The sequence below is a fragment of the Seriola dumerili genome, unplaced genomic scaffold (assembly GCF_002260705.1).
Source record: "Seriola dumerili isolate Sdu_G_001 unplaced genomic scaffold, Sdu_1.0 BDQW01000110.1, whole genome shotgun sequence".
NCBI lineage: Eukaryota > Metazoa > Chordata > Actinopteri > Carangiformes > Carangidae > Seriola > Seriola dumerili.
The window spans coordinates 5,493,472-5,557,292 of record NW_019174365.1 but is presented as its reverse complement, the minus strand read 5'-3'; the positions used below and the strand labels follow the sequence as shown (position 1 = coordinate 5,557,292).

Sequence of the window (63,821 nt, the reverse complement as noted above, 5' to 3'; positions counted from 1 at the left end):
GCTGGCAACCTGTTTAATTGCATGCTGGAAAGGAATCTTGTGACCCCAGCTGGGCCTTGAATATGGACAGCCAAGCTCAACAGGCTCCATTATGAAATTAAAGCCTTTTAAAGGAGATAATTGACTTAAGTATATAGGGAGGTGATACAGCTAAACATAAGAAGGCATACAAATGTTATGGGAAGTGTTTTTTTTTTTTTTTAAACACGTTTTAATCTCATAATAAGCTGAGCTGAGACTAAACAGCTCAAGTCTTCAAGCAGGGGTGATAAACACACTCTTAACATTTTGTCTGCAGTCACCTCCAGGCAATAATCCACCTCTCAGCTCGTTTCCAGCTCCCTCTCCACTGCGCATTTTGGGGAGCAGAGAGTCTGAACACACAGCCACCCATCAGCTCACCTCTCCCTTTGATTGGTCGCCATAACAACATCACCATGGTAATCAGTGTGCATTGACTTTGATTCTATTTATGTGATGATGTCAGCTGATGTGGAAAATCTCAAATTTGTGTTCTCCGCTGACACGCTCTGACAGATGCAGCATGATGGAGGAATGTAGGCTGTCACACATTCTTGGATTTGGACTTTGGTTTTGTGTTTGCATGCGCAGATGAAGGCACACACCCACACAGTTTTGACACAGTAACGACTCACTGACTTTCAGGGACAGGTGCATGTGCAAACACCTTTGTATTCTTTTAATATACCCACATGTTGTTGCTATAGGATGAAAACCATGGAAGTGAGCTACCATGAAAGGTGCTGGTCTGACCTACAGGAGCAATTTGGTTCAGTGAATCTTGCTCATTGACACTTAGACAGGTGGTCAGGAGGAGCCAGGGATTGAACCGCCAACCCTTAAATAAGTGGACAATCTGTCTTGCCTCATCAGCCACAGTCACCCCCCCAAAAAAATGCCCCATCTCACACTTCTCAAATCTCAAATTCACATCGAGAAATACAGATAAATCAAGGACGAGAGAGTAGAGATGCTTTTTGAGATCTTGTGTCTGTGAAAGGAAGTTGTCGTCACTTGTTAGGCTCATGTGGGTTTGTGGCACCAACACATAAATAATCAAACAGACACAGGAAGCAGAAATAAACAGCAGAAAAACAGTTCTGAAGAGCCACGTTGGAAAAAGTCAGGAAGTCTGTGAAATCAGGAATCGGGGAAGAGATGAGAAACAGAGAAACAACAGGAATGATGGATTCCATAAGTATAGGTTTTAGGGAAGCTTCACGGGGTTCAAAGGTCATAAGAACACAAATGGTCACAATTAAACCCGTACAGATGTGACTCTGCAACTGTAAATTCTTGGAGGACAAGATTCAAAGTGCTGGAGGAGCAGGAATCATAAACGAGAGATAAACAGCTCCATTTTTGGGTCAAAGGTGCCATACCACTCATCCGTTTAGCAGCTAAGAGTCCTGGTTTCTAACACACTTTTTTTACAGGCTACACATGTCTAGTAGCATGTGGGTAATGGCCACCACATGTATCTGCTAAATCCAATTCTTTCCAACAACTCTGAGCTTTGCCTCAAAAGCGAGGTCAGAAAGACACAGATCCAGGGAGAATTACTCACTTCATTGTTCACTCCTCTCGTTCTGACATAACGAATAAAGAGCTCGTCATTTTTTTTATTTTTTTTTATTTCATGATTTTTTTTTTGCAAATATCACCCTCACCTCTAGGCACAGGACAGAGGGAGATTTACAGATTTCATGGCCAGTCTTTCAACCTGTGCAGCCCGCTCAGCCTGCGTGGATTATTACACCAGATGCCTTTACCCAGCCTATAAAAATATCCTCATTCACAGGAAATAATTAAACATTTACTACCCGGTGCAGAGACTTCCCTCTCGTATTTTCATAAGAGAAACTTAATAAAAGCATTTGTGGTCATTTCACTGTCGCAAAATGATCTCCAGCAGAGAAATCTTGCTTGGGGATGCTGCACACACACATGCACACACACTCAAAAACCACAGTAAAAGCTTCTTATGCACATCTGTGAGCCAGAGATAGAGCACTATCTGTCCAGAATGTCATTAACCACCACTGCTGTAGATTTATACTCTCTTAGTCGTGCCGTGTGAGCCTGTCCAATTACACCCATAGTCTGGAGATCATCTGTGCACACACACATGCACATGCACACACAAGTGCACGCGTGCGTGCGTGCGTGCGTGTGCGCGCGCGCGCGCGCACACACACACACACACTGACATAATGCCTGTGAATGAATTCACTATTTGTGGGAAAAGTGTAAATTAATTTCCTACTTCATAGGCACGCTGATTAGCTTCTGAAGAGGGCATCAGAGGTTGCTACCATGGCGACAACACTACAGCACCACATGAGCTTAATACCATGATGATTAATGTAATGAATAGTATCGGAAGAGATGGTAGTGTGAGATGCACTGGAGTTAATAGGGAAATGAAAGGGGGAACAAATGCACTACAGAGTCCTGATGGTTGATATTCAGCTTTCAACATCAGCACTGCCACCTAAAGGCTGACAGCAGACAGAACGCCTTAGACTCATGATAGTGCAGCAGTTTTCCCAACATTTCTTTAGTGTGAGCCCCTTAAAGATCAGGCAATTTTAAGACATATAAAAAAAAAAACTCTTTGAATACTTGCTTTATATATTTTTCCTAGATAACATTTCTTAAAATTAAGGTCTTCAATCTATTATCTAAAAAGATATTTTTTATCTTTTTTTTTTTAAATTCCAGAATCTAAAAAAATGCCAAAATGATGCATCCGAGGCTTCGAATTTCCACATCATACTTTCGTACTTATATACATGTTATATATAATATATAATGTTAAACTAGTTGTGATGACACCAAGTCAAGAGAAAAAGTCCCACCCTCAACGAATTAATGAGAAAACAGCCCTGTACTGTAAAACAGGGCACATACTCTGCACAGTGAAGGTCTGAGTGGAGGGGGATTTTAATATGAAGCAGTGTCGACTAGAAACTCCCCCACAGCATGCACGACTCTGATCTGTTAGAAGTTTGATCAAAAATTAATTTTCTGTTTTCAGACAGTTTCATTTGAATAATTTTTGGAGGTCGTGGGACATAAACCACACAGTAAATCTCTAAAGTTATGCAGCAGAACTGTACTCCCCCCCCCTCAGTAATCATCTCATGACCGCTTAGATTCAGAGCACCACTGCTGTATACTGTATGACTCTGATTTCGCATCATCCCTCTCTCCTATTCCCTGATCGAGTTCAGATTATCTGTCTAATGCAGATAACATATTCATGTTTCTGGGTGGTAATTACATGCAGACAGACTATCATAAATAATTTATTCCAAGTCAATCCCAGTGCATTCCTGTATAAAAGCAATACAACTTTACAACTCCTGTTTAAAAACATGAAACAGAGAGATAAGAAAATAAACTGCACAACTATCTATAGTAGAAGTACCAATTAGCCACCACAAGAAATACAGTGTATAAAGACACAAATATGGATTTTCTCTGAATCTACTGTTTTGGAGTTATAAACTGTTATATACAGCTTTTATATATATATGGAGGTTTGAACATTGACTCCTCAAGGGTCAAGCAGGTACCTCGCTCTTCAAATCATGTGTGACAGATGTCAGGCTTAAAAGTGTGAACGACAGTCGACCGTGATGTTGCTTTGGCGTGGACAGAGCAGGTGTTCACGGGGGCTGCGGTCTGTTAGGAGCTGCTGCAGCAGCCTCTGCGCTCCTCTTGTGCCTCACTGGTCGGTCCGAGGGGGTTGGATATAGTTACAGCACTAATGGAGCCCCGGGTCACCTCTCTGCTGGCCACCTTCTTATGGATCGCTGGAAATAATGGAGACACATCAGTAGGTAAGTGAAAGAAAACTGAGGATGTGTGTTTTGACAAAGTTACTGAGCCCCCTCTTACCAGTGAGGACTTCATGGAAAGCGACTTCGACATTGGTGGAGTCCAAAGCTGATGTTTCCATAAACATAAGACCTTTCTTGTCTGGATTGGGCCAAAGGTCAGGAGCAAACAAAGCAAAGATCAAAAACTGGCATTTTCAAGGAGCAAACTTTACAGTACTGAGCATTAAACATACTTTTCCTTGTCAGAGAAATTGGTAAAAGAATGTGCAGATATGCTTTTATAAAAACTCAGTCATATAAAGGGACATCATGACTCAGCAACATTCAAAAACAGGGATAATATCACTGAACTGACCTGCGAAGTCCTTGGCTTCCTCTGAGGGCACGGTCCTGAGGGTCTCCAGGTCTCTCTTATTTCCAACCAGCATGACCACGATGTGAGGGTCTGCATGGTCATACAGCTCTTTCAGCCAGCGCTCTGCGCTCTCATAGGTCAAGTGCTTGCTAATGTCATAGACCAACAATGCTCCAACTGCTCCCCTGTAATACCTGAATCCACCAGGTGAGAGAGACCGAACACACATGAGCTGGAGCTTGTATTTTCACAGTGAGCTGTTATTATTGAAAAATGTGTGATGTGGGTGTTACTTAAACTGGCACGTGATTATTCTTACCTCTTTATTATGTGTATATTACTCATTTCTATTTGTGTGTGTGTGTGTGTGTGTGTGTATACCCACGCTGAGGTGATAGCCCTGTAGCGCTCCAGCCCGGCTGTGTCCCAGATTTGAGCTTTGATGGTGAAGTTGTCCAGCTGAATGGTCCGCGTGCTGAACTCCACACCGATGGTTGTACGACTGTCGTGACTGAACTCATTCTTGGTGAACCGAGACAGGAGGTTGCTTTTTCCGACCCCAGACTCCCCTATCAAAACCACTAAACAGGCCAGAGATCCAGAGTTTTTATGACACATTAATGACAGAATTATAAGTGTTCGCTGGTCAAAACGATAGGTTTCTGTAACGAATCAGATACGCTTCATCTGATGTATCACGTGCAGACTTTCTGTCACCCTCACCAGACTCCAGACACCATGACATCACATACACGTGGCAGATCTACCCTTTGGTTGACTTTACTTTGGAATGAATGGAATGGAAATTTATAGGCAGTTTATTTTAATCAAAGAAAATAAACATACAACCCACACTAAAAGTTTCTAACTGAGGCAGGAAATGTGAGACCATGTGTTTCTCCAATAGGTCAAAGGTCAAAGGGTTTAGAGCCAAATAGACAGAAAGCTATCACTTCCTTGTTTCCTTCTCATGCATCGGAAATTACAGGCAGGCAGCTACAGGCAGAGCTGCACCTGACAGCTTAAACATCTATGGATATACAACTTTACACACTACTTTATCTCCTCCTACACAATCACAGCTCAAGTAAATACGACTCACCTTTAAAGACAAAATTGTACGAGTCATCAGACCCCATGTTGCGTTCAGTGTTGACAGGCGCCTGTTTCCCCTCAGTAAATATCCTGAAGCCACTTTCAATATTGGGTCCCAAAGTGGAGAAGAGCAAAAACAAAACAGACAGAAAAACAAATACAGCCTCACTCCTCTTTCTCTCTCTCCACACTGGAGAGAGAGAGTGTAAAGGTGAAAATGGATGAGGAAAAGAGAACAGGTTCAGCTGTACCTACCCACTTCCTTCCTTATCTGTGCATAGGGGTAGCTCCTGATTGAGGACAGACAGACAGGCAGGAGTACTGTGTCCTGCCGATCCCTCATCAGCTGACGCCTGAGGGAGGGCTGGCCGGAGGGAGGAGAGCAGGTGGAACAGGTAGAACCACTCGCAGGTAGTCATCAGGAACAGACTCCACCCTCCTCTATGCTCTCATTTCACTCAAATGACTCTGTTCATTTGTATGACAGTAAACCTGACCTAATAGGTGGATGAGTGTGTCGGGACATGTCGCCACCTTGTCACTGTTGTCTGATGACTACAGGGATGAGGGTGGAGACCGTGATTTGACCTAATGTTCTAGTCTTACTTTGATTGGACGTGGTTTTAATGCTGCTGTGAAGCACAGCCCAAAAATAGATACATAAATACAGTTACAAACAACATCATTCACAGGCTCTCATGATACCACTGAAGAATTTAACATCAGAGATCTTAAAATACTGCATCATTAACACTTGTAGCCTCGTCTGATACATTATTGGGTAACGCTTTACTTTACAGGTTCATAATTACCTTGTAATTTATCGGACATTAACTGGAATGAACTATGTAATTTGATAAACTCCAGGGAAGACAGAGCCAGTATTCAGAGGTAGGTGTCTGAGCTCTGATGGCTGTGTGGGTTCGGGTGATTTCCAGAGTAATTGCCTTAAAAGAAGGAAAAAAAAATAGTCATTTATTGGTCATTTATTATTGGAAATTTGAAAAATGTGTTAATTTTCCCTGTTGATAAATTTTACCTTTTTTCACGTTCAAGTTACTTACAATTATTTTTCCAATTTACATCATGCCTATGAATTTAGGGAAACCTTTCAGTTCCTCTCTATGAAATTATTGGGAAATAAGGTATCTGCTAAATAAAGTGTTACCAATAATTGTTCCACACAAGCTGTGTTTAACACACCTTTCAATGTGACCATTTGTTCCCCAAAGACAGATCACTTACATACTGCATTTCAAACTGCAACATTTTTATAATCTAACAACAAACAAAAACAGAGCAAGAATCTAAGGGTTGTACAGGAATTTAAATGCCAGAAAATCAAAAGGCCATAATCAACCGACACAGGGCGGAGACTGTTTTTGACCATGTTTTATTTTTTTAGTACAGTACTGTTAAAAGTTAGTTCCAACATGTTCAATTGGGAGATGGGTTTTCTTTTCAGCTGAGGTCAACAGACAAAGCAAAGCTATCAAAGCAGTTGCCAAGGTTACCACAACTACAATGCTGAGATTTTCAAAAGGAAAAAGAATAAGACAACCTAGAACTTGATTTTAGAAACGTATGGTGCCACCATATCAGAATTGGTTGTAAAGCCTTTCCATTATTTACTCATTTATTTTTTTTAACTCACATGATTTCCACATTTATTTTATGCGAGACAAATCATAATTATCTCTAGGTACTAACTGCACCTCGAAAAAAAAAAAGAAAAATAAAATAAAATAAAGAATCAGATTAAAATGAAAGAAAGCTTGTTTGTTTCATTCATATTCATTCTAACAGTGTCCTCTGCTTCAGAGCTGCTGCAATGTGATATTTGATTATGGTTACAGTTCTGGATGATGCTGTGTGGAATTCATTGGTGGTTTCTAATTAACCCGCCGAGTGAGGGTGTAATTTGCTGACAATGCTCTTATAGGGCAGGGGAGGACAGAAGGCACAGCAGTGGTGCCTCAGAAGGAAAAGACACTGTGAACCCGAGAGTGGGCACTTTTATCTGGAATGACAAATTACAAGTTTAGGGAAGTGTGGAGGGCGTCATTTTCTGAAGCGTTTGCAATAAATAGTGAAAATTGTTGGGCAAAAACAGCTATTTATGTAAAATCTGGAGAACAGGGAAAGAGGGAGGAATGAGATTGAATTCCTGTATGGACAGGATGTTCTGTCTGTATACCAGAAGATCTTCATGTACTGATTTGTGAGTTAAATGCTAACAAACTGTCTCATGATGGCCATGTATGAAACAGAGCCAACAGCCAATCACATCATGTGGGTTTAATCTGTGTTGTGTAAATGTCTGTTTGTGACACTCCACTCCAGTTTTATGTGAAGAAAACAATGAATGAAGAAATGGTTGGGAATCCCTTTTCAGGAGAGGTTTTCGCCCCTTCTCTCTGCACCAGAACACCCCTCAAGGTGAGAGTGGTTCAGTCCGGCTCTACAGCAGCACTCTGGGACAGAGATCTGAGTGGATGACGCCAAAAAGAGAAAGTATGGGGACTAGGGAATGATCTGAGAACAGATGTAGAATGAGGGTCTTACAGATCCTGCCCGAGTTTATTCTGTAAAGTTTGGGACCATACACTTTAATTTCTCTTGGTTCTCTGTAGATGCTGGGTGTGTGTATGAGTTAGGTATGTGTGTATGCACGTGTCTGTGTGTCAGTATGCACTGTATGTCTTTACGAGGGCTGTGAGCCCAGCAGTCTCTCGATAGCGGCGTTGATGTCTCCTCCAGTAGCGATGAGGGCCTGCAGGTTGGCCTCGCGGTTGATGAAGCCCATCGCGTTCAGCTGGTCCAGCTGGGACTGGAACCGCACCTCTGGGGTCTGGGTCTACAGGGGGAACATTAACAGAAGATTTTAAAAATAAAAATCATCATAGAGGTGTGAAGGATGCAATTCCATAGCATGTGTGCAGGTGTGTACCGTTGCACTTCCTCCTCCACTTCCTCCAGCAAACATCTGGAGCATCTGTTGCATCAGCTGCTGCTGGGCGGTGTTCGTTCCTGCACTGCTGGGTGAAGAGGCCGGGTTCTCTGTGGGCATGCCCCCTCCTGTTGGTATGCCAGGAATTCCACCTGACATCAAACTAGGGCCAAAAGAAAAACCAAAAGAGTTGAAAAAAATATCACTTTTAAAAAATGCAACATGTGTGAATCTGTCTGTGTGCACATACCTGGGCATGAGGCCCGGTGCTTCTGTCTGCAGTGTCTGTAGGCCCTGTTGGATCTGCATTAGAGCCTGCATGGCCCGGGGGTTGGTCATAACTGACAGGGCTTCTGGGTTCTGCATCTGCAACCAAACAGGGAAAGTAACAAAGAATCAAGCAATTGATCAATTCATCGTCCAACTAAAGCATCTTAGTTTAAAAAAAAGCAAAAAAGTAAAAGCACAATTAAAGCCCGTAGTTGCCAAATGTCTGACATTCTGACCTGGAGTTTTTGAGAAAATGACCAGAGGTTTATCTAAAATATCTGAACTGGTAACAAAACCTTTATGTTAGATATCTACAATCCTTGAGACAAAAATGCTCAGCATGTACAGATACATATCTATTTCACGTCACCAGGATTATGGCTTCTTACGATAGATTGCCCCCTATTGGCCAATCAGTGCCATCCTTTGTTATGGTACCAGGACTATTTTTGTGCCCTTTTAAAAGGATCTTAAGATCAATACTAAAGCCTGAGATATTGGACTGAAATGTGTGCGGTACCTGCTGCAGAAAGATGGGCAGCTGAGCTCTGAACTGTTCCTGCAGCTGTGGGTTTCCAGCAAACAAGGGATTATTCATCAAAACCTGGTAGAGAGAGAGAAAGATCGGTCAGGGTAATTTGCCATTCCACATCAGGCTATGCTTCTTACTCACTACAGCTGATATTTAAATGATACGAGTTATAGCACAATTAGGAAAATTTCAAACAAATGTTGAATGGCAGAAATAAAAGTTCTGGAGAATCCCTTTCTTTCTTTCTGCTTGTGCAGAACGCCACCGTAAACTTCTTCTGGTTTACCATACAGTCCGCATTGTTTATTAAAAGCAAATAAGTCAGAGCCATGTTATTTACTCTTTCTTACAGTTTGCTGCAAATGCAAGCGAGCTTAACAGACAATCCGCTCTGTTCTCTGTGGGCTTATCAGTCTAATGCACAACAGGCCTAGCCAGATCCCTCTATTTACAATTCATTACAAACTGAGGAGTTCAATACAAACAATCAAATCCACATGTGGTAGGCAATCTGAATAACAAAGAGTTCTATGACCAGATTTTAATCTAGAATTTCAGGGTTTGTAATATGACTATCGGTGCGTTTCCTCTGCGGTGGTGGCTGTGTGAATGTGTGTGTACATTCATCTTTCCACTCCCTACCTGGGAGGCCAACTCTGGGTTTTGAGCCAGTGACTGCATCATACTGCGCATGTAGGGAGCAGACAGCATGTTCTGCATCAGCTGGGGGTTTTCTGAGATCTGCTGCAGTAGACTCTGCATGCCCGGGCTGTTGAACATGCCTGCAACACACAGAAATGTCAGTTGATGTGAATGTGTATAGTAAATAAAGTAACTGATTATCTTTCAAGTACACAACAGATGTATTGAGAATCACAGCCTGCTCCGTCTTACCATTGCCCAGACTGCCAGGATTGATGCCCAGAGGGTTGGACACACTAGGGTTGGTGCCCCCAGTGGTGCTAGTGCTTCCTGTGGTGCCCCCTCCACTCTCAGAGGGATTAGAAGAATTTGGTGGGCCCCACGGATTGGGCAGGGGCTCTCGGTTCTCTGTCCGTGAAGGCTGGGCACCAGACTCAGAGCTGCCACCTAGAGCTGAGAACGGGTTGCTACCAAACTACAGGGAAAGAGATCAGACACATTTAAAAACAAAACAGTCATAAAAACATAATGTAGTTAGCCACTTAACAATAAAATAATCACAAAAGGTTACAGAATGTGTGAAAACAAATCCTAAAAAGGTTTCAATATAGTGCACACAATGAAAGATTTGATCAGTAAACATTCCTCCCAGCTACCTGTTCCCTGGCAGCACTGAACATGGGTTCCTGGATGTCTGTGTACATCCTTCGCAAGGCATTGTAACCTCCCGGGATGCTCTCCAAGTTGCTCAAAGCCCGGTCCTGGTTCCGCATCATTTCCTGCATCATGGCCGGGTTCCTGGCCAACTCCATAGTCTGGGAGGTGAGATAAAAGGGGAGAGGAGGTTTTCAAAACAGAGCTAGCAAAATGCTGAATAAAAAGACCCAATGGCTCATTGGGTCGTAACCTACTGTTATCAGGTCTGTGCTAACAATATAAGTGCCATTCAGCCCTCAATATTTCCTTCACCTGTCTCATGAGCTCAGGGTTGTTGAGCATGTGGGAGATCTCAGGGTTGCGCTCCATCAGCTGTTGCATCTGAGGGTTGGCCATGATCATCTGCCTCATCAGGTCTGGGTTGGACATCATGTTCTGCACCAGCGGGTTCTCCATGATCTGAGAAAGCATCTCTGGGTTGGACATGAGCTGCCTCTGCATCTGCTGCTGCAGTTCCATGAAGTTAGCTGAGCCCATGCCCAGTCCAGCCAGACCGGCCAGGTCACCAAAGCCAGCTGAGGGAGGCCAGATGGGTGGGTGATGATTAAACGCAATTAAACACATCTTTGTGGTGCTGAACTGATAAAGGGTAATTGAATGTAAAATAGTTACACACAGATGGACTCACTCAGTATGTTGGGCGTTTGTGTGGGTGGTGGGGCGGAGCCAGTAGAGCCTGCTGTGGAGGAGGGGTTGGCGCCTGGACTAGAGGTGGATGTACTGCCTGCTTGAGTGGAGGTTGAGCTAGAGGCTGAGGTGCTACCACCATCTCCTGCCCTGCAAAAGTAATTTGTAGGGAGAAATTCAGAACATATGCAAGCCAATAGTTTGGTTGGAAGTTAAACATAAATGCAACTACAAATGCAGTTCACTGAATTCCACACCAAGATTACATTGCAAGGCTAATGAATTGTATAGGTCAGATAAAAAATGTTCAGTAGAACCAACAAGTTTTGTTTAGTAATTACTTGTGAGCTGTCTTTATGACTAGGTGAACTGTCAGGCCATCCTTGATGCCATGTTGGCTGAGGCTGTCGCCATCCTTCAAGATCTTCCCTGCAAAAATCAGAACCAACTGGTCCTGTTTGGCTTTGAACCGCCTCGAGATTTCTTCTTTGAACTGTAAGAGAACAAAAAATAAAAAACAAAAATTAGCTATTAGACAGAAAATGGGAAATCAAGAGAGGGGAAAAAGGTGAGGAAGAAACTGGAAAGGAAAAGGGTATTAATTAGAATGACATGGTTACACTTCAGTAGTGCTGCTCTAATCTGTTTCTGTTCTGTTGCAACCTTCAAGCCTTAAAGATCCAATTTCCGAGAAAGTCCTCTGTACTTATCCTATTATCAGTGGTCTCGAAATCTACCAAATCACTGTTACTGTCTGACTACTGTATGAACCATAATTCACAAAGAGAATGGTCTCATCCTGAAGGAGCCTGCAGTACCATTCCATCTTTAATTTTCACTGTTAATAATACATTTCACTCATTTTAACACTGAGCCCCAATAACCACTTGTAGTGCTGCTATTTGCACGCAGGAACAGTTAGCAATACAATTGACAGAATAAGACTTTTATTATTGATTGATTGACTTTATTTTCCACCTCAGTGGAAATTTGTCTTTGGCTTCTTTTAAAGAAAGTACAATAAATACATACAATCTGCACATGCACACCATTAAAAATGGGCAAGTAGCAGCAAGTTAAATAAATGAATTAATCAACTGAGACATATGAAACAGAACAGACTGATCCATGTCATGCGTAACTTAATGATGCAAGTAACATTAGTGTTATTTACATGCACAGGTCATCCACTATATGAGAACTAAACTCTATAGAGCTTCTTCTGCCAGAAATATGCTACACAAGATAGATAAAGAAGTATAATTTCTTCTAAAAAAAAAAAACAAAAACAAAAACAAATCACTAAAACAAAAACTGATTAATCTCACATAGATTCTTATTTTTGTTCAGATTTTTTTATTTATTTTTTTAATTCATTTGTTGGTGTTTACTTCGACAGTTTGTATTTTCTGTATGCTTTTTCCCCATAACAATTTCATATCAGTGTGTGCTGGAACACCTGGCTAAAACTGACAGAGTCTAATACAACAGTCCTGCAACACATCGTACCTTCATGACGGTTATAGTATTCAGTTTTTATTGAAACTCTTTTAGAGGCGTTACTTCAACTGTTTGATCGCTTTGGTGGATGCGGTCTGTGATGCTGCTGGACTGTACTGAATTATACAGAGGGGTGTGTCTGTTATTGAGCCTTTCCTCAGTGATATAAATGCAGTGGGAAAAAATAATAGAAACACCCGTCAGTATAACACATTACAATTCAACAGCACCACAAACTATAGCCTCCAAAATGGCCATAAAGTTGAATCAACGCCTTTCTAAAACAGTTTCAACACAAAGTGAATATTATTGCCTTCATGAAGGGAGGGTTTATTGAAGCTATTGGAGGGCTGTTGTATTAGACTGTATTAGTTTTAGCTAGGTGTATCTACTAAACTGCCAGCAGAGTGTATATAAAACATTCACCTCAAAGACTGCAGAATGTTCTGATTCTGCACATCACATATAAAGCCATGTGTAGTTAAGGAGGAGACACATGCTTAGAAATCAGAGACACAAGTCCAATGTTTGAACACTGAACCATGACACACATACCATTAAACAAAAATGGCTACTGAGGATCAGACGGTAATGACAGAAGCTTGACTACACGGCATACTATGTTACAGAAACTATGATTTCATTCTGCCTCCACGATTGCACTATGCTCTCATTGTAACACGTCTCCAAGCAAACAGCAGCTCTGAGAGTGCTGTATATTCCCAGGAAAGCTGAATGACTCAGTGGCAGCAGGGAGAATGTTCTAGAGTGAAAGCGAGCTATGGTATCTTTTAAATCTGCTGAGCTGAGATGGGAAATGAAAGCGACACGGCACATCACCCACCCAAAACCACTTCTTTGGTTCTAACAGGCCATTATCGCCGAGGCACAGCTACAGCGCAGCCCGTCAGCTGACACTTGTTTGGCTACATAGTTAGCTAACGTTGCCTTAGCTAACGATAACTAGCTAGATGTTAGCCTTTAGCCGGCTAGCCGGTTAGCCATCTCAAATAATCACGTAGTTATATCTCTCTATTGGGTGTTAACGACGCTAATAACGCCGAACAATTGTTAACCTAAGCAGTATTACTTTCACTACACATAACCTCTTTAATTTCACACACTCTCGGTTAGCCGGTAAGAGTGACGACAAATGCTAACATGGCTAACTAGCTTCCTAGCTGAAGTTGTGGGCAGGGGCATGACGTTAGAGCACGCACCAGAAAGCTCCGTGCCTGCTAAATCAACAAACCTGAGTGACAGAGGCATCTTCTGCGATGGCGATTTCTTCTTTGTCTTTAGGGGTTTTCACTGTGACCTTAATAATAGTTCCCTCCGAGGCTTCAGGTTTATTATTGTTGTTATTACCAGGATCTGCGGCGCCTTGGTCAGCCATCTTTACTCCACCAATGGAACAGCTCGGGTCTGGCGTCAGCTTCCGGGTCATAAGAGGTCAAACCTTTTTCCAGAACGAATCTCACACAGGTTCACATGTATGCCTGGTAACCTCAAGTATAGCACTGAAATAAATTCATCCCCTGAAATTTGCAGCACTGATACAGGTTTTGGTTGTTGTCTGTAGAAGAGGTGGCCTGCTGATCATGTGTCTAAAAGTTGTGGTTTTGTTACTCAAATGGAAACAGTAGTTGGTTTCACTTTACAGATGGTCAGTAAAGTTGTTTGAATATTTATTCTACCCAACAATAAGCAGACTATATGAAAATGTTGTGAACATGTGAGGTAGTGAAAAAAATAATTAGTCACTTAATCGACAACTTAATCAACAACAATTCTGTTAATCAATGAATTGTTTAAGTTATTTGACAAGTAAAATTGCTAAACATTTAGTTTCCTGTTTCTCAGATATAAGGATTTGATGCGTTTCCCTTTTTTTTAATCATTGTAAACTGAATGTCTTTAGGTTTTTGACTTTGGTTGTCAGTCAGACAAAACATGACATTTGAAGACATCACCTTTCTGACATTTAATATTCATGATTAATTGATTCATCAAAAAAAAAAAAAATAGGAAATGAAAAGAATTATTATTTGCAACCCCACAGAAAAGTACTAGAATAGCAGAAAACTTTTACTGTGCAAAAATGAAATAAATGTCAGGGCTAATTGAAAATACAGCATGCTTCATATTCAAGCTAAGGTTTGCTGTAACATGCATGTTGTCAAGCTTGATTAATCAATTAATTATCTGATTTGTCCAGGAACTTAAAGGTAGAAAAAAAATCAACTGGAGTGCATTTGATTAATTGCCACTGTCAATCATTTATTTCCATCTGTGGCTGAATCTGAAGAGACAATTCTGACGAGGGTTTCACAATAGAGTTTAGGGGCAGTTCGCAAACAGATCAAACCTGCAACTGGCCAGAGTCTTGGGGGAAATATTAGACACTAAATACTATAACACAGTGAGAATGTGGAAATAATCATGTTAATTCAGCCTGTCTGACCGATGTTGACCTGTTCAGGAGTCATCCAGAGGCACTCGACTCCTCTGTTGCCTCTAGCTTGGGCCAGAGGTGCCACCAGCAGTTGTTTATGGACATGCTTAGCCTAACATTGTGCTCTCTTACCTTTTATCTTGCTCATTTCAGTCACTTCAGTAGGGGTCAGTTCTCTAAACTTTGGGCCATACAGCCTACAGCCATTTCTCATTCATTTATCTTACCACAGACTAAGGGACTCAAACATCCCCTCATTTATCCTCATGCGTACACCAAACACATGCCAACAAACAGAATGTCCAGCAGGAATTACTCCTACTCCCTGACTTCTGTCGTTACAAGAGTATAGTTCAATTTAAACTGTGGTGACTGTCTTTAATTTTTGGCCACTAAATAAATATTTTGTCTATTGAATACCCTTTTTTTTACTTTTTGTAAGATTATGTGTGTTAAAGAGATCAAGAGAGAGCGCAAGCATGCATCTGTATTTTTTGCATGTGTTTCTCTGAGTTACATTAGTTTCATAAAATGTTCTATTTCTAAACATTTATCCCAATCTAGTCTGTAATGCAGACCTCACAATATAAAAACAGAAAAAGATAGTGGATTTTAGCTAAGACAGTCCTATAGGAGGGAGAAAGAGATACTGCCTGTATAGAGCGCTCCCTCTATATGTGTCCCTCCATGCCTCCACAGTCATGACAGCCCTGAAAGAAAAGTGTCTGTTTCAGCATGTTGCTTTGACGCAGACAGTCCTGCATACCTTTGCATATCCCCAGTTCTAGAGCACACCATTTACAAACAAACAAAACCCAAAAAAAAGAAACATGGACCACCACCCCTTTTCCAAGGCCCCACACACACACTCACACACACACTCAAATGTACAGGGTCACATGAACTGCGGCCCCTGTAGTGTCTCATTCAAGTTCCACACAGGGAGACTGATGGCTGCAAAGGATTTTGCTTTCATCGACAGAAAAAAACGAGGGGGCAACTTTTTGGTTGTAGTATTGTCTATGACTCTCTCTCTTTCCAATCAAGTGAGCAACAGCTCTCTCTCTTTTCCCCTCCACCCGTCTCTATCTTTACCTCTGGAAGGTGGGCAGTAGAGAGGGTGCATTTCCAGAAACAAGGTAAGGGTTCATATTTCAGGCTGGTTTTTGTGTGCGGATGTGAGAGCGGGACATTTACATTTATGATGACTGTGATTGGATAGAGGCTGGCAGAATCAGATAAAACCTCATTACTGCTGAACAAACACTGGTGTGGATCTGGAGGGGGGACCACAACTAACTGCATCTTCATAAAGAATAGCGTGTACTGTGGTTTTGCTTTACACTCGTTCAACTAATAGTGATGTTTCCACTAAAGAAGAGGTAAATATGTTTGATAAATAGTTTGAGGAAATCCACTCTGCTTCATTTTTTAATTTTAGAGTAAATCAGGGGGTTAAAACAGTTTAAATGTATTTCATACATGTTCATATACAGAGTAATATTTGCAGTTTCAATGTTTGTTTCATGTTTTGCTGGTTTTCCTTTTAGTGGAGTGGCTTTCTGATTGGCTGGCACCAAACAGAGCCCCAAATATTTAATTTGTTGACGAGATTAACTACAACATCGCCATTTTTCCAGATCCCCTGTGAAGTTTTGGCAGAACATGTATGAATATTGTTGCATTTTCTAAGATACCTAAGGTTATATCATTGCACATGCACAATGCAACAATAGGAATTTATCTTAATTCATACAGTGTGTTTAAGCTGTTATATGTTTAATTTCTTTAGTTGCAGATCTTGAGACAATGTGTTAAATTTTTCTCCACACGTGTAAGTCTGTGTGTGTGCACATGTGTATGTAGTGCATCAATAGCGAACGATGATTTTACAATATCAGTAGCACATCTAAATGTTATTACTTCTCCCACAGTTGCTCTGCAGCGGCCCCATTATCTCAGCTCAAGATGTACAGCTTCATGGGAGGGGGCCTGTTCTGTGCTATCGTGGGTAATATCCTATTGGTGGTCTCCACTGCAACTGACTACTGGATGCAGTACCGTCTCTCTGGAAACTATGCCCACCAGGGTCTGTGGAGGTACTGCATGTCCAACAAGTGTTACATGCAGACTGACAGCATAGGTAAGAGTTTTTTGTTTGTTTGTTTGTTTGTTTTTGTTTTTTTATTCCCATGGGACGACCAAGATAACAATTAAGACGAATCAAAAGCACATGCAGGGTTGTGTTTCTGTCAAGGGAGTGGGTAGCTTTATTTTACCCATGACCTTGCACTGTAGTTGTATAACTGCAGAGGCTCAGGCTTGACAATCTTGACAAGACTTTGGACCTCTGCCCACCATTTCACTCAAAGTCCTTGCATATTTCACAATCATCTGATGCAAGAGCTGTGCCTTCTCTTGAAAGTGTGAGAGCCTCTGTCTGGTGCTGCGTAGCTACTGTCCCATCTTGTTCTTCTATTCCGATTCAACGGTTGGCTTGTGAATGCCAAGAGTAAAATGTTTCCTTAGAATTATGGGAGGGACAAACAATTAAATTGCTCATATGGTGTAAAATAATGTACTGGTTAGTATGCCTGAGCTACAAATTTGAATCATATCTGGAGAGATAATCACATTCCCCTAAAATCACTGACTCTTTGGACTGACAGTAAAAATGATCTTGACAGATGTCATGTCAGTATTAATCAATTAATCATCAAGAATGTTTGTAAATACATTTTTTTAAAGATGACGTAATTAATTGATAATTGATGATTTCTGTCTCTTTCCTTGCAGCTTACTGGAATGCCACCAGAGCTTTCATGATCCTCTCAGGGATGTCGTGCTTTGCAGGCATCATCGCTGGCATCATGTCCTTTGCACACTTCTCCTCCTTTGAAAGGTTCAACCGCTCCTTTGCTGCAGGAATCATGTTTTTTGTCTCCAGTGAGTTGTCTTTCTTTAGACCTGATTCACACACAGAATCACACGTAGCTTCAGTAGAAGTGACAAGCACTTTCCTCTGTCCCTCTCAGCTTTCTTTGTTCTGCTGGGTATGGCCATCTATACTGGAGTGACAATCAACTTCCTGGGAAGGCGCTTCGGTGACTGGCGCTTCTCCTGGTCCTACATACTGGGCTGGGTGGCCATGCTTATGACCTTCTTTGCAGGTGAGGAGGGCCATGTAATCTGAGATTATCTATAGTCCTGTTGATGCAGTATGAATGAAATGTTAGTATATAACAGAGTGAACATCACCAAACACACTGCCTCTGTCTGTTGCAGGTATTTTCTACATATGTGCCTACAGAATGTGTGAATGCAGGAGAGGAACTGGCCCACGCTAGAGGGAGACAAACAGTGTGTTTTTTTTTTTTTTTTTTTTTTTTTTAAAAGGGGACTATGGCACTTTGAATAGAAGAAAAGCAGTAGGTTATACACTAAGGCAGTTTTGACTGATCTGCTGAAGAGATGATGGCTGATGCTGCGCCTGGAGGCCTTTGACGTTCTGCTTAACATGGTTTCTAAAAGTCACTTTCTCGCGATGTGGATTTTTTAGGAATATCCATGATGATAGTACAGAGGAAAAGGAAACTTAATTAAACTAATCATGTGTCTAATTATTGTAATGTGATATTGGTATTATTTAACTTCCTCTACCAGGGCTTTTTTTTTTCATCTTTCTGTAATTTGGTACATTCAATAAAACTGGTCCTCAAACGTTAGTGTGATTCTTGCAGTTGTACTGACAGGCCGCCAGAAGATGGCAGCACCAAAGCACTCCACCAGAGCAGGGAGCTTCTTGATGGGGGACATAGACATGGCATTACAGAGTGACTCAGGATTAAATATGTGATAAAACAGCAAGATACAGAGAAACATTGATCATTCATCTGCAGCTGCAGTCCTGTAATTCTTTACATTGGAGAAAAACACTGATAACTGAAGCAATGTTCCCCCTAAAAAAACGCTTTGTAGTAGCAGTAGGTGAAATATATTGTGAGAATATAGAAATATTGGTCTACACAGCAGAGAACGATACATTAAAGATATACCGTCCATACGTTTCTCTCAGGATTCCCCCTGAAGCTGTGTGCTCTGGCCCTGACGAGGGCCGACGAGTATGTTCTTTATTGTGTTGTTGTTCATGGGAAAATTTTTCAGCATCCAGGACGCCAGTATGATTTTCCACAACATGTTTGTTGACATCCCCTCAGTGCAATGAAGTACAGACAGCACATGGAAAAGTGGTAGGAGGTTCTGTGTGTGTGTGTGTGTGTGTGTGTGTGTGTGTGTGTGTGTGTGTGTGTGTGTGTGTGTGTGTGTGTGTGTGTGTGACAGCAGAACATAACCTGAGAACAAGATCATGTTCTTGGACCGGGGGAACCAGGGTGGGGTCTCCAGCCGCTGATTGTTCCATCCTCCTCTGTCTTTAATAACTGCTTCCTGCTGCTTCTTGGTGTGCACCGGGTCCTCACCATCAGCTGCAAGGAAAAGAGCAGTAGCTGCTGAGGTAATGAATGCTTTGGCTACTTGGTGACGCAGAAACAATGAGAGAAATGTAAACAGTCACTGGACAGATCCCATGATCCAAGTTTCCATACTTGGTCCCTTTAAAACACGGGGGCAAATACTGAGGTGATATTTCCATTCATCACTTCACACATGCATTAAGAGCACATGAGAACATAATGAGTCATTTGTACGAGTGTGATACTGTGAATTGTTATAGAAAAAGATTGTATTATTAATAGTTTCTGGGTTAAAGTACTGGTCTTTTTATTTACTGAGAAAATCACATTGCAAATAAATCTCCAAAACATTTTAAATATTATTTTGTCCAAAATAAGGGAAGAAAATCGCCAGTCATGTATTTTTACTGCAATTTGTTTTACCTCAAACACCATGTACTTTACACAACAAAACACAATAGTAATGGCATCATTGCAGAGAAAAGCCAGTAGCATTGTCTCCCTCATTCTGCTGTATATGTGCAATATGATGAAACAGGTGAAAAGGGTGAGTTTGCACTGAAACCGTCTCAGCTGCAAGACTTTTCTCTACCGCTAAGAAAAATACAAATTTAAGACTGAATGTGAGCAGAAAGTCGTAAACGTTGCTGTAAATGTTTCTCATTTGCCTTTTACCAACAGAAACTGGCCAGGCCAATGTACTTTGAGTTGAAGTGTAACTTAAGTTGAGCAATGCACATACTCAAAGCCCATTAAAAAGTTTCATAGGTGAGTGATTCGGTGCAGGCATGCAAGGTTAAGGTCATGTGACAGGTCTGCTCGCCCGTCTGTTAGCCACAGTGTTTGTTGGACATGCTGTCGGTGAGAACACCTGGTAGTTTTCACTGACAGCACCTGTTGATATATGTGGCAGTCTGCTCAATATGGCTAATTTTACAGACCTGCAATTTCTCTCACTTCAAACAGGAGGGTGCCCTCTCTCCAGGTTAGAACACCGTCTCTCTCGGAGGCAGCTGTTCAGCCAGGTGTTTATGTGGGACACAGAGGCACAGCTATGTAAAACACACACACACACACACACACACACACACACACACACACAAACACAATATGACTATATAAGGAGTTTATAAGGGCTGCTGAATCCATCAGTGACACTGTCACTGGTGTGCCTGATTGAGATGTGTTTGTATACGTTTCTGTCTATGAATGAATACGTGAAGTTTTTATCACTGTGTCATACATACTGTACATCTATTCCCTGCCGGCAGTAACGTACAAGATACCACACATCTATAAAAGCCAAATACAAAGCGCTGAGTGCAAATTTTCAAAGTAAGAAAAAAGTTCAAATATGGAAAACCCAACTTGAGCAACTTTCACAATCCATTCTTCAGACCTTCGCTGTCTACAGCAAATTTCACAAATCACTGACAAAAACTTTTACTAAATAATACTGGAGTAATTTAGTTTGATTAGTATATACTGTATGTCCTTAACTGGTTCAATGTGGCACATACACGCATACTGTATATATCTATGATGGATCATGCAGACTCTTTGGCCTGGTCTTCCACTGACTGACGGCCCGAGTTATTGCGCTTAGTGATGGAAGATTACGCTGACACAGCAGGACCTTAGAAAAACTGTCCTCATCCCACCCAGCCACGTCCTATGGGGGCTTCTCCCCGATCACCATGCAGCCAGTCTCTCCCATTGTGGCTCACTGATCCCAAATGTTCCCAAAAATCACACACCTTCTCTACCATCTAATCTGCATACTATAACAGACATTTTTTCACTGATAATATCGTCTGCTTTCAATGCAAGATAACAACACAAGCTATCATTTATCAATGAGACAGTGTTGTTTTTGGAAAGACTTTATTGTGCTGCACAAGTAAACACTAATGTGAGACAGAGAGATAATAAAACATTGCACAGGAAAACGAGGAAGAATAAAAGAATATAATTTACACATCTTGTCATAAATAAAGTCTACACATCAGTGACTATGAAGTGGTTCATTTTACATAAAATACACAACTTGTGAGTGGATGTCTGCTGCAACTCCTGGGTGTTTTTAGAGGAGAGGTTGTGTAGTTGGAGAAAACTGTTTAGCTGAAGGTAACATCAGTTTGAATGGGACAGATGTGGGTTCAGCAGAGAATCTCTAGGTGTTATTGGTCCTATCTGAACCTTTATGTAAAAATAGTCATAATTAACGTGGCACATATGTTGTTCATGAACATTTACTTGAGAATGCTTTACGAGGTTTTTTTTTTTTGTTTTCTCTACATATCCGTTGTCCTGTATAGCATTCAGGTCCAAGCTCACAATGAACCTGATGACCGTTGATCCAACATAATGTAAGCTAAATAAACGAACACTGACAACAGGATGTCTCTCCACAATGAAAACAAAATGATTCCAGCTTTGGTCAGATCCCACTACTTTCTTCTGCACGAAAAAACTCACTTAGGCCATGATACACACCAGTTACAGTCTGTAACTATCCCTCCCTTTGTCAACAGCATCTCAAGGAGAAGATGATCTTTGCAAACAGACAAAAAATTATCATCTTAGTCCTAACGTGCATTTAGGGAATGTGGCCCTGGTTTGTCTCACAAACACTGAAGTCATTCTTCTCACATTGATGCTGCTCTTGAGCAGGAAGGTCATGAAATATCTTGTATAGACCTTGTGTAACTTCACTGGACACATTTCTGCAAACATCTTGCCAATGAGAACTGAATCATAGTAGAATAAACCAGTCTAATAACTAGTTTTGTCTATTGATCTTTTTCACCTCTTGTAAAGGAACTCTAGCAACTTGCCCACAAATGAAAATATAGAATTGAAGAACGCCTCCTCAGGCCAAAGAGGTCAGTTTCACATTGTTTTCTGTGTATTGTCATTCATTGTAAACCATGTTGTGCATCTCATGTCGATTTGCTGCTCTTGATCCTTCCCTGCCTTCGCTTATAACACACTGAAAGCAAAGATTCGGATTCATGAGAAATATACAGCAACTGCTAATCCATCTGTAGCCCCTTCACCACATTGCACATTGTGTGTCCATCCGGACATTTCTCTCTGCTTTTATGTCTATCTACCTATCCATGCCTGAAGGAGATGACAAACAAGATCACAAGACCTGATGATATAGAAATAGAAAAACCTTTTGAAGTTACAGTTGAAGGACACCAGGATGTAATTTAAGGTAAGCGGTAATAATACACCATGTTTTCCTTTTCAAGTGAGGCTGTTCTCGAAAAAGGTCTGAAAATCGCTCAATCAGCATGCAATCAGTTGGAATAAAGACATCGCACAGTGCTGTGACACTGCAGCAAAGACAGACGCAGGGCTGATAAGTTGGAACCAGTTCAATTTCCAGCAGAGCACAATAAAAATAAAAAAATAAAAATGAGAACATACCGAGCGAAACAGCTTATCTGCAACCTGTGTGACTTGAACCGGTGTTTTTCAGCGTTAGTTAGAAGTGGCTTTACGTGTTTATTACATACGAAATGCATCAAACTAAGACAAGTATTGCAGCACAGACTGAATATAGCAGCAGCCCCCCCCTCCTTGCCCCCCCCCCCATCCTCCTCGCTGTGATCAAACAGTTACAGCTATGTAGAAGCGGAAAAGCAACTGAGTGATGAGTGTGTTATGAAAGTTACTACATACAGTACATCTTAAAATGAGTAGGAAAATAAAACTTAAAAAATATAACTGCAACAAAACAAAAAAATAACATCTTTAGGTCAAAATGTAACAGTGTTTACAGAACAGAGCAAATTAAGACTACTATACACAAATATCTTTTCTTTTGCAGTGGTCAAAAAATTTTTCAATCATTTCAGTGTTTTTATTTCTTCAATGAGATTGTGGGATCAGGAATGGCAACATGGCTAATGTTTATATATTTCTCATTGTTCATGGTGACGTTTGGTGAAAATGATTTATTTCACCTGCAGCCGAGAACAAATGATACATGTTTATTTACTGACACTGCCCATCCCAGTATAAATATGTGTTACAAAGGCCTGTTTCACTTTTACGGCACAGTAATAAAAAAAAATATAGGGCCTTTGATTCTGTCTAACTATTGTTCATGGTCAGTGGCATTGTAAATTCCCCTAAAATCCCAAATAGTTTTTGAGTGTGGAATGTGTGAGAAACTCTACCGCCTGCAGCTGCTAACTCAAGACAAGGGTGTCCTCTCTAAAACTGAGGGAATGAGCCAAACTGTGCCTGTGTATAACTGACAGGTGAATGTCAGTAAGGTCATCTATGATATATTATCATGTTACACAGTTAAGCTGGGTGTGTCTCTCTGAAAGGGTCTGATGTCTAATAATCTGGCTCTCAGTTTTCCTCTTTTCCAAGCCGTCCCCCCTGAAATCGGGTCCGTCTGGATTATAGATTTAGACTAAAGCTTCAGGTTGACACATGAAAGCATAAAAAGGTCAGATTGAGCTTCTCCTTCTGTCATCAGCCAACTTGACATGAACATGTTTCACCAGATATTACACTGAGGATTCTGGGAAGTGTGGTCTTTGGAACAGTTGGTACCTGAGGTGCTTAATTGCAAGGCAACACAAATACACTTTATCTTAGTTTTTCTTTGTTTTTGGTGCCGTAAGCCTTGAGTTACAGGAGAAATGGGAAAAGTTGTCCTCTTTAAAGGGTAACGATGGAGGAGAAGAGGGGTTGTACTGATCCCCAGAGTAAAGTAAAGTGTAAAAGCAGAAGGTTCAGGGGCTCTGGGGTTACTATTAAGGCTGTCCCTGCCAGCTTGGTGGACAAGGGGAATTGATGAAGTTCTCAGACTCTTGATGTGGTTCTCCTCTGGGGCGTCACCTCACTATAGGTGGGATAAAAAAAAAAAAAAACAAAGGTCTTGATGGGGATTTAACATCTGTTGTGTCTCTAAATGTGTCGGCGATGATGGTGGTGATGATGGTTGTGCATGTCCTCCATCGTGATCCTGCCCCACACTCCAATCACAAATGCTTCAATCTCACACTCATTGTCCCCACGAGCAATGCGGAAGTAGCCGTTCTCTCCCCAGTTCTTTCCCCAGGAGTTGGCAGCAATCTGGAAATGCATTACACAGATGTTAAAATACAGTCAAAGCAACCACTGGTGAGACTGGTTTTGATTTGAGAATACATATACCTGCTTATATTTGTGCATTTTAGGCAAAAACAGAACTTACAACATTGTCAATAAAATTTCTACTTTATTACATTAACACTTACCCAATATTTTCTTGATGTCCCATCAAAGTTTCTCTCCTCTCCCCACCTGGTGCACAAAACATAGAGGACGGTTACTCAACACACAGGAGTGTGAAAAGCCAAACAACAGGAAAACAAGATATCTTCAAAAATAGACATCAAATCAGCTGTGTCAGAATCACACAGCTATTTTTAAGGTATGGATGGTTTCCAACAAACATGGCTTCATGGTATAAACACTTCTCAGGAATGTGCTCACTTAGACACACTTGCCATTATTGATAAAGAAAAGCAGGAAGAGCCGTGAGTGGCGTTCAAGTGGGAGAAGAAAAGAAATGCTTCATCTTGCTAACAACATCCTGAAAACAGAGTATTTATGGCTGGACACCGCCTAGTTGCACTCCTACATCATTCCAATCCCAAGAACACGGAATTCCCTTTTCCTCTACTATTTCCACCCTCTACAGGAAGGAGAGGGCAGGTCACAAGGAAGTGAACACCACCTCAGTTCGGTCAGCGTGCGGACAGCACCCAACAAAACTAATGACGAAAAACACAGAAATATACATGTGTGAATCTGAACTTAGAGGCTTATCTCTACACTTCTCCCTTGCCAGTAGCTTTGTTCTCAGGAAACCCTGGCAAAGGTCCATAAATTCCCATCATGCACTTTCGTCTTAGCTTAGCAGTTGCCAACTTTTAGAGTCCTGCCACTTCTGCTCGTCATGATCAAAACATTCTCCCAAAGCCAATTCCCATCCTGTTTTTGCACTCCCTGCCTTTCGCTTCCCAAGAGACTCTCGGTGCCCACTTGGTTGTTATCTTTTATAAGGGAAAGGAATGCTGGGAAATAGTGTGGCTGGCTGACTCTGCCAACTCAGTAGCCTGCCACCACAACGCTGGCAGAGAGTGCTAACCTTCTATCAGCAAGTGACTTTATTAGCCAAGAGTTTCCCTGACTGCCGTCAGACGTCACATTGACCAGGAGCAGACCGTTCAAAACAGCTGTGTAAACAACAGATGCCAACTACCATCTGAAATAGGATGGAGAGATGGGATTTGTGTTTTTGAGTAAGGGCACATACACACCTGTATATGTGTGTGTGATGAACCCATATGCATGCATGCCTGCCTGCCTGCATATTTATTGGTATGGACAGAGCCAGACAGAATCGGACCACTGCTGATCTCTTATCTGGCCTCCAATCAGCTCACTTGCTCAGTCGGGGACAATGATGGGCATACCGCTGCGCCCATGTGCCCCGCCCTTCCCCAACGCCCCTCAGCCCACCCCTGACCTCTTCTCCGGGGGACTGATCCCCCTCTCTCTGTCCGGTGCAGTCAGGATCAGCAGCCCAGACAATGCCCTTTCCACCACAGTGGACCTCAATACTCTTTCCACAAACTTTCCCAGGCCCTGGGCTTAAAGGAACGCACCGCTATGGGATTTGGCCTATGTAAACACACTGATGCTTGTGGCTGGCAGGTTGGAGCTCAAAAAACTATGTTCACCCCCTCTTCTCTTTGCTCCATCCGTTCCTAAACCCACGAGCGCAAGTCGGTGGCGAGGAATCACAGCATCAGTAGAAGGAGCCATAAAGCAAGAGGCAGTCAGGAACGCTGGGAATCCTCGTCCTTAGCATCATCTCACACCCTGCACACCTCTGCAGTTTATTGAAAAAGTGAGGGTGTAAAAATGTAATTACAGTCCACAGAGTGTGATCCTCATGCATCCACAGTTTTCCAACAACACATTTCAGAACAGCGTGTGCTCCTGAGGTATGTGATTTGAACAAGCTAAGTACAGGTTGGAGGATGAAGGCTTGACTGTTTATCATACACAAGCCTATACATGACATATGTTGTTGAGATGTTATGAAATACACATGGAAGACACGCATGAGAAGAGGGGCAGGAAAAGCTGAGGATCCCTTGTAAATGGGTTGTATTTTGTCTTCATCTATGGCCAATCAGATAAAAGCAGCTTTTATCGTAGCGCTGAACTCTCCTGTCTGGAGTTTTTGTCATTTCAGAGACTGTTTTCCAAGTCAGAGACAGGCTAAGACGCTGAGGTACCGAGGCACAGTCAAACGCTCACAAACACACATTCCTTAGACCCCATAATAGACCCATTACGAGGTAGCTGCTCATTTCTCTAATTTGGAAAGTGAGACTAGCGAGCAGCAACGTATCATTGTCCCGACAGACACACTTCAAAACCAGCTGGATGACTGATAGAGAAGAGCCCTGTCGTATATTTGTGAGTAAAAAGGATGTTTATGACTTTTTACAGGTCAGAGCCTCTCCTGGCCTCCCACTGCCCTCCACAAACAGAAGCAAACAGCTACCTGTCCGGGGATCGTCTACATGAAAATGAGGAGTGTTTTGGCATGGAGCTGGAGAAGAGAATAAAAAAGAAAGCAGGACGGTCAGTGAGTCAATGATGATGGAGACGCCACAGAGAGAGAAGAAATGAGGCAGGAAAGTGAGGAAGACAGGGGGGGTGGTGGTGGTGGTGGGGGGGGGGGTGTACCGAGAGACAGAGGGTGGGGGCAGGTAATCCAGGTGTGTTAGCCATCTGCCCGCCTGCATATTTGTGGTCGCCGTAGTTACTACATAGAGGAGGCTGGGGCAGACAGAGGAGTGGGGCCAAGGTGTGTCTCCAAGAGCAATAGACTGGGAGGGAAGATTATCCACACGTACAGTCTTAGCAGTGTGTAAACACACGTGCAAGTGAAGCTTTGGATCAAGTCTAATAGCAGCAGCTGCTAATAATATCAATTCTTCTGCTGGAAATGGCGTCGGTTGAGCATGTAGCGAAAGTAAAACCAGACACATGAAGACTGGGATTGGGAGGAGATGAGGCAAATGTTTTTTGTCCAAAAAAGTTTGAGTAACATAGCACATGGTTTTCCTGTCGATAACTCAGACTGAATAGAAGCTTTGATCATCAAACACAAACACACGAAATCCCAGCACAATCTCAAAAGCAAGTGTGTTTATTTTGAGTCGAAGCAGGTTTGAGCAGAGGACAAAACATTTACCCAGCACCATGCTAAGATTAAAAAAAGTGTTGGTTAACAAAACATGGCAAGAAAAAGGCTTGATATTAAATGTTTTGCACTGTACATTGGCTACGTACCCGGTGATCCTGACTGAGTGTGTGCCATGTTTGCGGTACTGTGGAGGTTTGGTGAAGCTGACGTCAGTGTGTTTGTAGATCCCACTCTTATAGACAAAGAAGTCCTCGTGGACCTCCATAATAGCTGCAAGAACAAACACGCAGGGAGAATTAGTAGGCGACTATAACTTGCATGCACGCATAAACACACACACACACACACACACACACACACACACACACACACGAACACAATATGACTATATAAGGAGTTTATAAGGGCTGCTGAATCCATCAGGGAAGAGATAAAAATCTTATTCAAACCTCAATTAATCTAAAAGTAATTACCTAATTTCGCCCAAAAAAAATTTAATTTCCCCCCTGAGTCACACACACCCAGGCATTAGACAGGGCAAGCTTTGTGTGTGTGTGTGTGTGTGTGTGTGTGTGTGTGTGTGTGTGTGTGTGTGTGTGTGTGTGTGTGTGTGTCCATGTGACTTTTCTATTACAGCTCATTGGGGATTACTGTCCGGATGTACAGCTCAGAAATTCCCTCTTTTGGAGATCTACCTGCTCTAAATCCAGTGGTCCCTGGAAGACTATGTGGACCTCCATTCTTATCAGCAACTCACAATGCATAACTACACGCACACACACACGTGCACACGCATGCCTTTGTGTCAGACAGAAACTCAAAAGCAAAAAGGAAACTTGACATGAAGTCTTCCTGGACTGCTAAACAATAAAACAAGAACCTGGCACAGGCTCATAGAGAATCACAGAGGACACACACATGCACACGCACACACACACACACACACACACACACACACACACGACTCCTATATTCAAGTGTACTTGACAATGGTCCACATGGGCACCAGACAGAGAGGCGAGCTATTAAAGGCAGGTCACTTCAAACACACTGACACGAGGGCCCATCATTTTTGACCAGGTGACTAAGGTCAGAGTTGAAACCCCGGACAAAAGCAGCAGGGTGAGAAGGGCAAACATGACATCATCCTCGGTCGCATACCCAACACGAGGCTTTAAGGTGCTCATGTTTGGATTTGTGTGTCCCTTGGGCAACGCAGTAACACAAATTTTGACATTAAGATATTATTTACAAGTATACTGAAGAAGAACACACACACACACACACACACACACACACACACAGAGGCATCACCTTACCTTGCACAGGGCCATTATCCATAATCTCCTTCATGATCTCTTTTTCCTGAGAGAGAGAGAGAAGATAAACGGAACGATTTATAGGCAGAGTGGAGAGAGACGGACAGAAAGATCATTACATGTCAGTGAAATGGGAGAGGATGAAAACAACCCCCCTGGATGTTAAAAGTCAGATAACACGATTGAGTCCAGCAGGGCCCTCTGCCCTTAATGCTTGGCATATTGACTTCACAGGACAGAAACAACAGGCTGTAATGATTTTGAGAGGCATTAGCTGTCATTTAGCACTGATGGATGTTGGCTGATAAAACCACATGTTGGCTGCAGCTCAGCGGTTGACTTTGAATCAGAGGAGATACGCAGAGCTGCATGCAGAGGAAGCTTCTGGAAACAGTTTTAGTGAATGTTACACAACACTTCACACTGATAAGGAAGGGCAGGAAGGGCTTCCTCCATGCAGTGGACTAGAAGAATGTTTTTGAATCACTCTGCTTTGAAATTAACTTGATAAACTCTTTTGTAAAGTTGTGCTTCTTAATACCAGTAACCCAACAGAGTGTTTACTGACATGTAGAAAGAGTCGAGTAATTTGATATTAGAAGGTAAACACAGAAATCTAATTCCAGATACACTTTTGAGTCTTGAAAGGAAAGCAGATAATGATTATAGATGATAATATCCAAAGTGCTGCCTGTAAATTGGTATAATTCACTCAATGCCCCATTTATCCAACATATTTCAAAGCAAACTAATCTAACTAATAGGAACAAATTACTTTATTATTCTGTATTATATTTCAAGTCTGGAAGTCTCAGCCTTCTCAATACTGAGTCCAACTGCCTGCCTGCGGAGAGTGTTGTCGACCACTTAATCCTGTACGTTCCCATGTTCATTCACAAGGGAGTCAAGTATGCATGAAGTGTACAAAAACACATAAAACACGTGAGAGAGATTATGTCTACTGTAGCACAAGGAAGTTTCCAAAACTGTACAGACATCTTTTGAAAGCTGATCAGGTGTTGAACTGATGTAGAGGATGTCAATGAGTGGATGTTCAAGTGTGCGTCATGGTGTCTGTCTTTGCGTGGGTTGCTTTGTGTCTGTGCGTTGCTTACATTGGATGAGAGCCTGTAGGGCGGCGTGGACTGGTAGATGTCGTTGTGGTAGTTGTGTGTGTTGGGGCAGCGCTGCGTAGCCTGCCTCTTCCCCCGGCCGATCGAGCGGCTCTGCATCATGCAGCGGCCTATCTCCGCTGGCGTTTGCTGAGGAGGTCGGTACGGGTAACAGTCTTCTGTCACCACTCTGTGAGGAAAAAAAGTTAGCCATCAAGTAACCACCGCAACTTATCTGCATGCAGTAAATAACTTTTGCTTGTTTGTTCAAAAGGAAGTGCTTACCCTCTACGCCTAAGGTACCACCAGGCTCCATCGATGCGTCCCCCGGCGCAGCCTCCCTGGTTGCGTGTGTCACAGGAAATAAGATTTTGGGGCGACAGCTGAGGAGTCATGTGACCCATTGACTGGATGGAGATTCTGTCCGAGGCCACGGCTAATGAGAGAGATCAGGAACGTTACAAAGTTTGCAGACCAAAGACATTTTAGAGAAATATTGAATCATGTTTTACATAATGAGTTTTGCAACTAAATGTCTTCAAGAAACTGAACAGTGTCATAACAAATGTCGACTATTTATCAGGACGCACATCGACAAATTCTTTTCAGGTGAAGCTGGGTAACAAACATTTGCAGAGAAGGATGGAAAATCCCTGCAAATTGTTGTCACATTGCCAAGACAACTCTGAATAAGGCTGCCACTGTCAACAGATGTTTCTTTCTACAAAATGTTACCTTCCTATTCTCTGTCATTGCTGTATGTCTCATCCCATATTTTCAGGTTATTTCCATGCATTTTCCCTATATACTGAATTCTCTTACCTGCAGTGGAGAAAGCCCAGGAAGCAGCGCAGTTGCCCTGGTCCAGAGGCTCATGAATCTTCCCTGGCCACTTCTCTGCTGAGTTGAAGTAAGGCGGCAGACGGTCTCCCTGAGGATCCATGTTCATCTGACAGAAGGACAGAGTGAAGATAAGTTGGAGACCGTTTCTACACCCCTGCTTTCACTGCAAAATTCAAGTCAAGTTTATTTACTATTTAATTGCTGTTACACTCTCACAGGACTCCCCTTTTTGAGAAAACATTAATATTTCTCAGTAAAAACAATCATTATCATAACTGACAAGCCAACATGTCAAACAGGGATTTAAAGTAAAACAGAGAAAACTGTAGTTACACCCGTCAACAAAAAGCTGCAGCAGTGGGACTTGTTTGAATGTGGTGTGAGGCAGTGCAGAGTAACTGTTTGCCCACAACAGAACACAAACTAATGGCTGCAATTAAAATACTTGTGGACGGCTTTGTATGACAAGTTCTGATCACAGGCAGGTTACATAAGTCTGCTAATCAACCCTGCAGGAGAAGGGACTTATTCACAGGCGATTAGGACCATTTGGCCCAGTGTCAATCCCTGACGCTGTAGAACAGACAGGAACCTTTGATCCCTGGTCGTCTCCATGAAACCCTGAGGCCGTTCGGTTACATCAGTGTAAAATAGAAAGCGTCATTCGGACCGACTGAACCTCACAGTATCCAAGGAGGCGTCCAACTCTTTTCAGCGCAGGGGTGTTGCGATACACCGATATTGACGATAACCGTGATATTGATTTCATGTTAATAATACACATAAGATCATATCGATCCATTATGGTCAAAGACTCTCTCTTCACCTCAATACACTCATATCTGAGCCAAATTCGTTTGCCAAAAAAGCAGCAAAATACACTATAAACAAAGTTAATGATGAATTTGACGGATAGCACTTTTTCAGTTTTTTTTTGTTAAAATTTTTAATAATAATAATAATATCATTATTGTGAATTCTTCTGCCCACGATAATCATGATAGCCCTAATTAAGAATATTAATATCAGGGTGATGATAAATGCTAATTAGGATGACGAGTCTGTGATGGAGTGCAAATATTTTCCTGATAGAGCTTATCCGCCCAGAGGTGCTTCTCCAATGCCAAACATGCGCAACTTATTAGTGTCCACTTCAGGTCGGATGCTCTGCTAACTAATCCCAGTTATGTGTGATAACAGAGCACACGCTGCTTTACAACTTACTTCTCCTCTCTGGCTGCCTGAGCTGCATTCCTCTGATTAAACAGTGAGGTATTCAGAGCACGGACAGCCACCTGATACATAGCTCAGGAATGTGCTACTGGTCAGAGATTTGTAGTAGTGGAAGGTCAAAGTCAGAAAATTCAGTCACCTGAAGGAATTCACCTAAAGGTGTTATAAGAGAGGAGACACGGCTGCAAGGATGAGGTGCCAGGATGGGTAACAAATTAAGTTTCCAATTTTCCATCCCTTACACAGGAGTCTGCAGACAGACAGGAAGGAGAGTGGGAGAGAGATTTATGAATGGGCTACAAGGCTCTGATCTGGTTCCTGGCACAGGTAGGGACACGCTGACGGCGGAAGGAGGAGGGGGGAGTTGTGAGGTTTTTTTTTTTTAGGAGGAAGAAGTCGAGGAATGCTGGGAGAGGTAAAGAGAGAGGGAGTGAGGATGGATGAAAAGAAGGGATGGATGTAGGGCGGAGGTGGGGAGGTGCAGACTGAAGAGGAGGTTGCTCTTTATTCTCCAGGCAGCCACCATCCCCTCCATCCTCTCTGTCTGATGTTTTGGTTCCGTCTTATATAATCTGTCTGGGTAAGATGTAAACAAAGACTGAGTGGATCAGAGTATGCCAAGGTTCCACACGGAGACGCCATCACATACCAGCAACAAGCCACCATAATTAAGTGAGAAACGTTTTGATCAGCGTTCCTTTGTTGTAATAGATCTTAAAACCCGATATAACTAATTCAAACTCAGAGGAAGTATGAAGGAGCTTTTAAAGAAGTGAACAGACACAACACAATTGTAACAATTCACCTTTTTTTCTGCATTCTCGCCTGTTGCTAAAAATTCCAGCCTTCTTCCACCAACATCCCCCCACCACACACAGACACATCCCCCTCCACTCTACCAACATCTGATTTATTACCTCTCTGATATACAGCACATGCAGTATATTTCAGGCTTTAAAATACTTAGCCTGTTGAGATTGAAGCATCATGCAGCTTCTTTCTTCATAATCTGTCATATATGCAAGTTCTTCTTCTTTGAGCACACACACACATACTCTCTTTCTACTGTTACTCTTGGTCAGTTAGCTCTTATAAACCTCCAAAACGACCTCCTGCCGAGGATGAAGACTGTCCTGTACCTGGATCTCATTCATGTTCATGATGGTCCTGGAGGGTCTCTGTGTGCCCAGGCGGTACTGGATGCCCTCGTCCAGAGTCATGCCGTAGAGCTGACTGTAGTTAGCTGCTTTCCACCTGAAAACACAAAGTTGCTGAAAAAAACATGTGACCATGATATGCCTTTATGTACGTGTGTTTATGTGAGTTTGCTATTACCCGTAGTTTCCTCTGTTAACAGCATGGATGACGTCAGGCTCCATCAGACAGGCGTTCTGCTCACACTCCCATCGTCCTGAAGTCCCACATGTACTACAGGGACAAAGCAATGAGACCATTAAAAGACATTAGCACTGTGATCACATCAAAACAACTTCAATTTCAATATTTTGCCAAACCCAGTGACGTCAGGAGCTAAAATAGAAAGACCATCTCAGACAAATATGCAGACGCTCAGTGGGACTCCCAAATAAGAAATTAATTGAGGGAAGAACGTCAGTAAAGAGAAGGAAATGTTAAAGGGAACATTCAGCCTTTTACGGCTACAGAACGCAGATCCATTTTTAGTCAGAGGGAATGAAAAAATCAAGACGATGACAGACGAGATAAGAGCACAGTGTTCTTTTAGATAATTCACTACAAAGAAGTGTGTGTGTGTGTGTGTGTGTGTGTGTGTGTGTGTGTGTGTGTGTGTGTGTGTGTGTGTGTGTGTGTGTGTGTGTGTGTGTGTGTGGTCATAAAAGTGGTGGGAAAAATATTAAGATCCTTTAATTGTATTTGTAAAAGGTATCAACATCAATACAAACGCTGTGCACCGGAAGTCCTTGCTTTTTGAAAGTAAAAGCAAAACATACTTTAAGTATCAAAAGTAGAATTACTTTTACTCAATATGCTTACTGAAACCTTTTGGAGTGTTACATTATAAAGTTTGATACTGTATAATCTAATGTATTATCATTTGTAAGATAATATATTTTAGATTAAATTTTGTACTTGACAAAAACTGTACCAGACAGAAATTTGACTCACACAAAGGAGCTATTGTCATTGATAAAAAAAAAAAAACATGCACATGATTACAGCTCACCTTCTATTGATACCTTAGAGTTAATGATTAAAAATGTTGCTGCACAAAATGTATAGTTTCACCAGAATGTCCTTTTCTTGCTGATTAATTATTTTTAACTATTACAGAACATTTTATCCCCTATGTTTCCTCCATTTTTGGACAAAACAAAACACTAAAACTGATGCCTGTCCTGTATAAACTTTATATTATCCTATGCGGATGCTACAGAATAATACAGAACAATTATAGGGATAATAAAGTGATTTATACTTTTCTAAACCATGAAACTATTGGGACAAATCAGAGACCGTCTGGATTGTGATTCTGATCCATAATTTCTAGCTAGCCTAGCTATCCAGAAATCTAGCTAATTAGCTTAGTGTAGCATAAAACAGGTAGCCTTGCTCTGTCCAAAGGTAAAAAAAAAAAAAAGATCAACCTACCACCATCTCTAAAGCTCAATAATTAACAGGTTTTATCTTGTTTGTTAGTACAAAAACCAAGGTATAAAAACGACACCTGTTGTTTTAGTCTCAATGCTAAGATAATCTGACTGGCTATTACACATCTTTTCAATGAATTCCGACCAACTTTCAAACTAGATCCTTTCATTCCTCTTGGGACATTTTTAAGCTTTATTGGAGTTTTCTTGGTTTTTTGTGTGACTGTAAAAAGTTGCTAGGCCTATGAGTTTACTATAAAGTGATTATAAATTACTGTGTGTAACAGCCACAAGGACAGCAGCCAATTTGGGAATATTATAAGGAGTGTGAGTTAAAGAGAGAAAGAATGAGGGGCATTTCCCACACAGGCATGTATAGACCGCCATCCATAACGTCCACTGTGCACTAGACGTCATGTTAAAAGAGTTGGGAACCTTTCCAACTGGATCATTAAACACACACACATAGTGATGAAGAGGCCGAATTCCCCTTTAGTCACACTGAATCATACAGAGTGTGTGTCACTTCTCAAACTGCACTCCTCCCTGCTGGGTCTCTGAGACACATGTGCAAATACAATGTTCAAGCACACACCTACATACAAATATACACTCACACTGGCAGAGCTTAGACCTGTGAGTGTCTGCCCAGCGTCCCACAGAGGACCGTCTGATGGCTTTGATTAGAGGAAAGAGACAATGACCTTTTGCCTCTCTGTCCGAGCAGCAGGATCACAGGCATGCAGCTCAGTGTCAGTGGGTCAAAAACAGCAATAAATTCACACTGCAATGGTACTGGACACACACACAGGGACAGGCATAATGACAGACTTATGGAGACAAGGGGAAAGAGTGTGTCTTGGAATGAAATATAAGGGTCTGTGAGGACAGTGGGAGGCCATATTTTACATTCCACATCACCCTCCCTGCTAGAGACAGACCCCCCTCTCGGCGTGCGGGACCATACACATCTGGGTGACATGAGTTATATTGTCCCAAGAGCCATGTTTGTGTGTGTGTTCAGATATGACATATCGACACCATCTGAGAAACTATAAAACAACATAAAAAAAAGAAAAGCTGGCATTGGCTGTTGTCCAATCTGAAGTGCAGTACAAGCAGACTGAGCAGAGTTGCTGCTGCTTCTGCTGCCAAATCAGAGCTGAGATAGTCACTTCTGTGTGAGATTGCCAGTGCGAGCAGGAGGCGCCACGTTTCAGATCATTTGGAGGAGATAAAGAGTTATCAGGATGCCAGCAGCACGGGCGGGAAAAGGCCTCAGCTGGAGATTCCATTAACGCAACAAAAGACCGCCACACTTATCACGGTACATCTTCACACACACACACACACACGACTGTAAACATAACATTGCTTTAATATCGCATGCTCAGTCTGGCTGAGGTGCGCTTCTATGCTGTCTAGCACTTACACAATTGGCCCAGGAGTTATTTCAAACTGTAACCATACTGAAGAGATAAATAAAGTTTATACTGACTGTGATACTGATGTCAAAGCACATACTTTTATTGAGTGCTTTTGTCATATTTGCTAACACTTTTGTTAAAACCAGTGAAGACATGTGGGAGGTGTAGATGAGTGTGCACGGGCTCCATCGCTGATAATGAGAGACTTAGGAGGGAAAAGGGGGAGAGCTACCTGTCGACTCAAGGCGGAAGCTCCGTCCTCCTCCTCCAGCTCTGTTTCTGAGAGGACGCACATTTGGGAAATTAATAAGTGAAGAGAGTGGGAGCAGGAAAAGGGAGTGTGTTTGTTCCTGTGTGCCAAAGTCGTGGTGTTATTTTTCAAGCGTCCATGTGTATTGCCTTAACAAACACGTGTGAGAGCGTATGTGCATAACGCTCTTTTGTCTGTCGGTGAAAGGGGGAGTTAGCACGTAAATGCTGTTTTCTAGTGACCCAGGAACACTGGAGGTTATTTTTAACCATGCAACTATTTTTTGCTTCCACAAGTCTTTCCTCAAGAAAAAATGTTAGGCCTGCCATTTATCAACCTGCATCCTCGCCTATCTACACACCCATCACACCCTTTAGGTCAAACCTATTTGAGCTGCCTTGATAAGAGTCATACTTCAGGCCTGTCAGACTGACACAGCAGCTACTGGAGCTGAACAGCGAGGAGGCTTGAAGTGGATGATGTTGAGATCAGTGGGGTCAGCCAGGTTTGCGTTGGACATGTCATGACAAACAGCTACGGTGAGTTCATTTTGCATGAAACTAAATATAATACTGACCCACAAATGGATGTTAAATCAACATTTGTGTGCAAGTGTGCATGTTCACACACATATACGCTTACAGGGTCTTTGAGGAACATCAAATGACACAGATGTGAGAAACCAGAGTGGAAGACAGGTGAGGAATTCAGTTTCCCCTCTTCCTGCCTTCACTCACATAACCTCCTCCGTCTCCCTCGAGTCTCTCAAGGACTGTTTTGTGTCTCCTTGACTGTCGTCCATATCATTCAGAAAAATGAAAACAACTAAACTAGAAAAAGCTACACAGACTCTGTTGCTCTCAGGTTGTAGAGGGTCATGGCAGTAAAAGTCCCTTTGCTGCCACTGAGAGCGAATCTAAAATACTGTTTTTCGTACCTCTTAACTTCATGTTAAGGTCATAAAGTGATGCAACCCTGTTGACTAGGTCTGCGCTTTGTATTACAATATCCAGGCTCAATTTTGTGCATTAGAGGAGAGTGGCTTTTACTTTCAAAGTTCTCTGGGCAGTTCAGAGGCTCAACAGGGTAATCAGTTATGATTAAATTTACCATGTAGGGAACATGAAAGACACTATGTCTCTGTTCTATTCAGGTTTCCCATGTGAGCTGCGACAGAGCGACAGTGAACCAGCATGAACAACACATAGACCCTGAAACTGAAGCAGCTAAATGCAATTCAGCTATCATTTATTTTACTGTTTACACTTGTACTTTTCCTGCTCTGACATCAAAATAAAAGGCCTATTATGGACAAAGAGTTATTATATAGAGGAAGTGCAGGTAGACACAGTCAGTGTGTGTGTGCATATAAAATGAAGATCATGTAATCAATGTGTGATTTCCACCAAGACCATGGATATATTACTCCACAAGGCCATCAGTGGGTTTATTTTTACAAACACTGACTGTACACACACATATTGAGCAAACCCACAAACTTGAATTTAACTTCCAGTACTGATCCCAAAGGTTTTCAGAATATCGATTACTGTGCGGCGGCTGGAAAGTTAAAGTTATGTGATGCAAAACACATCTACACTTTGTAATGGTGCATCCATATTAACATGGCGTCTCGGGGTTCATTAATTCACTCAGCATAAACATGTAATGGTTCATATGAAGTGTTAAAACAAGTTGATACAGAGAACAGTCAAAGGGTGAGGGAAATTGTTTTTTCAAATTTTAAGCTACTTAAGGGGACATTAGAGGGAAAGCCCAGGAATTAAGAGGTTGAAAGAGAAAAGTATAGGAAAAAAGAGGGGTTTACATACCATAAATTGCAGTTTTCTTTGTATGTTTGCCCTGTAAAGAACCTGTTGCCATTTCTTTCGCAGATGCCTGAGAGGAGACAAAGAGGGGCATCTTAATATATATGGTTTGATGTGGCTAAACAACCAGGATTTTACTACTAATCTCACAGAAAGCCACGCACAGCCTCAGATACAGAGACACAGATAAAACCTACATATACAGCACTCACAATTAATATAATATAAACACACTGGCTATATTCCTTCACCTGCAACCACAACAAAACGTGTTCACTCTAACTCCGCCAGTGTGTGCAGTCTGCGTGGGTCTGTGTGCGAGTGTATACACAGAATATGTGAGGTCTAAGGAGCTCTGAGCTCCAGTAATCCAGTGTAGGAATGCGGCGTTAGCTTCTTCCCAGGCTTCCCAGGCCCTCGTCACGCTTTAACCAGCTTACGCTCAAATTCACCACCTCTTGCAAGATTGAAGGAAAGGGCCGGAAAAGTACATTATGATCATAATTAAGCCCCCCCAAAAAATGTATTGGCATTTGTGAGCTGCAAATGTGAGGGTTAAGTCCGCTCTGCCTTATCACAAACACACAAAAACGATCCAGGAGTGACACAACGTTAGCATTCCTTTTGAATGAATCTGACCCAATGCACTTGAAGTTTGAACCTTGCTTGCTCACAGGTTGTGAAAAATCTAAAAATCTACGAGATAATTTACAGCGGAGGGTGCTGTCAGTGTGAATTTCATGTGGAATTTACGGCATGAAAAATTTACAGTGCGAGTAAAGTTTCCTGGTCTCTGGTGTGAGGCCCTGAGATGATAGTGTGATTTATGACTGACGTCCACTGATACTCATCTTCCCCCTCCCAGCTGTCTCAAACCGCCCTGTCACAACTCAGTTACTGCAGAGCTGCACTGTTGGACGAGTCACACGTTTATAGAGAGGGATTTTACATGCAGGAGACAGACTGCTGAACTGACGATATGCAATTTCATGTAATGTGGGTGGTTGTGACATTTTTTACTGAGCACAATGTGTACAATTTTTTTCTGCATTTAACTCCACTGGTGGTGAATATTAGAAAATTATATACTGACTTTGACAACATAATGAGCAACATCCAGCTGAATAGAGCTTTGAATACTGAGTTATAAATTTTAACAAACTGTGAATGGAGCACAGTGATAAGAGAAAGGACTCATTGTAAAAATCTGTCACCTCCTTTCTTTAGCTTTCATAGCTTTCCTCCAGGCTGCATGACTGTGCAGTCAAATACATGAGTGTATGTGTGCACACACTCTTAAATATGTAGTAGTGTGCGTGTCCCACCTCGTGATCCCCCTACCTTGTCGCCCGGGGAACACATACCTGCACCGACCCCCCTTTACCCCGAGTCCTGCGCCCGTTGTCTGTCTCTTCCTCCCTCCACATAGCCCACATTCTTTCTCCTGACCTCCATTCATCCTTCCATCCACCCTTCCACCCTCCCACCCTCTGTCTGGGTTAATAAGAAACCTACTGTTCCCTGCTCTGTTCTCAGGTAGGCCTCTGCTGGCACATTTTACACCTTTGCGCTGAGAGAATAGCACTATAAATGTGCAGGGAGTCCAGATATCTGAACATTTAGAAAGCTGGGGAAAATGAGCTAAAGCTTAACTCGTCTCCATCGGGACTGTACGATAATTATTGAGGGGGAAGGAGGTCAGAAATGGTAAGTGTAATTCTTATTTTTGCTGAAGGGGGTTTAGTTTTTATTTCAGCCTTCTATTTTAAGATTTATTGTATAGAAAAGATTAAATAGTTACATCAGAAAATTTCATGTGCACTATTGGTCATAAAAGTGTGTTCAGTCATATGTATTCCTGTCTCTGTATCAGGGCTTTTTTTATCATCATCAGAATCAAACATGTTTGTAGAAACAACATACCTGTTTTGAGAAACACAGTACATGTGAAGCTAAATAATGATTACTGATTGGAAGTTCTCTGTAGCATAGTACGCTTCTTTCCCAGTCTTAAGCATATTTTTTTCTTGAGAGTTTAAGAGCAAGCAGGTATGTAATTGTAATTCGTTTTCAGGTGTCATGCTGCTTTACATTGTGGTCGAGCACAGAGCTTGTCAGCGGGGTTCTCTGCTGCTTTCTGGCAGGGCTTCACTAATTCTGTCGGACACACACACATACACACACACACACACACACACACACACACACACACACACACACACACACACCAATGTGCACCCATACTTACCAATGAAAGGTGGCTCCACGCCCAAACAGTGACTCCAGAAGTCAGGGCAGCAGTCCGAGACGGTGCGGTTGCAGAACAGGTCGCAGTAGCAGATGGTGTCCAGGTAAGGCACCGTGCACAGGTCGTCTCTGCCCGGGCAGCAGCCTCCTCTTCTCTCGCAGTACGAGCCAAATGGGTCCCTGATGCCACCAACATGGAGAGGACTGGCAAGCTCCCTCTTGGTCCTCCTAGACAGGATTCTGTCTGCGGTGCCCTCTCCCACCACCAGGAGCAGCACCGAAACCATCAACAGGATGAGCTTCATGATAAGTCTGTAAAGGGGGCAGAGATGCAGGTTAAGGTAATTTTATTCGAGCCATGCTTTAGAATAATATACTTACTAAAACAATGAACAGTTATATGATGGAATGGAAAATGTTTGCGAAGGTTGGCCCATTTTTCCCAAGAAGACACACTCCGACTGCTTCACACTTCACAGGAAGGGAGGTGAGGAGGTTACGCTGTGAGCAGGATAATTGGGGTATGACTGCTGCCAACACACCATCCACCCCCCGCTGTGTAATTCACATACACACTGATGCATATACACTTGCTAGCACACCACACACACACACACACACACACACACACACACACACACACACACACACACACACACACACACACACACACACACAAGATAAATTTTCAAAGCTGGTAGCAAATGTTCAGAATAGAGACCCACATGATCCTTGGAGCATCATCTGCTTACTTTTTTCCAACTTTTCCTTTCAAGCTGCCAAGACAAACAGCAGCTAAATATGAAAATGCATTCAGCAAGAAAGTGATGGAAAACTTGATAACACTTGATAGAAACACAGATTGCTTCAAATGTGTTGAATCATGTATGAGGAGCTAACGCTACCTTTTTTTTTTTTTGCTCTCTGCCCCTATATTTCCTCTTTGTATGTGCTGGTATTTAGTCCCTCCTGCACTTTCTTTATCTTTATTCACACAGCACTTGTTGCATTGCAGAAGCATATAAATCCCGCTGCACTATATCAGCTTGTAATTAAATACTGTACTTTATCTGTGAGAGATGCCAGTGCAGTCACTTGTCATAGGGAGGGGACATTATCATCCAAGATTAGGATGCTATCACAGTCACGGAAATAAAGTAATGTCCTGCTGTCAAAGCTAATCTGTCACCCTTTAGGAAATAGTCTGGGTAAACAGATACACTCCATGTGCAGTATGAACAATAAAGTTTATCGAAATGCCATGTAGCCTGGTAGCAGGGCAGCCAGAGGGACTACATAAAGTAAACGGCTGTTTAACACAAATCATATGATCACACTTGTGCCCCAGCTGCAGAGTCTGCAATCTCACAACAAGTATTTTAGAAGAAATCAGAGAGTATATGACTTAATATAACATACACTGATACATTTTCATTTCTTTTGATACAGTTCCTCCATTGGTTTTAATTGTCATACAGTTTATTCTCCACTATGTGTATCAATACCCAGGGTTAGCTTGGTGTGTGTGTGTGTGTGTGTGTGTGTGTGTGTGTGTGTGTGTGTGTGTGTGTGTGTGTGTGTTTGTGTGTGTGAAAGAGCATTACAACTCTCTCTCTAAGGTTTGACAAAGGTCAAACAATCATCCATATGTATGGTTGTTAGCTCGAGTGTGTCTGTCTCAGATTACTGAACGGGTGAGTCTACATGTGGCCGCACAAAGACGAGGGGTTGGCCCGCTGCTTACATAAATAGCATCATTAATTATCCAATCAGATCTCAGAGCACAATAGACACCCCGCATATAAAGCGGGGCTCCGGAAAAGATCTTTGCTGTGCCGTTTTCTGCATGACTGCGCCTTTAGTTGAAACACACACACACACACACACACACACACACACACACACACACACACACACACACACACACACACACACTCAAGCATATGGCAGCATGGGATGGGCAGGTCTCCTCCTTTACACAAGTGTTTTGTTGTGGCAGACTCTGAGCAGCAGTGCAATAAAACACCCACCAGTCTGCTGAGGCCTTTAGGTCAAACTGTCAGTGTAAAAACCAAGTGATGACCATAATGGCACCTGCTGACAGTACCCCATCAGTAGTTTCCTTATACAGAGCACCTTAAACTATAAATCACTGTTATTCTACCAGTAGCTTCAATATAAGAAAACATGTGATTGTGTTTGGCACCGTTCTCAGCAAAAGTGGGACAAGATTATTTTAGCTGATAGCTCAATATTTCAAACATATCAACAAAATCAGGTAAATAATGAACAGCATTTGACCTTGAGCGATAGATATTACAGATTTGATTGCAATACATAATACACTGACATTGCAGCTCACTTAAGTCTTATGAAACATGGGTTTTACAGAGTGTCACTGAAGCTGCCATATGGCCCATCAGTGCTCCGGACAGCTGCAGCCAAGCTACTGATCCCACACAGAAGCCACGGGACAGATGAACCCTTAGCACTGGCAACACACACACACACACACACACACATATATATATATATAATGTACATACACATATCACACAGTGCAGTCAGAGAACTGCAGTCAGGGTGTCACAGCTGGGCTTCAGTCACAGCTTCAGGACCAACCTGCATTTCCTTAGTTGCTTGCACCACTGTGACAAACCTCTGATTATATCTAAAGCGCAGTGCTTTCGCTTTTAAAGGGTCAGTTCACCAAAAGAACAACACATTTTCTCTCCTACCTCCACTGGTATCGAGGCACCCATTTAGTTTTGTTTTTATTTGGGATATCTGAGATTTAATTTGAAAGTAGCACAAACCATACTGAACAATTTTACTTTCAATTAAAGCTTTTAACAGCATGCTGAAATTTTCAAATGTAATTTTTCAATGCTGTAGGGACCAGTAATTAAAATTTGTTCACCTAAACATCTGAAATTAGAGACTAATATCTCAAAATACAGACAAATAAAAACTGTATGGGTAAGTGAAAAACCTATGCCATATTGTAATTTGGGTGAATTTAACCTTTCATTTCCCTTGTTAACTCATGTTCTGTGAGTGTACCGTTTCACTTTCCTTCACACAGCTGACCTTTGAGATATCTCAGCGCCACCCACCAGATGATTCAGGAATCTTGGCTCAGTATATCTGTATAAAAGCTCTTTCAGCTCTGTTTCCCTCTGTGTGACACAGTCCTTGACTATTATCTGTCCAGCTCTATTTTCAAAACACCCTGCGGGTCAAGGCAGTGGACAGCATTTATAATGCCATACAGGTGTCTAATAAAGCCTGCACCCCAACAGGTGAGTGACGGGATTACTGCTCATGATATATTATCAGTCTCATTATGAATTACACAAGAGGAGCAGACACAATCAATGGACCCAGTAACCCTTTTGAAAAGTAAAATCTCAGCTGTCTCCCACTCTTATTCTTGAACCTATTAATAACATGAATATTGTGTCCTATAATCCCACACCCAGAAGGCAAATATGCAACAGTAAAGACTTAAGTTCTGCACCTTTGGCTCAATAAAGATAAGAAGTGATGCAGAGAAAGAAAATGAAGGAAAGAAAAAGAGATCATAAGCAAACATATGGAATGAAATAACATTAGTTTCCTCTAAGTCAGAGATGTTTAAAGTAGAGAAAAGTGTATCTGTGACGTTCAGTTTGCACCTGCTTCGAGTCTGGCATAAAACAGAGCTGCTGTCGAAGGGTGAAAAAGAAAGTGAAAAGTTTCTTTACCTTGAGCTGAGAGAGAAATCCGGGTTTTGTAATCCGATAGAAGCTTTGTTGATGTGTTGCTCGGGAAGTCATTCACAGGTAGAGTCAGTTTGGGGTAAAAGTGAACTTCCCTCCCAGCCTCTCTCACAGGATCTGCTCCGTCAGACTCTGTCTTCTCTATATACAGGCAGGCAGAGAGGACTACCACTCCGCCCCTCCGACCCCTCTCTCCACCCCCCACTCTCTGCCCTCTGTCCCTTCCTTCATTGCCTCCTGCTCATTCTCCCTCCCTCCCTCCCTCTCTCACATTCACACTCACATTTCTTTCCCTGTGACTCCCACAGGTCGGCTATCTCCTCATGTCTTTCCCCTCCTTATCAGACTGGAACCACTGCTTTGCACTCAGCCACATCTAAATTCTCTCTGCTGCTCCTAATGGTATTTTCTTTCCACTGTCACTTTCTACTAACAGCACTTTCCCCTGCACTATCTGTGGTTTTCCCCTGCAGGGTCACATCTACTTGTGGCAGACACAGTGGTGAGTAATACTGACCTCCTGTCCACCATCTAGTGGTCAGTGGTTGCAAAGCTTCACCTCAGGCAGCCAGGAAATAATTTGATAGCCTGTGGAGGACCTCCCAGCTTCTAGAAATGGACTAGCCTCTAGAGGTGAGGTTCTGGCTCAAGTTCTAGGAAGGCCAAATTCCCTGAATGTTAAAAAAAAAAAAAATTAAGGATGTTTTCTTTCTGAATGAGCCACTTCAGTTGTCTGCAGTCTGTTTTGTAACATCTCCTCCTTTCCAAGCAGAATAGATTATGGCTTTTCTTTAACTAGAGTTAAAGATTTTCATAATTTATCTGTGAGCGAACCATCTCATGTACTGTATATATAAATCAGTCCACTGAAAAGATGGCTACTTTTATATTTGATGCAAAATTAAAGACAAAATATGAAAACAATCAGCAGTTTCCAATGTTATTACTCAAAGTACATATGATTTGTTTCAGCCTTTTGTATTTTTTCTGGATAAGAATGGTAAACAGGTATTTAGAAGACTGACATGGTGGTCCCGAAGGACACAGCTGTCCCATGGACCCCCATTTGGGTTGATCAATAAGCTAAAGGCTGAATCAATAACTGTAACACAGCAGGGTATTAGACAGAGCAGGGAGGGGAGGGCTCCTCAGGACAAAAGAGAAAACTGACCACACAAAGGTACGTAAATATCAGTGTGTTGAATTTGTTGAGGAGAAACAGCAAGAGAGGAATATTTACAGAAAACGGGCTCCAGCAGGTCTGCCATGCACTGGTTGATTGATCATTGGTCAGTTTCAGCCGCTACTCATCAGAAATTAAACAGTAAAAACAAACAATTGTAAAATATATAAACTAAATAAATAAGTTTCAATCAGTTTCAAACATTCAAATATTTTTTTCAGTCCATCAGGGCAACGTGACTCCACTGTAAAAGAGCATTTAGTGACGTTATTAACTTGTTACATGTGAAATCTCACCATAGTCTATCACATAAATGAATGAAATGCTACAACTTCTGTTCCAACTTTGATCCTAATATGTCAGCAATTATTCGGACATTTAAAACTAAAATAAGTCAAAAAAATAATACGCCAAAAATCAAGTTTAGTTTAGCAAATTAAAAAAAAATGTCATTGTTAGTTCACACGCCCTGTGTTAGCACAGAACACTCTCTTTCACTAGAGAAACATATTTCTTCCACCAATACTGTAATATAATATGAAATATGAATAAGATGGGTAACCACTACTATAAAGCAACATATACTTTATATTTGACACAGCATTTTGAAAAAGGAAGTCCAACTTGCAAAATACCATAGGGCACACTTAGATGTGAGACAGAGTTTCTTATGCAATAACCATCTTTAAAAACAGTGACTGATATCAACGTTTAAAGCCTGAATCTGTCACGTACAAGATTCAAAATAGTGTCTCTGATTTACAGGACAGAAATGAAAAGCTCCCAGACAGTTTCTATCAATAATGTGAGTAAGATGAGACTGGTTGGCATGTTTGCTTTTCATACAACTCTATAATTATGGCTTTAAAACCTTTTACGCAACCTTATACTTCCTGAAGAAAAGCTGTAAGCTTTTTATTACTCAATCATTATTACACCTTTTACTAAACATGTTGTTGGCCTCCCAGTGAAGATTGATTCAGTTGTACTTTGGCAGCAAATGATTCATGCACATTAGAGTATGGCTGTGATTCTTCGTTGACGGTAAATGCACAAGAACTTGATTGTAGCCATCTGTAGAAGACGTGTGTGTGTTTGTGTGCGAGGACCCTCAGATAAGGCCTTAACAGACCCCTGAATCACAAGAGGAAGTCACAGGATGAGGGAGTGTGAGTGTGATTCATCCTCAATTCATCAGCTAAGACGAGGAGAGTGAATCACTGTGGATGGCTATCAGAAATACTGTATGTTTTACAGGATCTGTAGGTGGTGTGTTGTAAGACTCATGCCAGAGTGTACATTTGATATGTGCACACGTCGGTCTGACCAAGCCTGCAGTGACTCAGGCCCTCACAAGCCCTCCAGATGTTTAAAACTGTGACACTTAATTCGCCAAGGCAGCAGAGGAAAAAAGGAAACAGATATCAGATCAGCAGTGCTTCTGTTTGTGAGGTCATTTCCCGAAAATAGATTGAACTGTGGAGGCTGAGGACACACATGGTAACAATAGAGCCTATACATACACAAGGAGTGCTCAGCGAGTGCACTCCAAGGAAATACATACACAGACACACACACTCACATGCACACAAAAAGACAGTTGTGTGCACTTACTGATGTCTGCACATTTATATGAATAGACTTTAAATGTGTTTAATTAGGAAACTTCAGGAAAAAGGCTGTAGCTTTGAGATTGGACCTGACAGGCATATGGCGTAGGCCAGAAACACACACACACACACACACACACACACACACACACACACACACACAGTCATCTTGAGGAACAATCCCTCTCTTTCTCACGATCATTGCATCAAAATCCTCCAATGATGCTTACGCAGCGAGGCCGGGAATCCCAGCTGCAGTGTGTCAGGGTGGAGGTCTGCTCCCTTGACCCCATGGAGGAGTGGACACATAGCCATCTCCACCTCTCTGGAGCATTTTCAGTTCCAAGAACATGTAGGATGAATGCCGCTGATAGTAAACATGAATGGGCGTGCCGACGGCATGCACGTGGACGGAGTGCATCAACAATCTTCCTGGATGTTTTGTGGCAGTTACTGTAGCAGCAGGTGTATGGAAAAACACCCACGTTAGTGTTGATGAGAAGCACAGACATTTGGGAGGCTATCAGAATTTCATTGTACTGTTTGTTCTCTCTCCTCTGCAGCTGGAGCTATGGAACATGACAGTTTTGTTTTTGAAAACAGTGGATGTACTTTGGTTTGGACGCTCCATACTTGTCACAAAATGACCCTTACATCATGGAGTGTTAAAATGAGATTCACTACATCTATACTAGTCCCCTAATCCTCTTGTTCAGGTCATTTTCAGGCTCAAATTGCTTCTCATGTTGAGTAAAACAGGTCTCGATCTTGTTTGGGGATATGCAGTTGCTTTCGTTCTGTGTATCTCCATGACAAAACACCTGTCCCTCAGTCAGTCAGCAGAGGACAAGGACAAGGACGGTAAAAGGAGAATCTTCTTTTTGAAAATCCTTTTGACACTCAACTTAGCAGATTTGAAACTAAACTGTGGAAAGAGGATGTCAGGTCAATTCCTGAAAGTGACTGACTGTGCTAAAGGGCAAAGGCAACAATCGTAACAACTCAGTACAAACACTATACACACTGCACACAGACACACATACATCTGTTCATTATCAAAAATTATGCTGTAAACTTTTGTTATACCAAAAAAAAAAAAACAACAGCCAAGTCTCAAGGAAATTTCATTGATTTAGTACCAATTTGTTTGTTTCCAAATACGTGTTGAGGAAAATGCAGTTACTGCCTGAATTATGTTCTGTGGCAATGTTTTTTTTTTAAAAGGAAGTGCTTTGTTTTTGTACCACATGCAGGTTGTAAGGAGGTGGTCAGGGTGGAAAGGGGGTGAAACTCAGAAGTTTGACTCTGAGGGAACTGGGTTTTCATCCTGAGTGCTGTGTGGTCAGGTTTAGGCAGAACAGAAACACTTTGGTTAAGTTAAGGGGAAGATTGTGGGTTTTGGTTAAATTTAAATTAAGTAAACAGTTTGTGTCTCATGCTTTTCAGTATTTAGCCAAGGCCATGATCTTTTCCCAAACGTAACCACTGCATAAGAAAAAAATCATGCTTTAGTTGCTATGAGCAGATATCATATCAGTTGGTATATACACCTCGACAAAGCCCTTTTCCTCAGTTTCTATCAATCTCAAGCACATTCATCTTCATGAGATGAAGAAATGGATTAGTCAGCATGTACTGCAGGATGCAAAATGCCATAAAGGTCAGTCTGTCTGTCACTTTTGCCACCCACATATGTCTGGCCGTCTGTCACATCAGATTCATATTGATTGTGAAACCACTGACTTGCGGACTGATTTTCGCTGACTACAAGTGACAGATTCTGAATCATTCAGTCATAGGAAAAACTGAGTTGCTAAAAATCTCTGAATTTCATTCACATCTGCAAAATTAAAACAATACAAGATTTGTTTGATAAGATTCATCAGCCACAAGCTCAGCAGATTTTGAAAGAAATTTGCTCTGGATAAACATGGAACTTCAGTGAATATGCCGTATGTGCAAACCAGAGAAATGTTCATCATGTTGTAAATTACTGATTTACAAATAGATGTTTCACCATCACAAATTATATCAGTGCTTCACATTAAGTCAGTTACTGTAGTATCTCGGTTTGGGTATCGTTCAAGGACTTTGTAATGAGAAACCATTACGTATTCATTGACAGTCATGTTATCACTTTAGTGAATGCTATAAATCAAAGCGTTACTTTGGCTAAGCTAAAAACACTAAAAACTTCAACTTGTCATGATTTACTTTGAAAACATACAAGGCACTCGGAGAGGGAATGATGTACAACCTCTCATCAAATGCTTTCTTTTTTGTCAAGAGACAGATCTGGCACTATTGTATACGGTCACTATAAATCTACTAAAAAAGATATTTTATTACTTTAAATTACACTCCATGGTATCTTCAGAGCCAGAGATTACACATGAAACAGTGCCTCAAGGTGTCTCTTCATCTGATTGCATTTTGTTGCCACAAGTGAAATTTACTGTATGTGACATGCAGAGACTTGTTGCTTTGATAGTTTTGTATTTTTCAGCTGCATGCACACCAGTGGTGTGCGGTGACTTTTATGGATAGGCAAGCAGAGCCGAACACCCCCCCTCAACTCAGTGTGCAATTCAGGTGTTTACTACACCAATGACAAAAATATAGACCAGACTGAAACATACCTTTTCATGACAGCAGCAGTAGCAATTCAGGGCCTGTCCTGTCTCATGATTTTGTGCTGCCTGTCTTTCCTGTGCTGAAAGTTGCTGCCCTGTGCCTGGACATCTTCCCCTTACACCTTCCTGGATGAAAAAGTATTAGGATTATTCTTCTGAACTGACAGTAAGAATACTTAATGTGTAATATGGAGGAAAAACATCTAAAAATCATCACTTCTATCAAAAATATATACCATTAACTGACAATGGCACACTCCAGTAACCACACAGAATCCAGCATTTTCCTGCTTCAGTGTTGTTAACCTTTCATGGCTCATAGTCTGGTGTGGTTGGGAAGCACAGACGTGGGATCTTGGGTCTCGAGGAATTGTAGCTGTAGTTATAGCACAAACAAGCACAAAAAGCTTAAGGCTCACATACATAGCACTATATGTTCAGAGCTATACTGCTAACTGCTAACTAACTAGCTAAATCTCTGCTCCAGTCGCCAGCATCAACGCTCTCTCTCTCTCTCTCTCTCTCTCTCTCCCTCTCATCCTCACGCACGCTACGCACATAATTCCTGAGAGGAGATGCGCTACTTGTGTAACAATGTCTCGTCTCAAACTTCTCAAACATACAGCAGATCTTACACCTGCTCGTTTACATATTACTGCTGCCTCCTCACGCTTCATGCTGCCAAGTTTAGTTTCTACACACGTCTGCGCATGCGTATAATACGTGCAATATCAGAACGGTAAAAGCTGAGGTCGTCAACGAAAGTTACGAGGGTTACGGTAAACGCGCATGCGCAACCCCCTAAAAAAACAACAACAATCTCCATCCCTTATCAACAGGACACGGTCACGTCACACTCATGAGAATGACAGAAATAAACGTTACAAGGGCTGGAAGTTAAGCTAGCTTGCTAATGCCTTGCTGCCACCACAAATGGGCAGTAAATTACATGAGGGATGTAAACAGGTGTGCCGGTTCTTGACCATCACCTGTAACCCAGTAAAGGGGCCACACAGGCATGAGGTCCCTACTGCACAGGACGCTGTTGAGAGATCAGATGTGAGGACAGATTTCGCCTTTATTTCAGTGTCATTCTAATTCATGTCTATTTTTAGCTTTAACTAAATAACAATAAACATTAAGTGAAAGATTAATTTTGGGGACACAGAGATTGTTTGACATTCGAGTGGAGGAAATGTAACAGTGGACAGAGAAGGAAACACTGCCCAGATTGAGATGCGTGTGTCCACTGGGAGAAGAGAGGAAAAGCACACAGATTGTCCATTTAATACACACACCCTCCCCCTTGCCAATGATGTCATCCCCTTACTTTAAACAAAAAGACAAGAGGAGGCCTCAGGTGGTCCAACCCCTCCTCTCCCCCTCCAACCACCCAGGCCCTCCATCCATCCATCCATCCATCCATCCCTCCATCCCCACAGGAACTGACCTAACCATGGTAGTCTTAAAACTCTCGCTCAACCATCCGTTCACTGAAAGTACTCATCACTACTAATGGCGCATAATACATCAACCAGGTGTGTTGTATTGACCCTTGTAAAGGTCTCGTCACCAGTATTTAGAATACAAAAAAGACAAAATTTCAGGATGAACTCATTGAGTTCACACATATTTGCACCTTTGACTAACAGCAAGTTGTCTTGACAGTGCTGATCTTAAAGGGAACCTAGAGCTGGAGAGTGCAAAATGGAGGAAGCTATCGTACCTTATTAGCTGTGTTCCTACATCCACTTTTATTTGACCATCTCTGGCTGAATATGACCTGCTCTACAAAATAGGGATGGTTTGCAGACATTTATGAGACAGGAAATTATACTTCCTTTGAATAAAATGGCCAGATGTATTGTCCCCTTAGCTACGGCACTAACAAGCGCCCATTAGCTACCAAGCTAATAGCCTTACTGAGTTTATACTACTTGTGTGTAACATGTGACATCTCATTATGGGATTATTAACAGAAAGTAATGTAAGCTACATGCCATAAATACTTTTTTAGTCAAATTGAGGGAATTTCTGAGGCCCTTATAGTGTTCAAAATTCGGAAAGTAAATACAGAGCATTACAGCATATGTAGTATAGAGTGAAGAGTAAATAGAGCGTCATTTCAGACATAGTCCTAGTTAATGGTCAGTTAGAAAACTAACTTGGAAAGCTTTTCTTTCTCTCTCATAATAACTTTTTATTGAATTAAATAATGTACAATCTTGAGTTCAAAATACCAGTATGGGGAAGGGAACAGCACAGTACAGCTCATAAATCTATTGTCACCAACCAGTGCCATCTAAAATGTTCAGGTTGTACCATTATTTAAAAGCATACATGGTAGCATCTAAAAAAAGCTGAATCACCTTGTAATACACTCTTTCTTTTAGAAATACCTTTAAAGCAACATGACTCCTTACAGCATGACATGTTTACAGCTTAATTTCCTCAAAAGTATCTTTTTACACAAATAAAGCGGAGGTAGGCTTGGCCCGAGGACAGAGTTTTGTTTTATTTGGAGCAGAGTGGGGTTGAGAGGGCCAGTGGTGAGGCTCAGGGGGTGGCAGCATCAGCAGTGCTCCTCACTTCTCCTGTGTTTATCATCTGTTTATCCTGTCTCACACACAACTGTTACACAATCGATCCACTGATGCAATTCAAGACTGAAGAAACATCCCAAGGTTTAGAACAATTTGGTTTCTTTGTTTACACTGGTAAATTATTATTTTTAAAGGGCTTTCCAAGTGTTATTTTAGAGCCAATGTTAGACATTTTCTGGCAATTTGAAACCTGCTTCTTCTCTCTTCTTCTGTCTCCCCGACCTGTCTCAGTTCAGCAAGTTGTTTACCATCCACCTCTTGGTCTCAGTGGTTTGTATTGAAAGACAGCAGGACAGTAGATGGTCTCATTGGCTACAGGATGCATGTATGAGTGAAAAAATTAAGCATACATGCATATGCAAGGTTTCATGGGCATGTGCAGGGCAGCCAGGGACTGTATGAGCTTTTTGATACTAGTCAGTGTCACAAGAGCAAGATTGTCTCAGTCAGGGGCTACAACAAGCTGGCAAAGACATGAAATTAAATTCCTGGATGCCTGTGGAAACATCCAGCACCATGTCAGATGGTTTTACAGTGACCGTTACGATGGAGACCAGAATAGTATTGGTCCAAACAGAGTCTTGACTCTCGAGCAGCATAAAGAGGGTGTTTGGGTTGTCACAGAAATGTCAAGAGGGTGAGAGGCAGGAGATGAACAAGTTCAGTCACCAACTTGGTGCCCAAATATTTTAAATGGAAAGTATTGCTAATATAAAATGCATTTAAATGTCACGTGTGTTTAAATGGAATCTATTAACAGTCTCGTGTTAACAAACCAGAGCACTTTATCATTCACTCCTGCTTCTCTTGTCATCTGGAACAAAGCATTTAACATTCACTCAGCGGATGCTTTTGTCCAAAGTGACTCACACTGTTTCCCCACATACTCATAGTGCTCGTCATCTGGAACAGTTTGAGGGTCAGTGTTTTTCTCTGGGACCCTTGAACATGAACACATGACAAATCACCAATATGATTTATGGACAATATTTGTCCCCTCATTGGTCACCAAACGCAACAACTTCACTTCAAGTATGCACAGTGGATGTTTAGACTCTTTCGAGACAATAGTTGTAACATTGTGTGTGGTGTGTGTGTGTGTGTGTGTGTGTGTGTGTGTGTGTGTGTGTGTGTGTGTGTGTGTGTGTGTGTGTTTGATTGCTGTTTGTTTGTGTATTTGTGAGAATTTAAAAACCATGTATGGAACTAAAAACCATCACTCGTGCATCAGCCACTTCACATAGCCCTGACTTCTGACCCTTGTAAACCTGAAACCTCTTTGTCTGTAAAACCATAACACTAACCCTGTAAGACCATCAACACCAATCCCCTAAGACCATCACTATTTGATGACAGCACCTGCTATCCATCAATATGCTTTACGTTAAGTTGCTGACAGGATTAGGTTAAAGAGGCACAGTGTAGCCAGGAGACACAGAGCAGAAAATTCCACAGATAGTATCAAACGCACATTAAAGGACAGCCACATCAGTGAGGGTCTTATCTTAAGAGACTCGTTCCACCTGTGGCCTCTTCCCATTCCACCTCCATCTGTATGTCCCCCTCCTCCATGTTCCTCCTCCTTGGCGTGTTCCTGCAAAGCTCCTCTAGGATTCCCAGGATATCTTAGATACACTATCACAAAGCATGGCAGAAAATTAATAAACAAGGGGAAATAAAAGAACAGTGTGCTTAGAGAAGACATAACAAAATAGCTCTGGTTTCTGATGTTCCCATTTGGATTGAGACAGGTTGTTCAGGATTTCTGAAGCAGAGAAAAAAAAAGTTGAGAGTTAGAGAAGAGAATATTCTGGTTTCTTAAGAGCAGGAACCTGGGAGTCAGGACACCTCAACAGGTCCCATCATAAATCTGTGTGATCATGAGATGATATAAGACAGGAAAAAGATTCTGTAACACAAAATTATATTCATTTTATTTGCTTAGTTCTTGTAAAATCTTTACATCCTTCAGATGATCTTTGCTTGAACTTGCACAGCTCATGCCCTTACACAAGGACATAACATGTGAGGATGTGTCACAACTGGGCATTTCCTCACTTTGAAAGGTCACAACCCAAACATGTAGAAACAACTTCATATGCATCAAGTAGGTGCATTACTCTCATTTAATTTGGAAAGTTGATTCTCTTCAAATGAATTATAATATAATAATAAATACAATGTAGAACATACAAGATCATTTAAAAAATATTAAAAGCATGGTTGAAATTTAAGAAAAGAAAGAAAATATAAATAAAATATATGAAAGAAAACATGTGTGAAGCAAATATTGTTAGTGTGTTGTCATCACCAAGTGAACCATAAACACATAAACAGATAGAAAATAAATAATAATAAAACTTAACCAAAGGTTAAGTGTACTTGTGTTTACTCACGGTATTTAATGAGCCACACTGCTCTACAGCATCACAATATGCCATACAAAGACAGGAGCCGAGTGCAGAGTGACTGAGAATAACCCAGCTCCCCTTGGGACTGCTGCCTGACCCTGGATAAAATAAAAAGAGCTCAGTAGCAAAGTTCACTCTCACCATGACATCACTAGGAAAAGTTTCATACTGATTCAGCCATTATCAAAATACCCCAGCAGGATTTTTGCATTGTTCTCCAAGTCTGGGCACAACTCCTCGCCTTGCCTCCTCTTTCTCAATATCATCTGTCGGTGTCTGATTTTTAGACAAACAATAGCTCATACATTTCTCTCTGCTCCATAAAACGAAATTTTCCATTTGCATCACAGCCCTCATCTTAACTAAAACTCAAAAATCACTGTGAAAAATATAATCCATAGAGGTGTAAAAGAAAAGACACAGACAACTTATTTTTTAAGCTTTGAGACAGTTAAGAAATGAATGAAATTTTACAATATTTAAAGTGCTATAATATGAGGCGAAACAATTAGGGGAAGAAACCACAACAGATACTAAAGGCTGACCCCATGAAGACGATGGTAGTGGTGAAGATGATGACGTGGCTTGTAATGGTCCTGCGAAGGAGGGGGTGGTGAAAACTGGAGCCACGTTAAGCCTCTTAATTGTTTAAGTGACATTTAGGAATGGGAAACACAGCCTGCATTGACAGATAATGTCACTGGGCCTGGAAACACGCTCAGTTTAGTTAACCAACCAGGAGTCACACCACTGAGACTGAGTGCCCTGAAGCCACCGGGCTTCTCAGCTCAAGAGATGTTTTACTTAAATATTGTTATCACCCAGAGCACCGTGCCTTGGCTTTCTCCTCTCCTTCACTCTTTCTGTTTAACTTTCTCTCTTCGATCTCACTCATTTGAAAAGCTGCCCCATACCCCACATGCTCATCCTGCTCAGGCACAGGTGGGTATGGATAACCACCTAATGTATACACATCCGTGGCTATAATCTCTCGCTATGAATGGAATGATGCAGAGATAAGGAAAGAGGTTTCAGTCCAGTCGCTAAAACATGGGAAGGAATTTGGAGTGAGTATCAGCAGCTTTGCTCTTGCATAAATGTCCATTTTCTGCCTCTGCATGTGGAAACAATTGTCCATTTTTTGTTATGATTTTACTATATTATGACCAGGCAGTTTGATTATGCAGGGGAGGACTCTAGAAAATAGTAGCTGGGCAACTGTTCTCCTACACCTCGTCCATAGAGAATGTCTGTCATGAAGCAGAAATCACGCAGTTGTCATGATTTCGCAATTACATAGCAGCTGGAAAAAGTTCAGTCTCTGCTGTTGAATTTTTATAACAGTTAGGAAAAGATACGATCACAGACAGCAATCAGTGCCCAGCATTCCTCAGCAGTGACATCTTCTCACCTGCCTCGCCCTCCTGCCCGCCAAGTTTCAGTTTTGATCCTGATGGATCTAATGAGGAGGAATCAAGTGTCATTACCGCACAGCAATCAGCAGACAATGAGAAGCACACTTTTATTTCAACGACCTGACTCAACTGGAAAGTGTCAAAACATCAATTTGGCTCAATTTTCTCCCTCCTTCTGTCAATTTTAGGACTTGGTCCCACCTTGGGCCAATGATGTTTTGCATTGGGCTTGTCACTAGCTATACATGCATATCAATTTTCATTGTGAGAACATAAAGTTTAAATATAGTTATTACTCCAATTCTCAGCAGTATTTTGAATACGGTAAAATAGTTGACTTGTGGCTAATTGCCCCCACCCCAGCTACAACTAAAGACACACTAGTCTACAACTAAAGACACACTGGTCTGCACAAACTATATATATTTAAAAGTTATGATCATTTGTTTAATAGAATATAATAAATTAAATATAATAAATCAGATAGGTGTAAAATCACTGCAGTGTGTCTGAAAATATTTCTGTAAATTTCTTTAATAATATTCCTGTGATATTATTCCTGAAAACAAACCGTTAATCCTATTTGCTAAGATATTACTGAAAGTATTTGTCTTGTAACAAGTTATCGTTAAAAACTAAATAAATGATAAATACCAATTATATATGATCATAAATACCAAAATATAGTAACTAGAGTCTCTCTCTCTTATATACACACAAATAACACAGACAATCAAATTACGAAACTGCACAAATCCTTCATCCCACAAATTAACAAGAGAACCTACTTATTATTTGAGGTCTGACCTTTCTTGTTTTCATCATCAATTAGTACCAAAATGATATACAATCATAAATAGCAGAATAAAGTAAGACACATTGCTAAAGTAACTCTCTATATATAACTATAAACCAATACAAACAAGACACACACAGGTGGGGGAGTGCAGGACATTCCTGTTCTGTTCACTCATTGGTCCTCGGTGGAAAGCGGACCAGCTTCAACGGTGGTCGACTCATAGATTCTGAACCTGAGTCACCTGCAGCAGGTGTGGATCAGCTGACAAAGGACACCTGGGGCCTCATGTACCAAAGCCTTGCGTAGAGTTCATGAGGCTGGAAAGATGCATACACACCAAAAAATTAACATGTATGAAACCATGCGTGCACAGGATTCTACATTTTCACACAGAATTATTTTTCTTTAACTTCATTCACATTCTCTTGATTGAAATGAGTCAAAATATTTAAAGTAGTGTTTTGATTTATTTATGTCTATGCTCTGTTTTTAATAGATTCACTTGGAACGAAGCAACACCAGACTATGAGACTATCCAAATCTTTTCCAACTTTATGCATAATTTTATCAACGAAAGTAATGAACCACACAGACAAACTAGGGCTTGTCTGAAAGAATTATTCCTTAGTTTAACTGAGAGTAAACCTCATGTCAGTTGTTCAAACCATTGAGGAGTAATGACGCTCTAAAGACAATGATATAATGATAATAATAATAATATAGGACATATATATATGTATATATATATATACATATATATATGTATATATATACACACATACATTTCGTATCTAAAGCCGCCATTGCACAGTGGTCTTACATCATAATACATTTCATGATAATAGTCTCGCCAGGCATAAGAGACAGAGTCGTACATTATAACATCTTCAACCTGCAACTTTAATCAATTCAAATAACAAGAAGTAGCATCATTGATGCTCTGTTCATATTATATAATCACATAAGCTCTTTAAAACTAAAATGGTTAAGATTTACTGTGGGACATGATGGAGAGATTTGTCTGTATCAGACTCAGTGACCCACTGTGTACCACCTCACGATTTCTTGTCTTTCTTCATCACTCACGTCATCAGCTGGGATTAAACTATTTAAAACCATTAGAGGCATTGTGTTGTTTAAGTCTAAGAAAATAGGTCCAATCCAATAATGTGATAATCCATTACAAAATGCTCTTCATATCACATTAGTGATCACATCAGTAGTCTTCAATGTTCTATGTAACAGTAATCATAGCACTGTGACTTCATTCATGCTCACACAACACATTTACATCATCATGACTTTAGGGTGTCCCCACACTAGACATTCTTGGCTCCCCTCATGGGGAATATCAGGGTCTGGGCGTCCTATGATGGAATGTGGATCAAAAGGATACCACATCCTTGACCATCCTGGAATGTTGGGAATGAAGGGAATGAAATGAGTATTTAAGCCAGGATGAATAAAATATTTGTAGGGATCTGTAGGGAGTTAGAAGAAGGACTTGTTTGGAGAAAAACAAGGACATAGGCTGTACAAGAGAAAATATCATCCCTAACTAGTAAGAAGCTTCAGAAGACAGTGCCCTTTGGATATGATGAAAAAAAAATCATCTATAAATGTAAAAATGATGGTTAAGGGGGCTTTGCCCTTTGCACATTTCTGAGGCTCAGCTGTTCCTCCCTGATTGAACAAACTTTACAACATTTAGCCATCTGAGACAAAATGTGAAACATCTAAGTTATTAGATGCATCACATCATGTTTGGTCCGCTTTAAACTGTGTCACATGGTCTGAACAATCCAAAACAAGAGTAGGCCCTATATTAGACCTGTAGTTGAGATTGTTTGTAGTGTGTCAAAGAAGAGAATGAGAAAAGGGGGAGGTCAAGAGATGAAGGATGGCAATGGATCCAAAAAAAACCTTGACATCCAGTAAAGGGAGTGTGTTCTAAAGCAGGACAAGGTCGCTCTCTGGTGGCTGTAACAGGTCTTCCTCTCCCCGGTGAGCGCTTACTCACGTTGATTGGTGTAATTAATTCGACACATTCAACAGAAAGTAAAATACAGAGACAGAGGCAGCTGCTGAAGACAAACAATAACAAAGTAAAATGAAAAGAAACGGCGTTAGCGTTAGCTCTATGAAAAAGAATGTTCTAGTCATGTTAACAGCGTCCGTTGTCAAGGCAACACCATACGAATCTGAGATAGGCTTAAGAAAAACAAGAGTGCTCACTTTGTTGTCATTTCTTGCAACCGGAACAAAGCGGCAAAACCAGACGCTCATTGGCTATTAGTGCGCACACCTGTCCCTGATTGGCCCGTGAACGCCTACAAACTTGCTACTTGTTCGCGAAGACGTGAGAGTTCCACAGTTTTTGTAGGCTAACAACAACCAAAGAAGGAGTAAACATGGCACGAGAGAAATCTGCGTTTGAACAAACTTTTTCTTTTAATCCTCTTCCCTCAAAGACATTCTCTTTCCTACAGGACAAAGGCGCTTTGGCAGTGTTAATGAAATGGTGAAGAAATTTAGCTAACCAGAAAACTTAAAAAAAAAAAAAATCATTTCACGAGTTCACCTTCCTCTTTAGCGTAGCTGCTAGCTGTACATTTACTTGTCCTGGATGTGTGTGTTAATTTCAGGTCCATGCTGGGGAGGATTTCAGCTCAGTCTTACAGCTTTGACCAGAGCTTTTACCCTTACAACAGTGAAAGGTTTGCACTGGTAAGACCCACCACAATAAGATAGGGTACTACTCTCACAAATAATCTGAAATTATAGTGGTGAATGAGCACTGACTATTAGGACAGGCTGGATAAGTGAAAATTACCCTTAATCATGGGCTGTCTTATTGTAATGGATGTACAACTGGTAATTACTTAGTAAAGAAAAAGTAAATTAAGCCTAATTAAATTATCTTACTAAATGTGGAATTTGCTGCTTTTCTTTGTAATATATGATTTATTAAATATTTTTGAGTTTTGGATTTGTAGAGAAAGAAAACTAAAGACAGCTTAATCAATTAGGAAAATAGTTGCAACACTAACCTGACACAAATTACTTTGTCTCTGAGGTCCAAAACAGATTTAATCATTTTCAGTACTGAAAAACCACATTGAACAGTGATGCTGAAATATATTGAGTTCATCAGTGTCACAAAAAACAAAAACAATTGCAGGTTGTCTGTTTTAATAAAATGCATTCCGTGTTTATAATCACATTTGAATGCTCTTGATTTCACTCTGTATGAGCAGTGTTTCTTCAGAGACCCTGATGTGGCTGCCAATCTGAAAAAGATGGAGGCCGGAGTCTGGGTGCCTCTTGGTATGTAATATCCCCCAGAAAGCCTTTCATCACTGATCATAGGAAATTGGTCTCATCTGCTGGACAATATTTGCTGTCAGATCTCTGTGGAATGTTTTTGAGTTTTGTGTTCATAGACAAGCCAGTAGTGTCTGTCGATGTGGAGGTGGTGCCGTGTACTAAAGTTTCCATGGAGCTGTTTGACCCAATCTACTCTTGTGGCATCCTGAGGGCCTCTGGACATGTAGTTAAATGCTTTCATGACGTCTACCCCGACTATGATGAACTCAGACAGGTGACTCTCTCTGTCTGCTTCCATCTGTCTGTCTTCTCTGTATCTATGTGTTTTGACATGAGGTCAGTGTACGTCTTCCTCTGTTCCTCCAGATGCTGCAGGAAGAGGACAGTGAGCACTACTACGTGGTTGGGAGAGAGGAGCGAGGAGAGTTTCTGTTTCGCCTCTTCAAGCACCTGTGTCTCGGAGGAGAGCTCTGTCAGTATGAAGACACCATTGATCCTTACATCAACACTACGAAACAAGTGTACAAAGATCTGATCAGGTGAGCAGTATCGGGCCATACTTGATGCTATTCTGTCCAAATATATAGTCAAATCAGCTTTCCCTACATCTCCATGTATACACACATATCCTGCCTGTGTAATTTATAATGGTCTTGTAATTTTATGCTTTATTCTGTAGTGTTCAAAAGGATCCAGACACAGAGAAGATCAATGTTGTCTCCACGGTGCTTAAAATCAGTGCCTATGTAAGTTACTGGTTGAGACTTTATGTCAGCTGTATATATGAAAGAGGACTGAGTGTCTGTCACAACATAATTTTATTGAATCTCACCTCTAACTGGAATGGGAATAATCATGACTGCACTGCTCTGTTTGAAGATATTACATTATAAATTTAAGCTTAAATTGCATTTTTCAGTTTAAATCTTACAACCATTATCAATAATCTGCAAACCATAGCTGTTGCTTCCCATAACTTCAACAAACACTATTGTTTATCCCTTGAAGGATGAGTCAGGACGATGTTACCCAGGGAGACGAGAGGAGGAGCAGACGTTTGCCTATTTAATTATCGACCCCTTCAAGCGACATGTGACTTTGTTCTACCACTTCTACGGTGTTGGAAACTTCACGTCGTGACAGTGAAGAACCGGAAATGGTCCTGTGGGCTGAATCAGACCAGGGTACAAAAAGGAATAATTTTCTGCTATTGAAGTGTCACAAAAAAATGTACCAACCTTAAAAAACAACTCCATACCTGCCTTTGTGGGTAATGTTGAGCCCTTTGTTGTGTTGGTTTTTTGATTTTTCCCATATTATTTCCAACTAATGATAATATAAACAGGTAACATCTTGCTCTGATTAAATGTCAGTAAACTCAACAAGGAAATCAAAGAGATGTGGTCATGATATCTCCTAACTCTGCCACATTCATTCACAAATGATTTACCTGACATGTTAACTATTTTTAAAACATCAGTTCCATGGTAATGTTCGTCGAATTTGAATTAAACCAGATTTTTTTGCCATCCAATTTCAACATGTTATCCTGTAAATATAAACCCTTACACAGTTTTATATAGAATAGTTCAGTTTAAAGAAAAGAGAACAGTCAACATACAGTCCAAAGAGCTTTATTGAAACAAATAAATTAATAAGTTAGTCAAGTGAGCTAATTTTATCCTCAGCAGATACACATTTTTGTATCTCTTTTAAAGATCAAATAGAGGTGTGCATTAGATTAGAAAATAAGATAAGCGCCATAAGTCATCAACCAGTAGCTACATCAATGGGAATTGGAAGACTTTGTTAGGTTAGCATTTTGCTTATTGCTTTGATCAGTTTTCATTTTAACAACAGTTCCAATACCTTAGAGAGCAGTTAAAGGGCAACGAGCTGGAATGTCAAATGGCAGCAAGTCAGTGAACGATGGATGGTAAGGACGTCATGAAGAAGAACAGAGTGAAGAAGAGAAAAGAGAACGTGCAGATTGAGTCATGCATAGCATTCAGTCAGTTAGACAATCAGTTACTGTTTTTCATACTTGGTTTCCTAGACTAGTGCCCCCTAGTGGCCTCAGAGGTAGTTGTGTGGAAGCCATTCTGGTCTAAGTGACATGCTTATGAAAGGAGACATGCCTGCAGAGTTTCCTGTGGCAATACAAATGTCCATGCCTCCAGTCTCCAAATCTGACAGGTGTTAAAATACAGTAAGGGCGTCGACACAAAGAGGTCCTGGTAGGGTTACAATGATATGCTGAATATACATTAATATTCTCAGAAAATATCAAAGGATGCAACAGTCATAAAAGACTAACATCCCTAAAAACTATGTGTTCATAACAATTTTGATAGAGTTTCTTCAGTTAGATCAACATTTTTGCAAAAAGAGCTAATGGCTATTCTCATGTGATATTTCTATCAAACACTGTTGTCTTTAAAGCAGCATTAATATTTAAGTTTGAGATAGAAAGCCGCACCGTATCAGTTACAGAACGAGGACATAGAAGGCACAGGTCATTTCCTTTCATGACTTGACTCAAGACTTCACAGAAGACAACCTTAATTTTTTTTTCTAATACTGGGGCCACTACTAACAACAACATGCAATACAGTGGTCTCACATACATTTTCATGAAGCTCAACATTCCAGGTGACAATGATGTGACAGTACTGTTCAGAGTAATAACGCCTCTAATAACGAGACATCTCTGTTATAATTTAAATCAAACAATAAAGTTACCTAGCATTTCTCTTTGAAATGAATGCAAAGATTTTACAATGCCAACAGCAAGCTCGAAGTGCCATTTTATTCCTCATGGCAGCGATCTAAAATAAATAGATCTAAAGAGACCGACAAATGAAGTACTGTACATTCACTGTTTGAAGTCTAGGCTTGGCTTGAATGGAGAAGTGGAGCACCTGAGTCAACTGGCTTGACTGAACCAAATAAATGAATCACTTGCAGGGACAGACGAACTGTTTTCACTGGCCAAATACAGTATGATGAATGTTTTCTTAGTTGAAGCTGGCAGCAATTATCTGATGACATTAAAAAAATATGAGCTTAAAATACAAATGAGCTCTGCGAGTCGTGTGCGTGTCAACCTGATCAGCTGTGTATAGTTACAGTTGTGTCATCCATGATTTAGCTTGACAAAATTGCTACATTTATTTAAAGATCATATCTAACTGAATTAAATATATTAACTTAAACCCTACATTCACTTTAACAACCAAAAAAAAAATCATTACAAAAACATAGAAATTTGCTGTTATAGGTTACACAAAATCGAGTACATCAACATAGTTACAGTAAAGAAATTAAAACAAAATGATAAAGTTACACATGACAAAAATGTGTTATATTTATCAAGTGCCAAAGTATTTAAGTAAAGAAATTGCTTTCATTGTGTGTATGTGTGTGTGCCTTTGTGCACTCTCCAGTTTTGTCCATAAGCACG

At 41.2% G+C, this 63,821-nt stretch overlaps 5 protein-coding genes and 1 pseudogene across 5 annotated transcripts; 3 read left to right on the top strand and 3 right to left on the bottom strand.

The window, feature by feature from the left end:
- Positions 1 to 3,319: 3,319 nt before the first annotated feature.
- LOC111223021 (ras-related protein Rab-25-like) lies at positions 3,320 to 5,613 on the bottom strand. Its single transcript, XM_022746983.1, has 5 exons — positions 5,327 to 5,613; positions 4,610 to 4,805; positions 4,225 to 4,418; positions 3,928 to 4,008; positions 3,320 to 3,842 (listed from the first exon to the last, which is right to left on the bottom strand). The coding sequence occupies exons 1-5, from the start codon at positions 5,361 to 5,363 to the stop codon at positions 3,715 to 3,717; spliced, it is 636 nt and encodes a 211-aa protein (XP_022602704.1). The 5' UTR covers positions 5,364 to 5,613; the 3' UTR covers positions 3,320 to 3,714.
- Positions 5,614 to 6,695: 1,082 nt separating this feature from the next.
- On the bottom strand, positions 6,696 to 13,967 carry ubqln4 (ubiquilin 4). Its single transcript, XM_022746982.1, has 11 exons — positions 13,810 to 13,967; positions 11,399 to 11,550; positions 11,059 to 11,207; positions 10,683 to 10,945; positions 10,370 to 10,528; positions 9,966 to 10,188; positions 9,714 to 9,853; positions 9,060 to 9,143; positions 8,520 to 8,635; positions 8,270 to 8,432; positions 6,696 to 8,176 (listed from the first exon to the last, which is right to left on the bottom strand). The coding sequence occupies exons 1-11, from the start codon at positions 13,951 to 13,953 to the stop codon at positions 8,024 to 8,026; spliced, it is 1,746 nt and encodes a 581-aa protein (XP_022602703.1). The 5' UTR covers positions 13,954 to 13,967; the 3' UTR covers positions 6,696 to 8,023.
- A 3,013-nt stretch (positions 13,968 to 16,980) lies between these two features.
- Positions 16,981 to 18,359, top strand: LOC111223471 (lens fiber membrane intrinsic protein-like). Its single transcript, XM_022747631.1, has 4 exons — positions 16,981 to 17,155; positions 17,809 to 17,958; positions 18,048 to 18,182; positions 18,298 to 18,359. The coding sequence occupies exons 1-4, from the start codon at positions 16,981 to 16,983 to the stop codon at positions 18,357 to 18,359; spliced, it is 522 nt and encodes a 173-aa protein (XP_022603352.1).
- Positions 18,360 to 23,095: 4,736 nt separating this feature from the next.
- On the bottom strand, positions 23,096 to 44,477 carry tinagl1 (tubulointerstitial nephritis antigen like 1). Its single transcript, XM_022747640.1, has 12 exons — positions 44,363 to 44,477; positions 40,618 to 40,928; positions 38,373 to 38,439; positions 33,572 to 33,664; positions 33,376 to 33,490; positions 30,983 to 31,109; positions 30,446 to 30,596; positions 30,164 to 30,350; positions 29,049 to 29,094; positions 27,876 to 27,999; positions 24,755 to 24,800; positions 23,096 to 24,590 (listed from the first exon to the last, which is right to left on the bottom strand). Exons 2-12 carry the CDS (start codon positions 40,919 to 40,921, stop codon positions 24,423 to 24,425), a joined length of 1,428 nt encoding a protein of 475 aa, XP_022603361.1. The 5' UTR covers positions 40,922 to 40,928; positions 44,363 to 44,477; the 3' UTR covers positions 23,096 to 24,422.
- A 14,944-nt stretch (positions 44,478 to 59,421) lies between these two features.
- Positions 59,422 to 61,853, top strand: LOC111223527 (uncharacterized protein C11orf70 homolog). The gene is made up of 7 exons (XM_022747714.1): positions 59,422 to 59,552; positions 59,677 to 59,758; positions 60,289 to 60,358; positions 60,475 to 60,632; positions 60,725 to 60,897; positions 61,038 to 61,104; positions 61,367 to 61,853. The coding sequence occupies exons 1-7, from the start codon at positions 59,443 to 59,445 to the stop codon at positions 61,496 to 61,498; spliced, it is 792 nt and encodes a 263-aa protein (XP_022603435.1). The 5' UTR covers positions 59,422 to 59,442; the 3' UTR covers positions 61,499 to 61,853.
- The window catches only part of LOC111223111, a 5,001-nt pseudogene continuing 2,694 nt past the window's right edge, over positions 61,515 to 63,821 (top strand).

Coding starts and splice junctions, on each gene's coding strand:
- LOC111223471 (XM_022747631.1), top strand. CDS start 16,981: ATGTACAGCTTCATGGGAGGGGGCCTGTTCTGTGCTATCGTGGGTAAT. Junction 17,959..18,047: donor AATCATGTTTTTTGTCTCCA/GTGAGTTGTCTT, acceptor TGTCCCTCTCAG/CTTTCTTTGTTCTGCTGGGT. Junction 18,183..18,297: donor GCTTATGACCTTCTTTGCAG/GTGAGGAGGGCC, acceptor TGTCTGTTGCAG/GTATTTTCTACATATGTGCC.
- tinagl1 (XM_022747640.1), bottom strand. CDS start 40,921: ATGAAGCTCATCCTGTTGATGGTTTCGGTGCTGCTCCTGGTGGTGGGA. Junction 30,597..30,982: donor CTGGGCTTTCTCCACTGCAG/GTAAGAGAATTC, acceptor CTCTCTCATTAG/CCGTGGCCTCGGACAGAATC. Junction 28,000..29,048: donor GGATAATGGCCCTGTGCAAG/GTAAGGTGATGC, acceptor TTGTTCTTGCAG/CTATTATGGAGGTCCACGAG.
- LOC111223527 (XM_022747714.1), top strand. CDS start 59,443: ATGGCACGAGAGAAATCTGCGTTTGAACAAACTTTTTCTTTTAATCCT. Junction 60,633..60,724: donor ACTATGATGAACTCAGACAG/GTGACTCTCTCT, acceptor CTGTTCCTCCAG/ATGCTGCAGGAAGAGGACAG. Junction 60,898..61,037: donor GTGTACAAAGATCTGATCAG/GTGAGCAGTATC, acceptor TTTATTCTGTAG/TGTTCAAAAGGATCCAGACA.
- LOC111223021 (XM_022746983.1), bottom strand. CDS start 5,363: ATGGGGTCTGATGACTCGTACAATTTTGTCTTTAAAG. Junction 4,806..5,326: donor GTACAATTTTGTCTTTAAAG/GTGAGTCGTATT, acceptor TGGCCTGTTTAG/TGGTTTTGATAGGGGAGTCT. Junction 3,843..3,927: donor TTTCCATGAAGTCCTCACTG/GTAAGAGGGGGC, acceptor CATTATTTCCAG/CGATCCATAAGAAGGTGGCC.
- ubqln4 (XM_022746982.1), bottom strand. CDS start 13,953: ATGGCTGACCAAGGCGCCGCAGATCCTGGTAATAACAACAATAATAAA. Junction 11,208..11,398: donor GTCATAAAGACAGCTCACAA/GTAATTACTAAA, acceptor TTACTTTTGCAG/GGCAGGAGATGGTGGTAGCA. Junction 10,529..10,682: donor ACCCTGAGCTCATGAGACAG/GTGAAGGAAATA, acceptor CTCACCTCCCAG/ACTATGGAGTTGGCCAGGAA.